Source organism: Symphalangus syndactylus, chromosome 18, assembly GCF_028878055.3.
Source record: "Symphalangus syndactylus isolate Jambi chromosome 18, NHGRI_mSymSyn1-v2.1_pri, whole genome shotgun sequence".
NCBI classification, from domain to species: Eukaryota; Metazoa; Chordata; class Mammalia; order Primates; family Hylobatidae; genus Symphalangus; species Symphalangus syndactylus.
The window spans coordinates 87,247,368-87,308,315 of NC_072440.2; the positions used below are offsets into that span (position 1 = coordinate 87,247,368).

General features: G+C 41.8%; 1 protein-coding gene and 1 long non-coding RNA gene across 5 annotated transcripts; one reads left to right on the top strand and one right to left on the bottom strand.

Moving 5' to 3' along the window:
* Window positions 1–4,864: 4,864 nt before the first annotated feature.
* Window positions 4,865–31,246, bottom strand: LOC129468536 (uncharacterized). The gene is made up of 3 exons (XR_008652694.2): window positions 30,280–31,246; window positions 9,836–9,891; window positions 4,865–6,013 (listed from the first exon to the last, which is right to left on the bottom strand). It is a non-coding gene; the product is annotated as an uncharacterized lncRNA (long non-coding RNA).
* Window positions 31,247–31,287: 41 nt separating this feature from the next.
* DNAJC27 (DnaJ heat shock protein family (Hsp40) member C27) lies at window positions 31,288–60,075 on the top strand. Of its 4 annotated transcripts, XR_010117245.1 has the most exons (9): window positions 31,288–31,577; window positions 36,120–36,202; window positions 40,246–40,315; window positions 45,720–45,884; window positions 46,525–46,647; window positions 52,144–52,304; window positions 55,973–56,160; window positions 56,491–56,547; window positions 56,728–60,075. XR_010117245.1 is itself a non-coding variant. In XM_055254212.2 (7 exons), exons 1-7 carry the CDS (start codon window positions 31,491–31,493, stop codon window positions 56,103–56,105), a joined length of 822 nt encoding a protein of 273 aa, XP_055110187.2. In that variant the 5' UTR covers window positions 31,288–31,490; the 3' UTR covers window positions 56,106–60,075. The 4 variants fall into 4 exon arrangements, 2 of the variants coding, with proteins under 2 accessions (XP_055110187.2, XP_055110188.2); XR_010117244.1 differs by having other exon boundaries at window positions 55,973–56,547; XM_055254212.2 differs by having other exon boundaries at window positions 55,973–60,075.
* The last annotated feature ends 873 nt before the right edge of the window (window positions 60,076–60,948 follow it).

Consider the following 60,948-nt stretch of genomic DNA (forward strand, 5'->3'; position numbering starts at 1 on the left):
ATTGCATACGCATGCTTGGTTTGGCTAGCTCCCTTGGTCTTATTTTCTCAAACAAATTATACCAAGAAAATGTATAATTTTGGCATATGCAATTAGAATGTATAATGTTGGCATATGCAATTAAATTATTGCATTAAAACTGTAATCATTTTTAAATAGAAGAAATTTATTAAGGGCAATAGCTCATGGAATCAATGGGTAGGATGAAGAAATAAAGAGCATTCTGAGGTTTCACACAAACAACTTCCAAAACAACACCACTGAAATGGGCTGCTACTTCCTCCATGATCAGGAAACTGCAGAAACAGAAAACTGCTGCTACAAATGCTGGCCCCAGAAGACACTGCCTCAGAAAATCACCATGACAGCAGCTAGCTCCAGAACTATGCCAATTCTCTCATAATTTATACCAGGAAAATGGATGCCCTGCTCCCTGCCTCTCTCCCCACATAACTCAGTTCCAAATAAAGGTGTAACATAAATTCATATCAGGACAGAAATTAACTCACATTAGGAAGATTTCTGATAACCATGGACTGGATTATTTGGCCAATATTCTGCTGAAAACAACAAAAGTGCTAAATAAAACATTTCAAATATCTTCATAAAAGCACCAAAGATATCAAAATCTAGAAAGAATTCATTAAGCAAAAAATCTAAGAGAAAGGTAGAACCCAAAGTAGCAAGCAGCCATTTTATGCTTTGAGAGTATTTGTTTATATAAACTGTGAAACCAAATGGTAATTTTGACAGACGCATAAGGGAGAGGACAAAAAAATCAAAGCCCAATGCAACATAATAGACCCACATATAAAGCTGGACCCCCAAAGGGCTACTAGGATAATTTATAGAAGTAAACTGTCTTCTCCCTCTCACATCCAGGGAACTATAGGAAGAGTTGCCTGCATGCTGAAGAGAGCAGGGGAAGATGAAAAAGAAAATAATCTCTGATTGGTTGAAACCATGAGCCAGTCCTTACATAGATTTGAAGCCTAATTCACGTCTCTAGGGTAGACCAAATAACCACAAGCCTTGGAATTAAAGGTATACTATCTAAACTGCCATAAACAAAAACAAGTAAATCTTTTCTAGAGAAAGATAGCTTCATTTTAATTCTCAGGAGATCCCTACGAGTAAAATGTAAATCTAAATTCAAAGATAACCAAGCATGCAAAGAAATAAGATCATATGAGTGAGGTGCAGCAGAAACAACAGAGAGTAGAAACAGACCAGCAAAGACTTCAGATATAAAACTTTTCTTTAGATACAGATCATAATATAACTATGCTTACTATATGTAAGTAAGTAAAGGAATAGTTGAAAAATATTTTCAGAGATGAGGAAACTCTAAAAGTTGATAGAAACTTGGTTTTGTTCACTGGTATATGCCCAGTACCTAGACCATTGTTGAACACATAATAAGATTAAGTTTGAGGGAGTGACTGAATATCTGCACCTGAGGCTCATCTCAGATATCTAACTGCGTACTGGCCATTTTTATTAGGATGTCATTTGGTTTGTTAACTTCAATTCCTATCCGACATTTACTGTACTTGTCTTTTCTCATGCTGCTATTGACACAGAATTTTTCTCGGCCACTTTGCCAACCAGGGACCCAGACCTGCTACTGGAGGCACCCCACCCACTCAGCCCATCTGTATTATGGCTTGTACCTGTGTTTGGCAGTTCCTGAGCTCTTCTCGTGCATCCAAGAAGAATGAGGATACACTGACAATTCAAAGGGTGAGGAGGGCATAGAAGAATTTTATTAAGCGATGGAACAGATCTCAGCAGAGAAGGGATGTGGGGGTGGTTTCTCTCCCAGTGTGCCTGAGTCTGGGGCTTTTATGGGCTCAGAATAGGGGAGTATATGCTAATTGGTTTGTGAGTATGCAAAAAAAAATGTTAAAACACGGGCACTAAAGGTGGGCATGACAGTGTAAAAAACCAACTAAGGAAGGGTAAAATAGGTGAAGGGTGGGGATCAATCAGAGGAAAGTGTGCAGGTTCTCAATCTGGTCCGAGGATTTACCCAGGACTATCTTTGGCTTGAAGGTCAGGTTTCACCGGGGACTGGCCCCTATCTGCCTCAGCATTTGTCTGCCCCCCATTACTATCAATTCCCCACTCTGAAGAGGTACATCCAACTGCCATTAGGATAAGGATGGTGACTGATCTTAACTGCTCCCTGCTGACAGGGAGTGCTGTTTTGGGAAGACAGAGTCAGATCTCTCTCAGAGGCCTATCTAAGGATCCCTAGTAAAATGAAGCCATCATCTGAGGCTCTGGTTGCATGACTGTTTGGAGTTTGATGGCCTGAAGGCGAGAAGAGATAAACCAGTTATTAGAAGACACGTACCAAACGTACCAAAATGAAACAAGGGGGTAAGGACAGCTAAAAAGTCCCAAGGCTGCCAACACACCCAGATAACTGGTGGCTATAGTTATGCCTGCCAAGATTTGGGTGTATGAGGCTTGTTTGGTTAGCTCCCTTGGTTTTATTTTCCCAAAGAAACCCCTGGGTTATGGGCAACCTATTTACTCCTATCACCTGGCAGGATTTGCAGGATAATTGCCCAGAACTAGAATATTGATCCAGATTTTTACATTACCCAGCCCTTTTGTTTCTTCTGAGCTGCAGCTGGAGATCACTGGTTGGTTCGCAGGAATAAGCAGGGTTAGTCTAAAATGTAGGCAAAAACTTTTTTTTTTTAGAGGGAGTCTTACTCTGTTGCCCAGGCTGGAGTGCAGTGGCATGATCTCAGCTCACTACAACCTCAGCCTCCCAAGTTCAAGCAATTCTCCTGCCTCAGCCTCCTAAGTAGCTGGGATTACCAGTGCCTGCCACCAAGCCCAGCTAATTTTTGTATTTTTAGTAGAGATGGCGTTTCACCATGTTGGCCAGGCTGGTCTTGAACTCCTGACCTTGGGTGATTGCCTGCCTTGGCCTCCCAAAGTGCTATGATTACAGGGTGCGCTACTGCACCCAGCCTGGCAAAACATAAAAATGACTAATGAGACTATAATTTAATGACAAGTGTATGATAACTTTTCCCTCTCCAGTCTTCATTTTTCTTAAAAGCAAATCGTAATAGGACTGAGTTATTTGAAAAATAAACTTTAGTATTATACTTGGGCTGATTATTTGCATAAAGTACAACAAGAATAATTATTTTTCATGTAGGCTTTTAAAATTGGCTTTGATGGAACTCTGTTCCACAAGGAATCTCAGATAAGACTTTTTAAATCTGAGCTCAGTCATGGGTTTGTACCCTCAAATATCTATGAGTTGGGTAAATTTCTCTCCTCTCGAGGTCCCAAGATAACTTGGGGATCCTGGGCCTGTTAGAAAGTGACAATTTTTACTCACCACATGTTAGGAACCCTGTACAGGGACTATGTAGACGAGGTATGAGGCCAGATTTCCCAGGGGCTTTTATTGGCTCTATAAGTCAAGCTTGATTCTGTAAAGGGGAGCACACCCTTCCGGTCAAAGCCTTGGTAAAACAACCAGTTTCTCCAATTGCATCGTGTTGCAAAATAAAATGGATTCTTATTGCACTGACACAAATAAGTATATTGCCGTAAGTGAAAAAAACTCACAAATAGGCTGGGTGTGGTGGCTCACGCCTGTAATCCCAGCACTTTGGAAGGCCAAGGTGGGCAGATCACCTGAGGTAAGAAGTTTGAGACCAGCCTGGCCAACATGGTGAAACCCCATCTCTACTAAAAATACAAAAAAATTAGCCAGGCGTGGTGGTGGGTGCCCGTAATCTCAGCTTCTCGGGAGGCTGAGGCAGAATTGCTTGAACCCAGGAGGTGGAGGTTGCTGTGAGCCAAGATCATGATCATGCCATTGTACTGCAGCCTTGGTGACAGAGCAAAATTCTGTCAAAAAACAAAAACAAAACACAACAAAAAAAACTCACAACTTGTTTCCAAATTCTGGAGAAACCAGGCATAGAGAAGCAAATTTTGTTCATAGGAGTATAACCTTACTCAATTGTTAAAAGCTGTAAATAGTTCAAAATAAAAGTTTCCCTGACTTTGGAAAACAAAACAAGGATCAGCAATGTTTTAAGCAAAAAGTTAAAAAAGATTATTTCAGTTTTCTATTAGTTCAGCCCATTCCATCAACTCTTGTTCTGCTTGATATTCATGAACGTTTCAGCTCTTCATGAGTCCTGTATGTTTTTCCTCCAGTCTAAATCTCCAAAGTTATCAGAAACCTGCAATTAAGAGCACCTGTCAAAGTCCTATAGCTGATTATAAACCATCTTTCGAAGAGGATCAAAACAAGATTACAACAATGTCTGTGAATGACAAGATGTCTTCAGGTAGTCACAGTCAAAAACACGATTGACAAATAAATTTGGTTATTTCTGTGGTTTACAACAACTTAACGTAATAACCTTAATTATGATTGATAGCATATACTCAGACATTAGAATTTTAGAAATCCCATATAATTTTGGAACATATATTAATATTATTCACTAAAATATAACCTGAAGAAGATTACATCTTATTTTTATTTTGGCAATTCCATGTAACTAAGCATGTCAAATAATCCTGTTTACCTCTGTTTTGGATGCTCCAGGGGCTCTCCATAGTATTCAAAAGACAGAGGTCAAAAAAGACAATTTTTGAAGCTGAAATTTTATTTTGGAAAGCATGTTAAATACATTAGAGGTTTAAACACTTGATATTATGAAGCAGAATTCTAGATTACCATAAGTCATTTTACTTAGCTAAAACAATGAATCAAAAATTACAAGAAGGCAAAAATCTTTACTCATTAAGAGAGAAGACTTAGCTTTCCAAACAATCTGTCTCCTGTCTTCTCCTTTTTTTTTTTTTTTTTGGTAGTTTATTCACAAGGCAAAAAAAAAATCTTTCATTATATTTTACCATTACATGAAAATCTTGTTCAAGGGAGAGAAAGTCAAATTTCACCCTTGCATTAGTCTACTATTAATGTCAACCTCATTTTTTTTAGTGAGTCTTCATAGATAATTCTATCCAATCTTAACCAGTTTGACTGTGACGTGAGATTCTTATAAACCTTTTATAACCCTGTACAAATTTTTGTTAAAGAGCAGATCAGTGCCTTAAGAAATCCTTGTGCTTTTATTCCAATGCTCAATTTACAGAAAAAACATATAATAAATACCCTTTTGAATTTAGTCAATACGTTCACATAAAATTTCTTTTGTAAGATTAATTTTTACAAACCTCCTGCAACTTGTTTAGACCTTTAGCTTTATCTTATTTAACTGGAAACAGTCCTTTAACCCTCTAAACTAGGCAAAAACTTACATTCCCATGCCTTCTTATAATCTTTTACTAAAAACACATTTTACTTCCCTTACACACCTTGCATGTAAATCTATTTTCAGTAGTCTCAATTGCATGTTATAATGGTGACTGTTAGCAATTTTTAATTTTAATGTAAAACCTGGTATGTTATTTTAATTACGTACTAGGTGCAGATAAGGCCTGGCCCTTTCCAGAACAGTTAAGGGTGTGGTTAATTCCATATGTCCCCAGGCCTCACCAAATTGTAAAGCAAGCAACTTGAACAATTTTCAAAAGCCAAAGAAGCAATTCATGATCTTAAAGCATTTAGAAAACCTAATATGTGAACACAATTTAGACTACATGTTTACATTTTCAAGACATTTGTATTTTGCCAATAATCTTTAAAACTGTTTTTATTTCTCAAAGATTAAAGTCACATGAACTAAAAGGCTTTACGGCTTTTCTTTTTTCTTCAAAAAATATTTGATCTAAGCACTTATTTTTCTTAGAAGCCAATTAATTAGAGCTGTTTTTATATAAACATCACATACATACACATATGTAACTACACAGACAAACAGAGGAAGAGCCAGTAGTTGTAAGATTTGTCATCTGCTGGTTTCTTAATTGGGCTACTGGCCTCAGGGTGGAGCCCTTCAAGAAGCAGGTCTAGGAAATCATGCAGTTTCTAGGGCCTAATAGGCAGATATAGCTGGAAGACAAAAACAGATTTTGAAACGGAGTTATTCACTTTCAATTTCTGGGGTTCCATGAGGAAAACAGAGGTTTTCCCCAAGCAGTCCCAGACTATCAGAAGCTATCTTAGAGCCTCTCATACATGCATTAAGAGTGGCAAGGCAGAATGGGAAAAATAATTCAGTCAACTGAGAAGAAAAAAACCCTCTTCCAGCAAAATAAGATCCAAGAAGAGAAAAAAAAAAAAAAAAAAAAAAAAAAAAAAAAAAAAAAAAAAAACAACATAAAGGCCTTTTAGATAAACCTATAGCTTGGATATCCACTTTTAATTAAGCTGACTTTTAACCATAGCGCTCTTTAAAAAAATCCTTTTAAATGCCTTATTACCTGACTTTAACCATACCAAACAGCCAATATTTCTGGCTTTTGAACTTTACCAAAAGTAACCTCACAGATGAAACCAACAAGCCTCAACTAAGGTTATCATTTAACTGTGAGTGTATGAGGTATTGTCAAACAGGTAGTAAGCAGTTTTTACAAAACCTAGAATCTTTAAAGGTAGCTCAGAGAAAGGAAGACTTAAGAAAGGAAGCTAGAAGTTGTTCATGGAGGAAAAGAGAATCAGCAAATGGTAAAAGTCACACAAATATTCACCAGAAAGTACTCATTCTCTAAGCCAGGATTGAACTCAGGTCACCACTGTAAAATGGCAGAGACCAAAAGAAAGTACTGCCACATGGTTACAACGCCAAGTTCCCAAAGATGTAAAATAAGATGGAGACCTCATTCTGAAATGCCTAACCTTGTTTTTACTTTAACTCGTTACTTTGAATTTTGTCCTGCTTGTCTCTTTAATCACCTAGCCTTGCTTCTCATGTAAATAAGACTCTCTCTAGCTAGGAAAACCGGACAAACCCCAATTGACCCCTTAATTTACAAGACACTAAGGGCTCCTCACCCAACTCCCTTTCGTAAGGAGTTGGCCTGGGTAAACAGATCCTCAGCATTTCAAAGGAGCCCAATTAACTGATAAGGTACCAACACCAACAATGTATGAAGTTCCCAGGAATTTTCTCCAAGAGATAACAAGATAAAACCTTGAGTTCGTGTCCGGCATAGACCCTATATCTAATTATAATGAAAGATTTAGAACCTTGCACCTGGTACCATTGCTCTTCTTGTAACCATTTGTCTTTTAAGTTGTTTATCACTCTGTAGCCATTTTGATTCCTTTGATTCTTGCATGTTTTTACTTCTGTAGAATTATTACATTTGAGTCCCCCTCCCCTTCCTAAACCTAGGTATAAAAGTTAATCGAGCCCCTTCCTCGTGGCCAAGAGAATTTTGAGCATTAGCCGTCTCTTTGGCCACCGGCTTAATAAAGGACTCTGAATTCATCTCAAAGTGTGGCGTTCTCACTAACTCACCTGGGTACAACAATTCAGTTGTTTTTTTTTTTTTTTTAAGAGACCTGCAGCAAAGTTTGTTACTGATCAGTTTGATGGGCTGGCATGAGCAGTAACCCATGTTTTATCCTGAGGTACTCCTCCTTATGACAGAACCATACTGAAAAACACACAAAGCACACCAGATTGGCTACAGCATAAGAGTAAACTCATAAATCCTTTTTTCCACTAAGCAAAAGTTTGCAGAGGATATAAACAATGATTTTTATCATTCATTCAGCTGGTCTACACAGAGAAAGAGAGGTCAGAAGTCTGACTGGTAAAAACCTTTACCCTTTTGCTGGCAAGTCAGGCCTCTTGGTTCCCTTCCCCTGAGCTACGGTGCCATTTTGACCCTGGAGTCTCATAAAGGGGGAGCAGATAAAGAGGTTTTTGCATACTGTAAAAGTGGTCCATCCTCAGGAGATTTGCTCCGTTTGATCTGTAATTTCTTCCTGGTTTATTTTTAAGCAAACAGTTTAAGGTTTGGGGAAATTAAACTTTTTCCAATTTGGGGGATGCATCCGAGGGGAGCGTCCTGTGCTATGGGGACACAATTACCCATCCATGAAGAGAGGACAGAGGAGGAAAAAGAAAAAAGAAAGCATTATTTTTTTCCCAAAGGAGTCCCAGTGATTCAGGATGCATTAGAGAGAAATACAGACTGAAGATTGTTGGTTACCCATCTGGAAAGAGGGGAAAATGAGTCCCTTTGTTCCTTCCTCTTCCCGGTGAATATGTGGGGCATGTAAGGGAGAGAAAGAAAAGGCATCCCCTTTTTTCTTCCATGCAACCTTGTTCCAGCAACCTCGGCAGAGTGCCACCCATGGGTGCCAACATGGCTTTCACCCATGTAACAGGAAGGCCTAGAGGGTAGGAACTATCTACACTCACCTACACACTGGCCTGTCCTCCCTGCTGTCGGTAACCTCATCTATGCCATGGATAGGGGTATGACCCTCATCCATGAAATGGAGGGAGGCCTAATCAGCAGGAATTAGTCATACTCAGCTGGGCTGTGCCCCTTGACTTCCGTTGTCATCTGTCTCTGGATCCCTTAGATCCAGTTTTCCTTTCTAGGACTTCAACCAAAATCTTGGAATTGAGTTTGGGACAAAAAGGTACCTCAGAAGGGTACATGGACTCTTATGTTAAGTCCCAGGTGGCCCTCGCTAGACTGTAGCCAGTAGCTGGCAGGGCCACTCCTTTAGTGCTTCCTTATCATAAGCCAAATGCTAAGGTGAAGCTGTGGAATTGGGTCCTCCTCAAACAAAGCAGTGAAAAAGGAGTTCTGTGAATTGGTGCCCTGGCCTAGTAAGATGCCTTCCTCCTTCCAAAAAAAAAAAAAACAACTGCTGTTGCATAGAAAAGCTCCCTGTATTCACAGGGCTGTGTTAACTCCTGACATCATGGAGAAAAGAAAAAAAAAAACACACAGCTTAAGTGCAGGGAGGGGAAGGTACTTGGGGGAAAAAGCCTCTTGCCCTCCTGCAAATGGGTTACCCCAACAGGGAGAGAAACTCCTAATCACTGCTTCCTCCCCTCTTCTAAGAAGACAGAAACTGCATTGTTCTGAATTACATTTTTGATGACTGGGCCAAATGCCCATTCTTCCCAGTAATTTCTGTAGTTTGCAACAACACTCTCAGCATTGTAAAAGCAGAGATGGATGCCATGACAGCCCCAATAGAAAGAAGAGAAATGCCATAGAAAAGACTGGATTGGAACAAGGTCGACATTCTCAACTCCCAAGAGTGAAAGTGGGGGTTCCTTTTCAGCATCCTGTCCTCTGCAGTTGTGCCATTTGCTGAGGTTTGCTTGTTTGTTTTGAGACAGTCTTGCTCTGTCACCCAGGCTGGAGTGCAGTGGCATAATCTCAACTCACTGCAACCTCCTCCTCCTTGGTTCAAGAGATTCTCCTGCCTTAGCCTCTCAAGTAACTGGGATTACAGGTGTGCACCACCACACTCAGCTAATTTTTTTTAAATATATATTTTTGGTAAAGATGAGATTTCACCGTGTTGGCCAGGCTGGTCTCGAAGTCCTGACCTCAGGTGATTCACCCACCTCAGCCTCCCAAAGTGCTGGAATTACAGGCGTGAGCTACCACCCCCAGCTGTACTATTTGCTCTTAACTAGCTAATCAGAGGTTTGGTGCTTTGTCCACCTTCAGAAAAAAGTGTAAGGACAAGAAGCCTTGGGAAAAAGTGAAGTTATATGTTCACATTCACTCACCCCTTTTGACAAATCTCAGATGGGCCCCCAGATATATGCAGGATTTTTCTCAGCTACTTTGCCACCCAGGGACCTCCATGGCCAGTGACGCCCCAAACTCCACCCCCAGCCTGGGCCTTGCTGGGCCCCAGGCCTACTGCTGGAGGTGCCCCACTCACTTGGTCCACCTACATTATAGCTTGTACCAGCATACAGTGATTCCCAAGCTCTTGTCCTGCAACCAAGAAGAATGAGGTTATGCTGATGATTTGAAGGGTAAGGAGGGCAGAGAATAATTTTATTGAGTGATGGAACAGCTCTCAGCAAAGAGGGGATGTGGGGTGGTCCCGCAACCCTGTAGTCTGTTGGTTTCTCTCCCAGTGTGGCTGAGTCCAGGGCTTTTATGGGCTCAGAATAGGTGAGTGCATGCTGATTGGTTTGTGAGTATGCAAAAAAAAATTAAAACAAAGTTACCACTCAAAGACGGGCATGACAGTGTAAAAAAAACAATTAGGGAAGGGTAGGTATATGTAAAATAAGTGAAGGGTAGGATCCATCAGAGGAAAGTGCACCAAATGGGAAGATGAGTTTTTGATCTGGTCTGAGAATTTACCTGGGACTGTCTTCAGCTTGAAGGTTGGGTTTCACCAGGGACCCACCCCTATCTGCTTAGGCATTTGTCTGCCTCCTGTCACTATCACTATGAAGAAATAATTGAGACTGGGTAATTTAGAAAGAAAAGAGGTTTAACTGACTCACAGTTCCCCATGGCTGAGGAGGCCTCAGGAAGCTTACAATCATGGTAGAAGGGCACCTCTTCACAGGGTGGCAGAAGAGAGAATGAGTGCCAGCAGGGGAAATGCCAGACACTTACAAAACTATCAGATCTTGTGAGAACTTACTCACTATCATGAAAACAGCATGGGGGAAACCACCCCCATGATTCAATTACATCCCACCAGGTCCCTCTCATGACACGTGGGGATTATGGAGATTACAATTCAAGATGAGATTTGGGTGGGGACACAGCCAAACCATACCATCCTACTCCTGGCCCCTCCCAAATCTCATGTCCTCACATTTCAAAACATAATCATGCCTTCCCAACAGTCCCTAAAAGTCTTAACTCATTTCAGCATACACCCAAAAGTCCAAGTCCAAAGTCTCATTTGAGACAAGGCAAGTCCCTTTTGCCTATGAGCCTGTAAAATCAAAAACAAGCTAGTTACTTCCAAGATACAATGGGGGTACAGGCACTGGGTAAATACACCCATTCTGAATGGGAGAAATTGGCCAAAACAAAGGGGCTACAGGCCCCATGAAAGTCCACAAACCAATAACAGCAGTCATTAAACCTTAAAGTTCCAAAATGATCTCCTATGACTCCAACTCTCACATCCAAGTCAAGCTGATGCAAGAGGTGGGCTCTCATGGCTTTGGGAAGCTCCGCCACTGTGGCTTTGCAGGGTACAGCCCCCCTCCCAGCTGCTTTCACAGGCTGGCACTGAGTGTCTGCAGCTTTTCCAGGTACATGGTGCAAGCCGTCAGTGGATCTACCATTCTGGGGTCTGGAGGACAGTGGCCCTCTTCTCACAGTTCCACTAGGCAATGCCCCGGTGGGGACTTGGTGTGGGGTCTTCAACCCCAGATTTCCCTTCTGCACTGCCCTAGCAGAGGTTCTCCATGAGGGCTCCATCCCTGCAGCAAACTCCTACCTGGATATCCAGGCATTTCCATACATCCTCTGAAATCTAGGCGGAGGTTCCCAAACCTCAATTCTTGACTTCTGTGCACCTGCTGGCCCAACATCATGTGGAAGCCACCAAGGCTTGGGGATTGCACCCTCTAAACCAATGGCCTGAGCTGTACATTGGCCCCTTTTATCCATGGCTAGGACACAGGGCACCAAGTCTGGAGACTGCACAAAGCAGCAAAGCCCCAGACCTGGCCCACAAAACCATTTTTTCCCTCCTAAGCCTTCAGATCTGTGATGGGAGGAGCTGCCACGAGGACCTCTGACATGTCCTGGAGACATTTTCTCCACTATCTTGGTGATTAACATTTGGCTCCTCATTATTGCAACTGGTCATGTGGGCATAGCTCGTATTGATGACTACCTTCTTCTACTACACCTTTTCTATTACCTTTGCCTTCAGCAAGCACCTCAGGGGGTCATGGTTTTTACCTGGTGGAGTGACTTAAACTTTCATTCCTGAAGGGTCTGGGCCATTTGTAGTCTTGCCTGGATTGGGTTGTTGTAGTTTCTGATTGACCCTAATCATAGGGCATGGTAATACTAGGAGATGCCCTAAGGGATCTCCTGTATTCCATGCATACTCTTCCTTACCTCCATTGTGGAGTAGCAGACTGATTTCATCTTGATAGTTTGGGTAAATCATCTTAGCCGTCACTGTAACTCCTTTCTTAGCCTGTTGACTTAGAGGTAGGAGGAGCCCAAAGTGGCCAAGTGGCAATCTTAACTTCCAGTTTAATGGAATTATTGTGTGTCTCCTGGTAGCAGCATTCCTCCCTCTGGAACTAAGACCTCTAGGCCAGCAGAATGTAATGTAACTGCAACAGGAAGCAAAAATTTTGCTAGTGGGTCACTAGGTGTGATGGTGAGTGGTGCCACTTCCACTTCCAGCCCTTGATTCCTGGACCCATGAATCCTGGCTATGGGAGAAATAGTACCACATTTTGGAGGCTAATTCGGGGCATATACAGCCTTCTGGAAAACTTTCTCCCAGCCCTGCAAAGTATTGTCACCTAGTTGGCATTGTAATTGTGACTTCAAAAGGCTACTCCGCTGTCCCTATTAATCCAGCTGCTTCAGGATGATGGGGAATATGGTAAGACCACCAAATTCCATTAGCATGAGCCCACTGCTGCACTTCTTTAGTCATAAAGTGCCTTGGTCAGAGGCAGTGCTATGTGGAATACCATGACAGTGGATAAGGCATTCCATGAGTCCATAGATGGTAGTCTAGGCAGAAGCATTGCAGGCAGGATACGCAAACCCATATTCAGAGTAAGTGGCTATTCCAGTGAGGACAATCATATTTCCATGATGGAAGAGGTCCAATATAATAAACCTGCCACCAAGTAGGTGGCTGATCACCCCAAGGAATGATGCTATATCAAGGGCCCAGCGTTGGTCTTTGCTGCTGGCAAATTGGGCACTCAGCAGTGACCATAGAAAGGGCAGCCTTGGTGAGTGGAAGTCCGTGTTGCTGAACCCATGCAAAACCTCCATCTCTGCCACCATAAGCACTTTGTTCATGAGCCCATTGGGTGATGACAGGGGAGGGTGGGGAAAGAGACTGAGTGGTGTCCACAGAACAAGTCATCCTATCCACTTGATTATTAAAATCCTCCTCACACTCAGATGAGCACTCACATGGGATACAAATATCTTCAGTTTTTGACCACTCAAGAGAGGTCCATCCACATATCTCTTTCCCAAATTTCTTTGTCACCAATTTTCCAATCATGCTTCTTCCAAGTCCCTGACCATCCAGCCAAACCATTGGCTAAAGCCCATGATCATTTCTCCTTCCAAGCAAAGTGCACAACCAGGTGCTTTTCTTGAAGTTCTGCTCACTTGGAAGATTTCCCTTTGCCACTGTCCTTCAGGGATGTCCTAGAAAGAGGCTGTAGTGCTGCAGCTGTCCACTTTCTGGTAGTTCCTGCATATCGTGAAGAATCATCTAGAAACCAGGCCCTAGTCTTCTCTTCCTCTGATCATAGGTAACTCTCTATGAGGCCATCAGTGAAGGCTTGGGGAGAGAAGGCAGGGTGGCAGGAGTGGAGACCATGGGCATTTGAACCACTTCCTCATGTAACTTACTTGTGCCTTCAGGACCTGCTTGGGCCCGATCACATACATACCACTTCCATTTGATGATGGAATGCTGCTGTGCATGACCCACTTTATGGCTAGATGGGTCAGAAAGCACCCAGTTTATGATAGGCAGTTCAGGTCGCATGGTGACTTGATGATCCATAGTCAAATGTTCAGTTTCCACCAAAGACCAGTAACAGGCCAAGAGCTGTCTCTCAAAAGGAGAGTATTTACCTGCAGAAGATGGCAGAGCCTTGCTCCAAAATCCTAGAGGCCTCCACTGTGATTCACCTACGCAGGCCTGCCAAAGACTCCAAACAGCATTCTTACCTGCCACTGACATCTCAAGCACCATTGGATCCACTGGGTCATATGGCCCAAGTGGCAGAGCAGCTTGCATAGCAGCCTGGACCTATTGCAGAGCCTTCTCCTGTTCTGGACCCCACTCAAAACTGGCAGCCTTTCAGGTCACTCAATAAATGGGCAGGAGTAACACCCCTAAATGAGGAATGTGTTGCCTCCAAAATCCAAATAGGCCCACTAGGCATGGTGCCTCTTTCTTGGTTGTAGGAGGGGCCAAATGCAGCAACTTATCCCTCACCTTAGAAGGAATATCTAATACTCCACAGGCCCCACAGCACTGGACTCCTAGAAATTTTACTGAGGTAGAAGGTCCCTGATTTTTAGTCAGGGATTTTAGATTTTAGATTTATTTCCCATCCCCTGGCACACAAATGTCTCATCAGTAAGTCCAGCATACTTGCTACTTCTTGCTCACTGGATCCAATCAGCACAATGTCATCAATGTAATGGACCAGTGTGATATCTTGTGGAAGGGGAAAATGATCAAGATCTTGTGATAACTCACTATCACGAGAACAACTTGGGGAAAACCGCCCCCATAATTCAATTACCTCCCACCGAGTCCCTCCCACAACATATGCGGATTATGGGGTTTACAATTCAAGATAAGATTTGGATGGGGACACAGCCAAACCATATCAATATCCAAAACTACAACGTGTTCAAAACAGATCTTGTCACTGTTTAAATAGCTCTCCTTTGGGGTCTCCTTATTTCTGTCAAGAGTGACTGTCATCATCTCAGCCACTCAGGCTCCAGAACTTGGGGTCAGCCTTCACTCCACTTTCTCGGTTTGCCCCACATCTAGCAGTCACCAAGAAGCTGTTCCTATTGTAGTTTTTTCATCTCTCCCTTGCTGTCCATTCCCATTGTCATTGTCATCTAGGTATTTATTACCACATGCCTAGGAACTACTGGGCTTCTGATGGCTAACCATAACCTACATAACCTACTTCTTTCTATTCCATTTTTTTCTTTTCTTATCTCTCTCTCTTTTTTTTTAGACAGGGTCTCACTCTGGCAGCCAGGGTGGAGTGCAGTAGTGTTGATCTCAGCTCACTGCAGCCTCAACCTCCCTGGCTCAAGCGATCCTCCCACCTCAGCCTCCTCAGTGGCTGGGATTACACGTGTGTTCCACCATCCCTGGCTTTTTTTTTTTTTTTTTTTGAGACAGAGTCTCACTGTGTTGCTCAGGCTGGAGTGCAATGGTATGATCTCAGCTCTCTGCAACATCCACCTCCCAGGTTCAAGCGATTCTCATGCCTCAGCCTCCTGAGTAGCTGGGATTACAGGCGTGCACACGTGGATAGGGTGACTTGTTCTGTGCACCACCATGCCTGGCTACTTTTTGTATTTTTTTTTTTTTTTTTTTTTAGTAGAGACAGGGTTTTGCCATTTGGGCCAAGCCAGTCTCAAACTCCTGACTTCAAGTGATCCACCCACCTCAGTATCCCAAAGTGCTGGGATTACGGGTGTGAGCCATCATGCCCGGGCTAATTTTTTTATTTTTTGTAGAGATGGGGTCTTCTTGTATTGCCCAAGCTGGTCTTGAATTCCTGAGCTCAAGTGATCCTCCTGCCTCAGCCTCCCAACGTTCCAGGATTACAGGTGTGAGCCACCACACCTGGCCTTTTTTTATTTTTATTTTTTTAAGAGACAGGGTCTCTCTATGTTGCCCAAGCTGGTCCTGAACTCCTAGTCTCAAGCGATCCTGCCTCAGCCTTCTAAAAATGCTGGGATTACAGATGTGAGCCACCTTACCTGACCTATTTCCATCTATTCTCGATACCACTCCCAAATTAGTATTTTTAAATGATGTTTTGTGCATGTTAATTGACTTTCCAAAATGTCTGTCAGTTGCCAAAGAACTGACAGTCACATGTACTGGCCAGAACAAGTTGCACTCCTTAGCCTGACAATGCACTGCTTTATCAGAAGACCTGGCTTTCAGCCATCCGTTTCTTCAACAAATGCTAGCTAAGTTTCCATTCTGTACCAAGCCTTGTCCTAAGTGTTAGGAATATAAGTGAACTAGAGAGACAGTCATTGCCCTCAGTGAACTTGCTGCCTAGTGGGGAAGACAGCCAATTAGATTAACAATTACAGTTCAGGGTGACAAGTGTTGTCATAGAGTCACTTCATGGGGGTTGTAGAAGCCCGAGGCAGAGCCAAACTTAGGGTGCGTGGATACAAAACAAGTGTCAGAGAAGGCTTTCCCGGGTAAAGAACTTTCAACCTCATTTCCCATTATTTCCCTTTTGCAACTTTCTGTTCCATTATTCATCATTCTTTCCATATCTTTTTTTTTTTTTTTTTGAGACGGAGTCTTGCTCTGTCACCCAGGCTGGAGTGCAGTGGCGCGATCTCGGCTCACTGCAAGCTCCGCCTCCCGGGTTCACGCCATTCTCCTGCCTCAGCCTCTCCGAGTAGCTGGGACTACAGGCGCCCGCCACCACGCCCAGCTAATTTTTTGTATTTTTGGTAGAGACGGGGTTTCACCGTGGTCTCGATCTCCTGACCTCGTGATCCGCCCGCCTCGGCCTCCCAAAGTGCTGGGATTACAAGCGTGAGCCACCGAGCCCGGCCCATTCTTTCCATATCTTATCTTTCCCTCAAGGTCCATGTTAAGTTTCTTCCTGGATCTTATGCTCATGGTGATCATCTTCTCAGCTCTGATAGTATCACTAATTGGTGCAGGGGCTATGCTAACTTGAATTTATGTATGTGTATATACACATATACATACACACCCATTAATTTGAATCATACCAAAATTATAGAATATTTAACCATTTTTAGCCCACAAAATGGCAATTCCATATGGTTCAACCATATGACTTGGAAACTTTCCCTAAAGCTATCCCTATATAAATCCACATACAAACTTACAGTTTAGCTTGAAGACATAAACTTATAAGCAGCCCTACAAATGCTCTGTCATATTTCCTACAGTCAAAAAAGTGTAAATTCTCATTTACATATTTTATATCTGATCACATGTACACATATAAACCCACAAAACGACAAATTCATTCACAAACGTCCTCATATAGCATACATTCAATATGCACACACGAAGCCGACAGATGCAGGAGATGCTAATGCACACACTCTCACACACAAAGTCATTATAACCAACACGAATATACCCAGAGGCCCCACACATATGCTTGCATACACACATTTGTACCCAGATATATCCAGAATAATTCCCAAACTTAACAAAGCCAGGCACGTGGGCACCCTCAGGAGAATTTCACCCACTCACTTCTACCCTGTGTTTTTGCAGACCTAAAAAATCAGATAACAAGGTGATACAACTCTGTTTAAAATAGGGATTCATAAGCTCTGAGCAAGGATCTGGAGAACTCTACTGTGAGTAAAGAGCTTATGCTCTTATGCACGGAGTCTGTAACATTCACCATGGCTACTCAAAGGCCTTTTTGGGCTTATGCCCTCAGTAAGGTTTTTTGTTTTTTTTTTTTTTTTTTTTTTTTTTGAGACGGAGTCTCGCTGTCACCCAGGCTGGAGTGCAGTGGCGTGATTTCGGCTCACTGCAGGCTCCGCCCCCCAGGGTTCACACCATTCTCCTGCCTCAGCCTCCTGAGTAGCTGGGAATACAGGCGCCCGCCACCACATCCGGCTAATTTTGTTTTTGTATTTTTACTAGAGACGGGGTTTCACCGTGTTAGCCAGGATGGTCTCGATCTCCTGACCTCATGATCTGCCCGCCTCGGCCTCCCAAAGTGTTGGGATTACAGGCGTGAGCCACCGCACCTGGCCTTCCCTCAGTAAGGTTAATGAGGCATTAGTGTCCCCTGATCCAGGGAAGGCCTTTTTGTTTTGTTTTGTTTTGAGTCCCTGCCAGGCCAACTTTCCTGCTGGGTTGGGGAAGATGAAAGCCATTGACGGAAAAGGTGGGCTGGAAGCAGTTATGGGTGTAAATTATGACAAGTAACAGCCAGAGTTGTCCTAGGTGGACAGTCGTGGTGGCAGGGAACTGGCTATAGCTGACAGATTTGAGAGTACAGGGAGGGAAGACTTGTGGTGGGCAGGGGTGGGGGGTCTGTTCCTCTGTCACATGCACAAAGCTTCTCGGCTCCAGTTTTCCTCTGGCTTGTTTCCCCATCACGCTGTCTCCGTCTGGTTTCCATGGACACCAAGAACTATCACAGGCACAGCACAAGAAAACATCAGGCCGGGGCTGCGTTTTTAGCTCTTAGGCCCTGTGAAAATTAGGAAGGAACTGTTTCTGTAAACTTTTTTGGAGTGTGACAGACTACAGAAGAGCATTATACAGATTATCAGTGTGCAGCCCTCTGAATTCTCACGAAGTGAATACGCCTATGTAACCCCCACTCATATCAAGATCTAGAACATGACCTGTACCCAGACACCCTCCTTATAGCCCTCTTCAATCACTATCCCCGAATATAACCAGAATCCTGACTCTTCGCTCATTGATTAGTTTGATCTGGTTTGAACTTTATATGATTGGACATACAGTAATACACTTTTGTGCCTAGCTTCTTTAACTCATTATTACATCTGTGAGATTCATAGCAGTAGCATAGTATTGTATAATAATGATTTAGTATTCCATTGGAAGAATATACCACTATTTATCCACTCCTCCACTGCCGGACAAATGAGTTGTTTCCAGTTTTTTACCATTACTAATAGTAGTGCTACAAATATTCTGGTGCAAAGTGTATATATCTGATAAAGAATATAGATAAATAGCCGGGCGCAGTGGCTCATGCCTGTAATCCCAGTACTTTGGGAGGCCGAGGCAGGCGAATCACAAGGTCAGGAGATTGAGACCATCCTGGCTAACACGGTGAAACCCCGTCTGTACTAAAAATACAAAAAATTAGCCGGGTGTGGTGGCGGGCACCTGTAGTCCCAGCTACTCGGGAGGCTGAGGCAGGAGAATGGCGTGAACCTGGGAGGTGGAGCTTGCAGTGAGCCGAGATCGCACCACTGCACTCCAGCCTGGGCGACAGAGCAAGACTCTGTCTCAAAAAAAAAAAAAAAAAAAGATAAATAATATATGTAGAATATATAAAGATTTTTACAAATCAATAAGAAAAAATAAGCAACTCAATAAAACATTAGCTAATTGAACAAGTACTTTTTTTTTTTTTTTTTTGAGACAGGATCTCTCTCTGTCACCCAGGCTGGGGTGCAGTGGTAGAATCACAGCTCATTGCAGCCTCAATCTCCTGGGTTCAGGTGATCCTCCCACCTCAGCCTCCCAAGTAGCTGGGCTCACAGGCCCATGCCACCATGTCCAGCTAATTTTTGTAGAGACAGGGTCTCCCTAACGTTGCCCAGGCTGGTCTTGAACTCTTGGGCTCAAGTGAGCCTGCCCGCCTTGGCCTCCCAAAGTGCTGGGATTACAGGTTTGAGCCATTGTGCCGGGCAACAAGTAATTCATATAAGAAGAAACAACCTTTAAAAATATGAAAAGGCACTCAACCTCATTAGTCACCAGGGAAATGCAAATTAAAACTACAATTAGATACTACTACAAATGTCTAAGGAAGGCTAAAATTAAAAGACTAGCAAAATTGAGGGGCCAATGAGAATTTGGAACAGCTGGAACTCTCATTCAATGTTGGTGGGAGTGTAAATTGACAGCCACTTTGGAACACTGTTTGGCAGTACCAACCAAAGCTGAACAGACGTACCCTATGACAAAGCAATTCAACTCCTAGGTATATACCTCTTAGAAATGTGAGTACTGTATAAGTAATGTTGACGGACTTAAACTGCAAAATGTTAAAATTGAGTCAAGCTGCTAATATGCATAATCAATCAGCAGCAAACTGATCATTTAAAATATTCTTTCAGAGCCGGGCATGGTGGCTCATGCCTGTAATCCCAGCGCTTGGGGAGGCCAAGGTGGATGGATCACCTGAGGTCAGGAGTTCAACACGTGCCTGGCCAACATAGTGAAACCCTATTAAAAATTCAAAAATTAAACGGGGGTGGTGGCACACGCCTGTAGTCCCAGTTACTTGGGAGGCTAAGGCAGGAGAATCACTTGAACCTGAGAGGCAGAGGTTGCAGCGAGCTGAGATCACGCCACTACACTCCAGCCTGGGTGACAGAGTGAGACTCCGTCTCAAAAAAAAAACGAAAAACAAAAAAAAACCTCTTTCAGTTGTCCATTATAAGCAATATTGTTGGCTAGACGTGGTAGCTCATGCCTATAATCCCAGCACTTTGGGAGGCCGAGGCAGGAGGATAACTCGAGGCCAAGAGTTCAAGACCAGCCTGGTCAACATAGCAAGGCCTCGTCTCTGCAAAAAAGAAAACAAAATTAGCCTGCATGGTGGCATGTGCCTGTAGTCCTAGCTACTTGGGAGACTCAGATGGGAGGATTTCTTGAGCCTAGGAGGTTGAGGCTGTAGTGAGGTATGATCATACCACCACACTCTACCCTGGGTGACTGAGCAAGACCCTGTGTCTAAAAAGGTAAAACAAAAACCAACATTGTTCACAATTTTGAATTGTTAGCCACAACTTTTTTTTTGAGACAAGGTCTCATTCTTTCATCCAGTCTGGAGTGCACTGGCTCGATCCCAGCCCACTGCAACCTCTGCCTCCCAGGTTCAAGTAATCCTCCCACCTCTGCCCCCAGACCACCTGGGACTACAAGTGCCTGACATCACACTTGGATAATTTTTGTATTTTTTGGTAAGCTTGTCTCATTATGCTGTCCAGCTGGTCTTGAACTCCTGACCTTAAGCAATACACCAACCTCGGCCTCCCAAAGTGCTGGGATTACAGGCATGAGCCATTGCACCCAGCCAATCCACAACTTTTTAATATATCTCTCCTATATATTTACCCAAATTGTTAAAGAGAGCTGGGTTAAAAAGTAGAGCCATAGCTCTAAAGATTTCCCTCCTTTCCTTTCCTTTCCCTTCTCCCTCTCCTTCCCTCCCCTCCCCTCCCCTCCCCTCCTGTACCCTTCCTTATCCTTCCCTTCCTTTCCTTTCCTTTCCCTTCCCTACATTTTTATTAGGCAAATGGGTGTCATTAACTGCAACTAGATATGTAGGTGGAAACATTGGTTTGTGCCAAAATCTCCTCTCTATGAGGAGCCAGACCAGTATGGCTGGAGAACCTCAAGATCTAGAGAAGGGTATTTAAGGCAGGTGCCTATATACAAAGGCCATGAGCTGCAAGTGAACTTGGCATTCAAAGAACAGAAGGAAGATAGCATTTGAGCACTTCTAGTAATCTGCTAGGTACCCCAGGATGTCTCCCAAGAAATTGGCACCTTGCTCTGAGCTCAAATTTCTTGGCAGGGTTAATGGCAATTTTCTACCTGTCCATATTACTGAATATCACTTGTTATGTGTTCCTTATTGCTACATTCCACTGCTTGTTGGCATCTTTGCTTCATTGTCTTGGCACTTTCAAGATGGCTCAATCCTATAGCTGGCAAGTTGGTGCTGCTTGTCATAAGGGAGCTCAGCTGTGGTTGTGGGTGTGAGTGGGGAGCTTGTTTCTCTCTCCATGGTCCTCTCCATGAAGAGCTGGAATCTTCAGTTTGGTGGCTGGATTCCAAAAGTGAGCATTCCAAGAGAACCAGAAGGAAATTGCATTGCCTTTTATGACTTAGTTTTGGAGGTGGCATAACGTCACTAACACCATAGTTACAATTCCACCCAGATTCAAGGGAGAGGAACATAGACCTATGGAGAGGAGCCTCAATCCTACTCTAAGAATTTCATATGGGAACCCTGAAGACACTATGCTAAGTGAAATAAGCCAGCCATTCGACTCATATGAGGTGCCTAGAGTACTCAAATTAATAGAGACAAAAGTAGAATGATGGGTCCCACGGGCTGAGGGGAGGAGAGAATGGAGAGTTAGTGCTCAGTGGTATGGAGTGTCGGTTTGGGAAGATGAAAAAGTTCTGGGAAAGATGACAGTGATAGTTGTACAACAATGTGAATGTGCTTAATGCCACTGAGCTATACATTTTTAAATGGTTAAAATGATACATTTTATGTTATGTGTTATTTTGCCACTATATAAAAAAGGTCATACGGGAGATGTTGTCACAGCCATTTTTGGAAAATACAAACTACCCCCACACTTTTTGGGTTAGTCTATAGTAGGATGAATACATGGATGTGTACATGGAAGCACAATATCCATGCTTGCAGACTCAAAACTAAGACCCTCTACCCCTAATAAGGAAGGCAGGAAGGCTCAGCAGAGTCAGGGTTCTAAGGTTCTTACATTGCTTAGGAGCGACTCATCCCCATGCCAGGTGCTTCTCCAAGATTTTTACTCCCCTCTGCCATCTGCCTGGTTTCTATTACTCTTCAGAATCTCCCAGTAGTTGTTTTTTTTCTTCTTTTCCTTTCTTCCCTGCCTCTCTCCCCCTCCCCCCTCCCCCTCCTTCTTCTCTCTCTCTCTCTTTCTTTCTTTCTTGAGGAAGAGTCTCACTCTGTTACCCAGGCTGGAGTGTGATGGCATGATCTGGGCTCATTGCAATCTCTGCCTCTTGTATTCAACCAATCCTCCCACCTCAGCCTCCCAAGTCGCTAGGAGTATAGGTGTGCACCACCACACCCAGCTGATTTTTATATTTTTAGTACAGATGGGGTTTTGTCATGTTGTGCAGGCTGGTCTCGAACTCCTGGCCTCAAGTGATCTGCCTGCCTTGGCCTCCCAAAGTGCTGGAATTACAGGCATGAGCCACCGTGCCCAGCCCTGTTATTATTTTTTAATCAGTGGGAGAATTATCTGAAAGGGTTTACACTACCATACTGGAAGCAGAACTCCTTAAAAAATTGAATTTGTAGTTAAAAACTTTCCCACAAAAACTTGATCACTGAGAGGAATTACTACCAACTTTTCAGTATGTATTTTAGTTTTCTATTGCTGCACAACAAATTACTGCAAATTCAACAGTTTCAAACAATAGACATTAAACATCTTGCAGTCCTGTAGGTCAGATGATGAGGCATACAGAGGCTGGGTTCTCTAGCCCAGAAATCTCACAAGGCGCCAGGATGGTGGCTCAGGCCTATAATCCCAGCATTTTGAGAGGCCGTGGTGGGAGGCTCATTTGAGGCAAAGAATTTAAGACTAGCCTGGGCAACATAGTGAGAGCTTGCCTCTACAAAATATAACTAGCCAGGCGTGGTGCTACAGACCTGTAGTCACAACTACTCGGAAGACGGAGATAGGAGGATCACTTGAGCCCAGGAGGTCAAGGCTGCAGTGAGTTATGATTGTGCCACTGCATTCCAGCCTGGGCAACAGAGAGAGCCTATCTCAAAAAAAAAAAAAAAAAAAAAAGTAGGCCGGGTGCAGCGGTTCACGCCTGTAATCCCAGCACTTTCAGAGGCCAAGGTGGGCAGATCACTTGAGGTCAGGAGTTTGAGACCATCCTGGCCAACATGGTGAAATCCCATCTCTACTAAAAATACAAAATTAGCCGGGTGTGGTGACAGGTGCCTGTAATCCCAGCTACTCAGGAGACTGAGGCAGGAGAATCACTTGAACCCTGGAGCCAGAGGTTGCAGTGAGCTGACATTGTGCCACCGCACTCCAGCCTGGGCAACAGAGCAAGACCCTGTCTCAAAAAAAAAAAAAAGTCTCACAAGGCTGCAATGAAGGTAGCAGACAGCTGGGTTCTCATCAGAACTCAGGAGCTCCTTCCAAGCTCATTCAGGTTTTTGGCAGAATTCAGTTACTTCTGGTTGTAGGACTGAGGTGCTCATTTTCTTGCTGTTGGCTGGGGGTTACTCTTAGCTCCAAGACACCACTCTTAGGTCCTTGCTAAGTATCCCCTTCCATCCCGGAGAACCTTCCTCCTATTGAATGCTTCTCACATTTTTAATATCTCTTGCCAGGAAAAGCCCTATCATACTTAAGGACTCATCTGATTGGGTCAGGTCCCTGGAAGATAATATCCTTAGCATAAAAACAACTGATCTGTGAACTTCATTATCAAAATCCCTTTGCAGCAGCACCCAAATTCATGTTTGATTAACTAACTGGGAAAAGGTATGTGTGTACCAGGGGCCAGGAATCTTGGAGGCCATCTTAGAATTCAGCTTACCACAGTATGCCAGTTAGATTTCATTTATGTTTGTATTTTAAGAGCTTCACCTTCTAAAGTACATAATAAGTTATGGATAGTTATAGTATAACTATATTTATAGTTTGCCTCAAAATAATCTGGGGTGGGAAGGGGGTATAGATGAAACAAGATTGATCCATGTTGATATTGCTGAAGGTGGAAAATGAGTGTTCATTACTTTATTCTCCCTACTTTTCCTAAAGTATGAATTTTGGGCCAGGCACCGTTGCTCATGCCTGTAATCCCAGCACTTTGGGAGGCCAAGTCAGGAGAGTCACTTGAGCTCAGGAGTTTGAGACCAGCCTGGGCAACATGGCAAAGCCCCATCTCTGGAAAAAAAAAAATTGTCAGATAAATTATTCCAGAGTATTGAAACATTTTTTAAAACTTCCAACTATGTGTGTGTTGGTGGCTTTTTTGAGCGACAAGGTCTTGGCCTGTCACCCAGGCTGGAGTGCAGTGGTGAGATCATAGTTCACTGTAACGTTGAACTCCTGGGCTCAAGTGATTCTCCTGCCTCAGTCTTTATTTTTATAGAGACAGGGTCTCACTATGTTGCCAGGGCTAGTCTTGATCTCCTGGCCTCAATGGACCCTCCCACTTCCACTTATGAAAGTGCTAGGATTACAGACATGAGCCACAGCACCTGGCCTATGATGCAAGTATAACATTAGTATCTAAACAAGGTAAAGGTAGCATAAATTACTTTAGTATTACTTAATAATATTACTTACTTCCAACATTACTTAAGAATATTAATGCAAAAATTATCAAAATGTTACCTTACAGAATTTGGCAATACATAATAAAAGTAAATTTACATTTACCTTTGAACCAGTAATTCCATTTTTTAAAGAATTTCACCTTGAAGACATACCCACAATAGTACAAAAATACATAAATTCCCCTAAATATATTAACTGAAAAAAAATGTATATACACACAATGGGATACTGTGCTGTGTAGCTATAAAAAAGGAGTATGATCTTTTTTACATAATAGTGAAATAGCATGTGGTCCTTTCTAGAATATATTAAGTGTAAAAGCAAATTTCAAAATTGTGCACACACATATAATGTTACTTTTTTGTGTCAGAAAGAGAAATGAGAAAATATACACGTAACTGTCTATTTTCTATAAAAAGAAACACAGGAAGGAGTAAATCACAGTCTATGTGATTGGTTGCCCACAGCAGGTAGGTGGGAAGTGGTGAAAAGGATTGGAATGAAGGACGAAAGTGACACTCATGTGGGTATACTGATTGTATTGCTTTAACTTTGAATCTGTTAATGTTTTACATACCCAAAAGAGTTAATAAAGTCACTAATCATGAGGGGCAAAAAACTGAAGCTACAATACTAAAGAAACAAGTGAGCTTAATTGTATTTAGAATGCAAACCATAACCACACTGAAGAAGGGAAAAAAAAGGATTAATCCAACTAATGTTTGAACACAATACTTATACTACATGACAAACTGTATTTGTCAGTTTTGGACAAAAAGTCATAAACAAATACTGAACTCTAGTTCAAAGGGCTCTTGTTTTTTAAAATGGTATGGGTTAGCAACTCCAAAACTATTTCCTATGTAATGTAGGATTGAGCAAATCAGTAAATATACTGAGGATAAAAGGAGCCAAGTTTCTCACTGTTGAAGCAGGAAGTCATAATTATGGAAAGGGGGAAGACTAGAACAAATCCTGTTATGCTAAAATGCATTGGTATTATCCATATAAACTATACTTTAATAAATGGATTCAGATGCACGTATATATGTATATATATCTCTTTTTTGGCTCAATCAACTGAAAGGTCCAAAAACAAAGACACTCTAGTACTACTGAGCACACCTAGCACCCAGATCTTGGTTTCTAAATACCATCCTCCATTAAAAGGATCCTTAGAAGCAGGGCTTGTTGCTGTGCTAAGAAAGTAAGAAAGTGGCTGGGCGTGATGGCTCAAGCCTGTAATCCTAGCACTTTGGGAGGCTGAGGCTGGTGGATTGCCTGAGCTCAGGAGTTCGAGACCAGCCTGGGAAACCCCGTCTCTACTAAAATACAAAAAATTAGGCGAGCGTGGCGGCATGCGCCTGTAATCCCAGCTACTCAGGAGGCTGAGGCAGGAGAATTGCTAGAACCCGGGAGGCGGAGGTTGCAGTGAGCCGAGATTGAGCCACTGCACTCCAGCCTGGGCAGCAGAGCAAGACATTGTCTCTAAAAAAAATAAAAGAAAGTGCTAAACAAACAGAAACAACAACAAAGAAGGTGACGACATCAGAAGGACATAGGAGCCAACCTGAGTATCAAAATAAATAATAATATTCATGGAGTAAAATAAGCATATACAAGGCCATACTGATATAAATGAATGAATGAGAAAGGAAAGCTTTCCCTTATGGTAGAATACCAAGTAATAAATATAAATGGAATGATGGAGTTGGAAAATCAGCATTTTGCATCCATCATAGTAATAATCTCTTCAGCCATAAGTAATCACTGGATTCTAAAAATCTGTGGGTGAAAGTTCAGTGAAGAAAGGATAGCCATATAATCTCCAAGTATCCTTTAAAAATTACTTATTACAAAGGGAAAAGTCACTTTACTGTAGATCAGCCTCATGAACCCCACCTTAACCAATGAACCAAAGCATCATTAATAAATGGAAAAAATTGGCATCCCAACTGATATGCTGCCCAAAAAGGACATAGTATCTTTGTTTGTTTGTTTGTTTAGACGGAGTCTTGCGCTGTCACCCAGGCTGGAGTGCAGTGACATGATCTCGGCTCACCGTAACCTCTGCCTCCCAGGTTCAAGCAATTCTTGTGCCTCAGCCTTCTGAGTAGCTGGGAATACAGACACGTGCAACCATGCTCAGCTAATTTTTTTGTACTTTTGGTAGAGACACGGTTTCACCATGTTGGCCAGGCTGGTCTCGAACTCCTGACCTCAGGTAATCTGCCCGCCTTGGCCTCCCAAAGTGCTGGGATTACAGGCATGAGCCACCACAACTGGCCCATAACATCTTTTCTATGGTATTCCAGCCAAATATAACATAACTGACTCTAATTTAAAGAACACACAAACACACACAAATTGAGGAATATTCTAAAAATAACTGTCATTTTGAAAGAAAAAGAAAAGCTGAGGAACCATTCCAGCTTAAAGACTAAAGATTTATAACTAAATGATCCTAGATCAGATCCTAGACCAGTTGACCAAGTCAAACATAGCTATAAAGAATATTATTGGGACAAATGGTGAAACTTGAGTGTTAACTGTGAATTAGATAAAAGTTTCCCAAATTTTCTTTGTTCACAGTGCTTTTAGCATCTGTTTTTTTTTTTTGTTTTGTTTTTTTTTTTTGAGATGGAGTCTTGCTCTTGTCACCCAGGCTGGAGTACAGTGGTGCTATCTCAGCTCACTGCAACTTCCACCTTCCAGGTTCAAGGATACCTTCTGCCTCAGCCTCCCAAGTAGCTGGGATTACAGGCGCCTACCACCACGCCCAGCTAATTTTTTGTATTTTTTAGTAGTGACGAGGTTTCACCGTGTTAGCCAGGATGGTCTCGATCTCCTGACCTCGTGATCCGCCCGCCTCAGCCTCCCAGAGTGCTGGGATTACAGGCATGATCCACCGCGCCCGGCCCAGTGTACTTTTCATCACAACCAACTGGAAAGCCCAGATGCCCCAAGACATGACATAGCCAAGGAATTTGGCGCCATCTATTGCTGAAACTGTAAACAACCTCAAGCTAGTAGTTTTGCACAGTCGCTTAGGTTTCATTTCGTTTGCCTTGAAAATTTAGAATGCAAGCTATTCCACAGATATACCCCTGTGGATTTACTGTGGGGATGTGAGGTACCTCAGTGCACAGTTTGATTCAAACCACAGGATTTTATAATAGTGCTGTATAAATTCTGCATTTTCTGATTTTGATAAATTACTGTTGCCATGTAGAAGAAAGTCTTTCTGAAGAAACACACATTGAATTATTTATGGATAAAGAAACAAGCTGGCTGGGCACACTGGCTCATGCCTATAATCTCAGCACTTTGGGAGGCTGAGGCAGGAGGACTGCTTGAGCCCAGGAGTTCAAAACCAGACTGGGCAACATAGTGAGACTCCTTCTCTAAAAAAAAAAGAAATATATATGCATATATTTACATATATAGGTAAATATGACATATATTTATATATGTATATATACACACACTATATATATGTGTATATATGTGTTTATATTTTTTTTGAGCAATTCTCCTGCTTCAGCCTCCCAAGTCACCGGGATTACAGGTGCCTGCCACCACATCTGGCTAAGTTTTGTATTTTTAGTAGAGATGGGGTTTCACCATGTTGGCAAGGCTGGTCTTGAACTCCTAACCTCAAGTGATCTACCCGTCTTGGCATCCCAAAGTGCTGGGATTATAGGTGTGAGCCACCGAGCTGGGCCTGTGTTTATATCTATCTATATATATCTGTCGATTAAAATGTCTGCAAATAAACCTCAAACTACTCAGAAACATTTGAGTATACATGTACATATAGACAGCACAAGTGATAGAAAAAATGGGACAAAATGTTAACAACTGATGAATTTGGATAAAGGGTAGACACGACTTTTTTGGTATCATTCTTGAAACTTTTCTGTGTAAAATTATTTCAAAACAGTTTTGAAAGATGAAATGCAATACTACATTTTCAAGTTTATATTCACATATAGTAAAACAATTTTAAATGCCTGGAAATTAAAGCAGCATTCAGATTGCTGCAACTGTTTGTAGAGAGAGAAGAGGGATGTATTGGGAAAGGCCACACACAGTATCAGTGATGTTTTCTTTTTTCATTTATTTATTTAGAGACAGGGTCCAACTTTGTTGCCCAGGCTGGAGTACAGTGGCACGACCACAGCTCACTGTGACCTCAACCTCCCAGGCTCAGGTGATTCTCCCACCTCAGCCTCCTGAGTGGCTGGGACTACAGGCTTGGGCCACCACACGGCTTTTCTTTTTTCGTAGAGACAGGGTTCTGCCATGTTGCCCAGGCTGATCTCAAACTCCTGGGCTCAAATGATCCACTGGCCTTGGCCTCCCAAGGTGCTAGGATTATGGGGTGGGCTACCATGCCCAGTGGTGATACTTTATTTCTTAAACTGGGTGGGGGATACATGGCTATTCATTCCATTATACTTTATACCTTTAAGTACGTCCAAAATATTTCATAATTTACTTTCTAAAAATATACATTAAAAAGATGTAGGATTTTTCTTAATACATAAAAAAAGTATGAGCAAATGAGAGCATGTAGCTGCTGTTTGCTGGGAGACTACTACGTACTTCCTGTGCATTATTTCCTACAATCCTTATCACCACCTCATGCCTACAACATATGCCAAGATTAAGTGTATTGGGCTGGCTCCAGAATCCATGCTCACACCATACCTCCCAGGTCCATACTATGGAAAAAGCGGCTAACTCGTGCTGATTTTTATTTTTTTATATTCAAAGAGTGGGGGAAAGAAAACAACTTTCTTGCTCTTTCAATTCCAAACTAATTTAATACATACAGTAGAAAATGTAGCTATATACAATAAAATGTCAAAAGCATCAATATGGGCCGGACGCTGTGGCACATGCCTGTAATCCCAACACTTTGGGAGGCCAAGGCAGGAGGGTCACCTGAGGTCAGGAGTTTGAGACCAGCCAGGCCAATATGGTGAAACCCCATCTCTATGAAAATACAAAAATTAGCTGGGTATGGTGGTGGGTGTCTGTAATCCCAGCTACTCGGGTGGCTGAGGCAGGTGAATCGCTTGAACCCAGGAGGCAGAGGTTGCAGTGAGCAGAGATTGTGCCACTGCACTCTATCTAGCCTGGGCAACAAGAGTGAAACTCTGTCTCAAAAACAAACAAACAAACAAAAAAACCATCAATATGAAAAAAATAGTAATCAATTTAAATCTCTGGCATGTTTTACTTAGTCTCAACAGCACCATACTTAATCAGTCATAACAGCTGAAGATTTGACATTTTATAATTATTCTTCCACAATACCAGTTACCCTATTACAGGGCCAAAGGTGAACTGTCGAAGAAATTAGATGTTTAGTAATCTGATTTATTAAATCATACTGAGAAGTTAGCATGTGGCTTCTTTTAAGCTTTAAAACTATCCAAATTCTAACCAGGACTTAAATTTTATATTTGTAAATAATTTTAGACTCTTCAGTGAATTAAGTTATATTATTTATCAAAACAATCCAGATTAAACTTGTCTTAAAAAAACTTAATGTTTAAAAAATACATTTTAAAATTAAAATGTGGAAAATCTGACTTTACTATGAAATGTTGAGCCTTTGTTCATTGCCTTCCTGTAATGCACTTCCCGTAAGACGTTTAAAGTTAGGTGAGAAAAGAAGCAATGCTACTTTTGTCTTTGGCAGCCATTCTTTTTCAGGGCACTATAAATAATCATTGTCAAGTTCTATTTGTCTTCTGTAACTGAAGATATTCACTGAAAAAAAAATTATCGTTCCTGTCAGACTGACTTTTATTCAAGCAGCTGCTTTTCTCACCCCCTGGAATGAGAGCAGAAAAGTGGTTATCTTAGGACTCATTATTCTTCCACTGTTACATTGTCAGCTAAAGGGAAGGGAAGAGCAGACCTTGAGGTCACGTTCGAAGTGAACAGCGCGGACCTGAGGAAACTGACGTCCACAGCTCCAGCCTGGCTTAGCGTTAACACCTAGCAGGCCGAGCCTTTCTCCCACAGAGGAGTCAACAAATCCATCAGAGCTCTGTAACAGGAGGGCCAAGACTAAACACTCTTGCCTTGACTCCAAATAGACAACTCCATTTAAAATAAAAAACAATAGGAGCCAGATTCAGAATCCCTTCCCGCCTTGCCCAAGGCCCTCTTCCAGAACCAGGGTTCCGACCTCCCACCTTCCTGGCTCTGAGGTCTGCCTCTCGGGGATCTCGAGCAAGGGGAACATAATATTGGAGGGGCAAGAGGAGCAGCAGACCGGCCCATTGAACTGAAAAAGAATCCAGAAAAAAAAAACACTCCCAAACGGACCAGACACTACCAGACCAGCCCTGAAGAGCCAATACATTTCCACCACTCGGCTGCGAAAGCAACAAACGCCTCCCGTCCGGGCGTCCCTGAAAACAAGGCCGCGCTCACCTCGAAGGGTAAACCCAGCCGCCCCCCAACGCCACCTTCCCGTCAGGGCACGAGGCCTTAGAAACCCGGTAACTGCAGCCGCGTCTCCAGGGCCTGCAGATGACGTCAGCAGCCCCCGCGCTAGCATCGCGAGACTCCGGTCTCCCTCCCCTGGCTCCCCGCGCTCCCAACCGCCAGCGCCTGCTGCCAGGCAGCGGCGGGGATGGCGAGCAGCGGAGGCGAGGTGGTGACGAGAGCAGCGGGTCCGCCATTGGACGAGGAGGCCTGAAGGACGGGCCAGCGGTGCACAAGAAGAGACCGAGGCGGGTGGCCCCGAGAGAGCCAGGGCCATGGAGGCCAACATGCCGAAGCGGAAAGAGCCCGGCAGGTCTCTCCGCATCAAAGTCATCTCCATGGGCAACGCCGAAGTGGGGAAAGTGAGTACAGCGCGCCGGGAGGGGCGGGCCCCAGCGTGGCGGGGCGACGTGTCCATTGGCTGGAAGGGCGGCCACTCAACAGCCTGGGGCCCGGCCTCTTCTCCGCCCCTAAGCAGGCCCGGGTCTCCGCCGAGGGGTGCGGCTCCGCGAACGAAACTCCGCGACCTTTTTGACCTTTGCGTTGCCCCCTCGTCCTCCGACGTCACTCTCCTGGAGATGGTGTCTGGGATGGCCTCTAAGCCTTGAATGTGCCCCCAAAAGAGTAAGGAGGCCTGGGTCCCCATGAGGGGCCGTCGGCCTAGATACCTTGCCCGCGTTCTAGGGGGCCGTCCGGGACCGGGAAGTGGAGGATGAAAGTTTAGTTCCCCCAGCCGGGCCTGGGAGCCGGCGGAACGTCATGGGGTGCGTGTGAGAATTTGGGGTTCGCGAAATGGTGCCCGGCAACCCAGACTCTGCATTCCCGTCACGAGAGAGCGTAACTGACGTTGACGTGTTTCACAGGGGAGGTGCAAGGGATGGCCGGGGTCTGGCGCTGTTTTGTTTTGCGTTGTGTTTTATTTCTGGTGGTGTCTGGTGGTGTCCCCATATCTGTTAGTTCCACCGCCCTTCTCTCTGCCCTATCTGTGGTTCATCAGCTATAAACTCTCCTTTAGAATGTGGGGAGGGAAGGCCAGAGGTAACCTGAGGCCTTTTCCCTTATGAATTCCAAGACGGCCTCCTCTTCACTCAAATTCTTTCCTTTTGGGCAAGTGGAAGCTGTTGGTTAAGAACTTCCCAAGGTCATCAAATCAGTGACTGAGAAAAGATTAGAACCTAAGTCTTCACATTCCCACTGTGGTACTCTTTCCATCGTTGTATGCGTTCAAAATCAACTCCGAAAGAGCTGTTAAGGCAGTGCCTAGTCCAGTGCCTGGCACCCAGGAGATGCTCAGTAAATGTTTACTGAGTGTTTTTTATTTCTATGTAGCATGATCCCGTACTACTTATGTGTGTATGTGCTAGCATAGTATTCACTGAAAGTCAACATTTTTTTGAACGTCAGCTGTGTACGAGGTTTTTGTTTGTTTGTTTGTTTGTTTTTTTAAGCCTGTAGGGACTGGGCACGGTAGCTCAGGCCTGTAATACACCAGCATTTTGGGAGGCCGAGGCTGGCGGATCACTTGCGATCAGGAGTTCATGACCAGCATAGTGAAACCGTGTCTCTACTAAAAATGCAAAATTAGCCAGACATGGTGGTGCACGCCTTTAATCCCAGCTACTTGGGAGGCGGAGGCGGGAGAATCGCTTAAGCCGGGGAGGCAGAGGCTGCAGTGAGCCGAGATCACGCCATTGCACTCCAGCCTGGGCAGCAGAGTGAGACTCCGTCTCAAAAAAAAAAAAAAAAAGTAATTTTACTGTGCCTAATGATACAACATTAGAAGCAGCTCAGAATGCCTAGTGTCACCACATCTACTTAACATTTTTCTAGTTTTATTAGCCAGTGCAATTAGACAAGAGTAAGAGAATATAAAAATATTAGAAAAGAGAAGGTAAAATTAACATTATTTGCTAATAATGCGATTGTTTACCTGGAAACCCAAAGAGAATTAACTGAAAAACTATTAGAAACATTATAAAAATTCAATAAAGCAAAATTAATACCCACAAATTAATAACTTTATTGTGTCCAAATTATATTCAGTTGGAATATGTAATCGAAAAACAATTTTCGTTTATAGTTACAACAAAAATAAAGTTCCTAGGTTTAAACTTAACATGAAATAGGCAGCACCTATATGAAGACAAGTTTCAAACTCTACGAAGGGATATAAATTACTTAGGCAAATGGAAAGATATACTTTTTCCTTAGATAGGATTACGCAATATTGTATAGATGTGAATTACTCAACCTACAAATGAAATTCAATTCCAGTGAAAACATCAATAAGGGTTTTTTTTTCTCAGAACATAATGCAAGACTACTAAAGTCTTTATGAAAAATTAATGTGAAAACAACAAGAAAAAAAAGAGAAGTGAAAGAAGACTGACTGTATCAGCCATTTAAAAATATTTTTCAGGCCGGGCGCGGTGGCTCACGCCTGTAATTCTAGCACTTTGGGAGGCCGAGGCAGGCGGATTGCCTGAGCTCAGGAGTTGGAGAGCCTGGGCAACATGGTGAAACTCCATCTCTACTAAAATACAAAAAATTAGCCAGGCGTGGTGGCGCACGCTTGTAGTCCCAGCTACTCAGGAGGCTGAGGCAAGAGATTTGCCTTGAACCTGGGAGGCGGAGGTTGCAGTGAGCCCAGATCGTGCCACTGCACTCCGGCCTGGGCGACAGAGTGAGACTGTCTCTAAAAAGAAAAAAAAAATTTTTTTTCACTGTGATGATGGTTTTTCAACGTTCACAATTTCCACCAGAAAGATTTTCCTTAGTGTTGGGTAAACCTTCCTTGGATGTCTGTGAGAGCTTTGCATGCATTCGCATGTTGGTTTCTGTGATGTATACAAGTAGACCCCCATCTTACAAATAGGAAACTATGCCATGATACCTGAGCCTTGACACCATAACGTTCTCCAGTTGGTGTTTGGTGTTGGAAGTTAAAACATGATTCCCTTTTCAAGTTTGGTTCTTGAGAGACTCACATGGTGTTGCTCAAGTACATTTTGTGACAGGCAATAGCATCTTAAGAATTCGTAAGTCCAAGAAGGGACTTGCACCTGATCTCCCTGAAGATCTCTACCATTTAATTAAGAAGTAGTTATTATTCAAAAGCATCTTGAGATGAACAGAAAGGATAAGGATGCTAAATTCTGTCTTGATTCTGATAGAGAGGTAGAGTCACCCTTTGGCTCAATATTTGTAAGACCAAGCAAATCCTCCCTCCCAATTGGAAATGAGTAATCTACAGCCTCTGTCCTGGTCATATAAATTTATCTATGTACTCAAGCAATAAAATGATTGTTTAATTTAAAAAAATTTTTTTTTCAAGCTACCAAACTTTTCCCATTGGTATTGGGAAGGAAATATGGAGACATCAGTGGAACAGAGTAGAGTCCAGTAATAAACCCAAATACATAAGGAAATTCAGTTTACAACAAATGTAGTAAAATTATGGGAAAATAGAGACCATTTAGTAAATATTGTTGGAACAACTATCTACTATTTGAGAGTAGGTTGGATTCCTATTACATTCCTTTCTCAAAAATAAATCTAGGCCGGACACGGTGGTTCACGCCTGTAATCTCAGCACTTTGGGAGACCGAGGCGGGCGGTTCACGAGGTCAGATCGAGACCATCCTGGCCAACATGGTGAAACCCCATCTCTACAAAAAAATAATAATAATAATAAATAAATAAATTCTAGATGGATAAAAGATTAAAGTGTAACTTTTTAAAAAACTTACTATTTTGCCTTAGTTGTAAAAGTAACACATACTTACTCACTTTAAAGGATTTGGAAAATATAGGCTGATATACAGGTAAAGCATTTTAAAGTTAAAAATTAAGGAATGCCTTAGTAAATAATCATTGACTCAAACAGCAAATTAAAACAAATGACAAAGTAACTAGCAAGCAGTGAAAAGGAGGGAATATTTGCATATCACAGACTATTGTGCAACCATAAAAAAGTGAGTAGAGCTATTTTAAAGTTAACTTGGGAACCATAATTTATTATTGTGAAGAGAGAAAAGCAAACTCTAGAAGTATGTACAATGCTCTATGAAGTGAGTACTTTTTACTGCAAGTAGGACAAACCCATTCAATTGATTTAACAGGAAATTTTTTTTCTCTCTTTGAGACAGGGTCTCCCTCTGCCACCCAGGTTGGAGTGCAGTGGCACCATCATGGCTCACTGCAGCCTCTCCTAGGCTCAAAAAAAATAAATAAATAAAAAATAAAAGGAACTAATCTAAAGATATTTGGAGATGTGGATCTGGTCTTGGCAGTGAGGTCAAGGCTAGGCAGATATTTTGGTGGTATCATTGAAAGCATAAGAATAGAAGACATCTTCAAAAGAAAAGAGCACAGGATTGAGAACTCAACTGAAAACATGCATATTTAGTAATAAGGGAAGAATTTAAAAATAATTTTTCTTAAAATCTTTTAATACTTGTTTCAGTTATTTTATAGTTCTGTCTTTTTTTTTTTTTTAGATAAGAGTTCACTCTTACCACCCAGGCTAGAGTGCAATGGCAGCAATCTCAGCTCACTGCAACCTCCGCCTCCCAGGTTTACGCAATTCTCCTGCCTCAGCCTCCTGAGTAGCTGGGATTACAGGTGCCTGCCACCGTGCCTGGCTGATTTTTGTATTTTTGTAGAGACGGGGTTTCGCCATGTTGGCCAGGCTAATCTTGAACTCCTGACCTCAGGTGATCCGCCCGCCTTGGCCTCCAAAAGTGCTGAGATTACAGACGTGAGCCACCGTGCCCCGCCACTTTTGTCTTTTGAAAATACTTTTTCATAGTGATGAATAGAGGAACCATAATGAAGAAATATACTTATTCTGTATGTGTTCTCACTATATGTTTACTAAATGCCTGTATTTTTTACCCTTTTAGAGCTGTATTATAAAGCGATACTGTGAGAAAAGATTCGTGTCTAAATACTTGGCAACAATTGGAATTGACTATGGAGTCACAAAGTAAGTATATTGTTTCCCTGGGTTTGTAAGTTACACAGAAGTTCAGAACTTTCCAAAATGATCTATATTTGCATCAGTGCTCTTGTGTAGGTAATCTTGAAATGGAGACTTTGAAGGTAAGTTGGGAAAGATAGGAATAGTAGACCTTTACAGGTATCTAGTAATCATGTAATTCATTCAGCCCATGTATTGGTATTGAGCACATCCCATTCACCAGGCCTCATGTTAGGTGTAGGCTACAGCAATGAACATGTCAACACAAAGCCTAAATGGCAGGTGTAACTTTCCAGGAAACATGTTTTTATATTAGCAGGTCCTTCCAGCAGGTGTGTTTTTAAAGCATTTTGAAATATTCTCTCTAAAAAGTCTATAAATATTGTGTGGAACGTTTTCTACCAGACAACTTTTTTTGTTGGTTTATGATCTTCATAGCTATTAGAATCCAGCAAAAATGGGCCAGATGCAGTGGCTCACACCTGTAATCCCAGCACTTTGGGAGGCCAAGGCGGGCGGATCATGAGGTCAGGACTTCAAGACCAGCCTGACCAACACAGTGAAACCCTGTCTCTAAGAAAAATGCCAGGTGTGGTGGCACACGCCTGTAGTCCCAGCTACTCAGGATGCTGAGGCAGGAGAATCACTTGAACCCGGGAGGCAAAGGTTGCAGTGAGCTGAGACCATGCCATTGCACTCCAGCCTGGGCGACAGTGAGACTTCATCCCAAAAAAAGAAAAAAACAATGAATTGGGAAAAGTAAAGTTGGGTCCAATTGGAGATTTATCTGGAGATGAGTCAGGAGGCGGTTGAGTTTGAAGAGTTGGATATAATTAGCAGGAAATAGCCATACAGTAGAACTGGGGTAGATAGCATACTCCCTAAACATGAAACTTCAGGCGTTCACTATCTTGGCCCCACTCTGGCCTTCCCCGTTTTGTCTTTTCCGTTACACACTTTCCTTTCCATCCACACTGAACTGCTACCCTCAGACTTTCTACCTCAGCACCGTTATCCAGCCTGTCCACTTGGAACACCCCTGCCAATTTCTCCAAGATACATTCTCCTGTTCCCGTAAGGTCTTCTAAACATGCCCTTTATTGGTCAGGACTCTTTTTGGTCGCAAATGACAGAAATCCTAAAGTTCTCTGTGCTATTTATGGTACTTACCAAAAATTGCCTTGTATTGTTATTATTTGTATATGTGTAATGTCTCCTGCTAGATTATAAGCTCCCTGAAAATTTATTAGTATAAATTTTCTCCAAGTGCCTGGCATAGTGCTTATACCTAATAGGTACTCAACAAATATTTATTGTTAGGTAAGATAGATACATCTAAAGAGGAAGTTTGCCAGATTAGACTATGAGGGCAATATTTAAGAAGGTAGACTAAAGTTGTGACATATAGCTAGCAGAATGTTGATTAGGTGAAGAGTGGAGTCAAGTTCAGATATACCCTTCATGGCTTTTTTTTTTTTTTTTTTTTGAGACGGAGTCTTTCTCTGTCCCCCAGGCTGGAGTGCAGTGGCGCGATCTCGGCTCACTGCAAGCTCCGCCTCCTGGGTTCACGCCATTCTTCTGCCTCAGCCTCCCGAGTAGCTGGGACTACAGGCGCCCACCAACACACCCGGCTAATTTTTTGTATTTTTAGTAGAGACGGGGTTTCACTCTGTTAGCCAGGATGGTCTCGATCTCCTGACCTTGTGATCCGCCCGCCTCGGCCTCCCAAAGTGCTGGGATTACAGGTTTGAGCCACCGCGCCCGGCACCTTCATGGCTTTTTAAAGTGGCCCCAGTAAATGGTAAAGTAAAACTCAGCAGTTCTGTGTAATGCTCTTATAGCACCATTTTTCAACTGACAGCAGCAGAGGGTATTTCTGCAAATTTTCTTTAAAGAATGAAAATTATAGCTCTTGGCAGTGAAATGTATGAAGCTCTTCATTTGAAATTCACATTTCTGGCTTGGCACAGTGGCTCATGCTTGTAATCCTAGCACTTTGGGAGGCCAAGGCGGGCAGATCACCTGAGGCCAGGAGTTTGAGACCAGCCTGGCCAACATGGTGAAACCCCGTCTCTACTAAAAATACAAAAATTAGCCAGACGTGGTGGCAGTTGCCTATAATCCCAACTACTTGGGAGACTGAGGTGGGAGAATCACTTGAACCCGGGAGGCAGAGGTTGCAGTGAGCCAAGATTACGCCACTGCACTCCAGCCTGGGCAACAGGGTGAGACTCCTTCTCAAAAATAAATAAAAATAAAAATGAAATTCAAATTCTTTGGTTTTTTTTTTCCCTGAGACAGAGTTTCGCTCTTGTCGCTCAGGCTGGAGTGCAGTGGCGCGATCTTGGCTCACTGCAACCTCAGCTTGCTGCAACTTCTGCCTCCCAGGTTTAAGTGATTCTCCTGCCTCAGCCTCCCAAGTAGCTGGGCTTACAGGCGCGTGTCACCACACCCAGCTAATTTTTGTATTCTTAGTAGAGACAGGGTTTCACCATGTTGGCCAGGCTGGTCTCAAACTCCTGACCTCGTGATCCGTCTGCCTTGGCCTCCCAAAGTGCTGGGATTACAGGTGTGAGCCACCGCATCCAGCCTGAAATTTACCTTTCTTTCTAGTTTTCTTTTCCTCTTTCCTGCTTGAAAGCATAGGATTTCATCAGTGATATAGTAGGACATCCTATTTAAGATAGTTTTGTTCTGAATTCATATAAGTAGCTAGTTTATTTATCTAAGATGTGAGAATTACCATATTATGCCAAAGGACCGTGGTATATTCAACAGACTATTTTGTTTCTGGCAGAAATTTTTTTGGAAGAGATGTTTGTCCCATCATGAGTCAGGAGGATATAATTGGCAGAAACCTATTTCAAACCAACTTAAGCAAAATAAAAGAAAATGGATATTAATCAGTTCACATAATCTAGCAACAAGGATTCAGCTGGGCCTCAGAGATGGCTGGAATCATAGGGAATATAGATAGGTCATTTTACTATATCTCTCTCCCTGTCTACCTGTTGGCCTGGAATAACTTTTAAACATTCATCTTTGTGTTTTTCTTTAGTGTTTGAATTATTTCTTTTTCTTTTTTTTTTTTTTTTTTTGAGACGGAGTCTCACTCAGTCGCCCAGGTTGGAGTGCAGTGGTGTGATCTCGGCTCACCGCAAGCTCCACCTCCTGGGTTCATGCCATTCTCCTGCCTCAGCCTCCCGAGTAGCTGGGACTACAGGCGCCCACCACCACGCCTGGCTAATTTTTTAAATTTTTTTAGTAAGGACGGGGTTTCATCGTGTTAGCCAGGATGGTCTCGATCTCCTGACCTCGTGATCCACCCGTCGCGGCCTCCCATAGTGCTGGGATTACAGACATGAGCCACCGCCCCCAGCCTAGTGTTTGAATTATTTCTAATGTTCCTTTATCATTTTCCAATGGTGATTTTTCATAAAAAAAAAAAAAGACTAGAAACAAATATGCTATGATGTTAACAGTAGTTAATCCTAATATGAATGGTTATTGTTTCCTCTTTGGTTTTATTCTTTATTTCCAAATATCTGAAAACAAATTCACTATTGCTCTTGCTCAAATAAAGATCACAGGAAAATTAAACAGACATCATTAATATACATCTTTGTTATTCTACTATGTGATAACCAAATATAACCAGTGGTAATTAAGCTGTCTCTTACTAAGTGAAATAAAACTTTTCATTTTCCTTCATCTTGCTCCTACTTATCCCAAATCAATTTTTCTTAATACCATAGTAATAGCTACCCTTTGTTGGTTGGGAGCTGTGGACCAAAGTTTCTAGAAGTGAAGGTGAAAGTAAAGTAATTGAGAATGCCTACTCCATGTGGGTTCAGTGTTCTTGGGATAAGAAGGCAGGATCATCTGTCAGGTTGCTGACTGCTATTGTAAAGATGATCTGGAATGAAGAAGAGGCACTAAGAAAGCTTCTTAAATTGCACACACATATCCTTTTGAAATTTATAAATGATATTAAGGTAAATGGAGAAACCATGACTTTCTTTCGGATTGTTTCCATTTGAACATTTCAGGGTACACGTCAGAGACAGAGAAATCAAAGTTAACATCTTTGATATGGCTGGACATCCCTTCTTCTATGAGGTAAGAAAGCCTTTTTGACAAAACCTATATCCAGTATTGTTGGTGGTTTGGGGAGAGATCCAGAATTATATGAAACAACCAATATTGATATCATGTGTAAAATTGCATAATTTTAGCTTGATCGTGGCTTGCCTTCAGAGCCTTAAGTTAATAGACACCTGTTCATCTTTTAGGTTATCCTGTTAAATAGCGGTAGGAAATTTCATTGCCAATATTTCAAACATTTCGATAAGACATTTTGACTTTCAGAGGACATTTGCTTTTTACCTCATACTTTAGCCTAAAATGTGGGAAAAAAAATAATTACATTTATGCTTGTACTTAAGAACACAGTGATGTGACTTCTTTCACAGCAGGGTACTGGGGTGATCATTCCTATTCATGCCTAGTCATCTGCATTCTCTCCAGAGAAGAAGCCAAAGCAACTACTTGATTTATTTTCATCTGCTTAACAGCTCTAAGTAATCCCCAAATGAATCTCATGACCATTCTCTTTTGTTTTTCCTTCCTTGGGCTTTTTCATTTTTCTTAAGGAGGTTTTTTGCTCTTTTCTGGTTTGGCCGTTTCACTTCTGCCTTTATCTTTATCATTTCCTTCTCTCTGCTTGCTTTAAGCTTATTTTGCTCTTTTTGTTTTAGATTCTTGAGGTGGGATCTTAGATTACTGATTTGAGACTTTTTCCTTTTTTAATAAATTCATTTAATGCTACATATTTCCCTCTCAGCACAGCTTTGTGTCCCACAAATTCTGAGATGCTGTATTTTCATTTTCATTCAGTTCAATGTATTTTTTTAATTTCGCTTGAGACTTTCTGTTTGATGCATGAGTTACTTAGAAGTGTGTTATTCAGGCCGGGTGCAGTAGCTCACGCCTGTAATCTCAGCACTTTGGGAGGCCGAGAAGGGTGGATCACCTGAGGTTAGGAATTCGAGACCAGCCTGGCCAACATGGCGAAACCCGTTCTCTACTAAAAACACAAAAATCAGCCGGGTGTGGTGGCTCATCCCTGTAATTCCAGCTTCTCGGGAGGCTGAGGCAGGAGAATCGTTTGAACAGGCGGAGGTTGCAGGGATCCAAAATCGCGCCACTTCACTCCAGCCTGGGTGAAAGAGTGAAACTCTATCTCAAAAAAGAGAGTGTGTTATTCAAAAACAAACAAAAAAACACGCACAAAAAAAGAAAAAAGTATGTTGTTTAGTTTCCAAGTGTTAGGAGATTTTCCTGTTAATCCTTCTGTTACTGATTTCTAGTTTGATTCCATTGTGATCAGAGGCTGCCTCAGTGATGATGGCTGCTGACTGATGAGGGTGGTGGTTGATGTGGCAGTTTCTTAAAATAAGACAACAATAAAGTTTGCCACATTGATTGACTCTTCCTTTCATGAAAGATTTCTCTGTACCATGCAATGCTATTTGACAGCATTTTCACCCACATGAGAACTTCATTCAAAATTGGAATCAATTCAGTTAAACTCTGCTGCTGCTTTATCAACTAAGTTTATGTAATATTCTAAATTATTGGTTGTCATTTCAACATTGTTCATAGCATCTTCACTAGGAGTAGATTCCATCTCAAGAAACCACTTTCTTTGCTCATTGATATGAAGCAACTCCTTATTTATTTTTTATCGTGAGACTGCAGTAATTCAGTCACATCTTCAGGCCCTACTTCTAATTCTAGTTCTCTTCCTATTTCCACCACATCTGCAGTTACTTCCTCCACTGATGTCTTGAACTCCCCCAGAGTTATCTGTAAGGGTTGGAATCAACTTCCAAACTCTTGTTAAGGTTGATACTTTGACCTCTCCCCTGAATCACGAATGTTCTTAATGGCATCTAGAATGGTGAATGCTTTCTACAAGGTTTTCAATTTGTTTTGCCTAGAGTAATCACTATGGCAGCTGTAGCCTTGCAAAATGTATTTTTTAAACAGTAAGACTTCAAAATCAAAATCATTCCTTGATCCATGGGTTGCAGAATGGATGTTGTGTTAGCAGGCACAACAAAAACAGCTTTAATCTCCTTGTACGTCTCCATCAGAACTCTTGGGTAACTAGGTGCATTGTGAATGAGCAGTAATATTTTGAAAGGAATCTTTTTTTCTGAGTAGTAGATCTCAATAGTGGGCTTAAAATACTCAGTAAACTATGCTTAAACAGATGTGCTGTCATCCAGACCTTGCTGTTCCATTTATAGAGCACAGGCAGAGTAGATTTAGCATAATTCTTAAGGGCCCTAGGATTTTCATTATGGCAAATGAGCATCAGCTCATATAGCCTGTAACAGCTCTGTTACCCGTAACAAGAGAGTCAGCTTGTCCTTTGAAGCTTTTGAAGCCAGGCATTGACTTTTCCTCTCTAGCCTTGAAAGTCCTAGATATCATCTTCTATTAGATCTATCTATTCCAAGGCTGTTTCATCTACATTGAAAATCTATTGCTTTGATTAGCCACCTTCATCAATGATCTTAGCTAGATATTTTGAATAACTTGCAGCACTACATCAGCACGTGCTGCTTCATGTTGCCCTTTTATGTTACGAAGATGGCTTCTTTCCTTAAACCTCATGAACCAACAACTGCTAGCTTCCAATTTTTCCTCTGCAGCTTCCTCATCTCTCTCAGCCTTCATGGAAATGAAGAGAGTTAGAGACTTGCTGTGCATTAGGTTTTGGCTTAAGAGAAGGTTGTGGCTGGTTTGGACTTCTATCCAGACCACTAACGCTTTCTCCATATCAGCAATATGCTGTCTCACTTTCTTATCATTCATGTGTTCACTAGAGTAGCACTTTTAATTTCATTCAAGAAGTTTTCCTTTGCATTCATAACTTGGCTAGCTGTTTGGTACAAAGGGCCCAGCTTTTAGCCTATCTGTTTTCGAAATGCCTTCCTCACTAAGCTTAATCATTTAAAGGTTTTGATTTTAAATGAGAGATACATGACTCTTCCTTTTACTTGAACACTTAGAGGCCGTTGTATTGTTATTAATTGGCCTACTTTCAATATTGTTTTGTCTCAGGGAATAGGAAGGCCCAAGGAGAGATGGGGCAACAGCCATTTGGTGGAACAGTCAGAATATAGACAACATTTATTAAGTTTGCTGTCTTAAATGACCTTATATGTTCATGGTACCCCAAAACACTTAAAATAGTAACATATCACTGATCACAGATCATCATAACAGACATAATAATGATGAAAAGTTTGAAGTATTATAAGTGTTACCAAAATGTGACACACACATAAAGTGAACACACACTGTGGAAAAATGGCACCGATAGACTTGCTTGACTTAAGGTTGCCACAAATCTTCACTTTGTAAAAAAACACGACATGTACATACTGTGCAATAAAGTGAGGTGTGCCTGTGTGCCTTACATAGGTGCAATAAAGTGAGGTGTGCTTGTATCTGCTAGGCCCTGTGGGTGCACAAGGGAGGATACATGAAGATGCATGTCTTCACATTTCTTCTAGTGTAGGAGGGAAGACAGCTGGATATGCTACTAACTGTAAAACTGGGCAGGAAGTGATAGCACTATGAAAGTACAAAACAGTATGGTACTCCAGGGTACGTAGAGATTACATTCTGTTTTGCAGGAGTAGGGGGCTGGATGGTGAGAAATGGAACAGAGAAAGCTGCATAAAAGATACAGCATTATAGCCAGGGCTTGAACGATTAAAGATAAAGAGGTTATCTGTTTCCAGATGGAGTTAGGAAGGCATGGGGCAGGTTTGGGGAATGAGAGATTCCCTAGTTTGAAGGTCAGATGCTAGTGGGAGGATAAGACTGGGAAGGTTGGTGGAGGACTGATCAGAAACTTTTAACATCATTTGAGAAAGTTGGAACTTTGGAGAATAGTTTAAGAAGGAAGAAGTTGAAGGGTTTCCTGTGTGCATATTGAATTTGAGATTCCAACAGGACATTCAGCTGGAAGAATCTGGTGCTAATTAGAAATGCAGGTCTGGAACCTCAGAGGAGAGGGCTCATCTTGGAGATTCTCACAGTTGAAACTGTACAAGTGGTTGATGTTGCTGATTTGGGAGGAAGGATTCAAAAAGAAAGGAAGAGGGCACAGGACAGGATTTGGGGGATTTTGGTGGTAAGCTGGAGTGGGAGCAAGAGAGAGAAGAGGAGTTGGTGAAAGAGAATTTAAGAGCCTAGGGAATGTGATGTATGGGAGCCAAGGCAGCGAGAGTTTTAGAAAAGAAGAGAGAGCCCATCGTTAACTGCTGTAGAAGGGCCAAGGACCATGAGTACTGAGGGAAAGGACTGGTGGGCTTCATCATCTTCAGTTCTTTCTGATTTTGTTGGTTTTAACTTTAGGGGATAGCTTCTTAGGTTTCTGTAAACAAATAGGAGCGCTTAATATCCTTGGTCCAGATATCTGCCTATGCCCAGAAACCCTACCTGATGTGTATAACATGTTTTCATTTCTTACTACATAGCCTGTGTGGGTCTGAGTACATTTGGGAATTTTGAGAAAAGAACATATAATATCTGGCCTCTGTCAGGGTTCTTTCTGGAACTTTGTCCCGGAAACCCCATCTGTCAGTGCTGCTCCTTAACTTCTCTCTGGCCCTAATGTTTGAGTATGCCCATGTTTCATGCTGCCTCTTCCCACATTTGGAATGAAGCCCAGAGAATGGATGCAAGGAAGGAAGGGGAACGTGTTAAACAGATACTGTTTTTCAGGCACCATGCTAAGTACTTTGCCTGCATTATCTCATTTAACCGTCATAATAACCCTGTGAAGTAAGTAGTATTATCCCCATTTTACAGATGAGGAAACTGAGACGCAGAGAGGTTAAGTGACTTGCCCAAGATCACACAACTAGTAAGTAAGTGTGAACCCAGATCTGTGTGACTCCAGAGCCTGTGCTCTTTTCCATTGTATTACACTGAGGCTCTGAGTTTGGAGTTCTAAAGTTGGTGTGCAGACCCGAGAGTCAGGGAAGCTCTGCCTAGCACCCTGGGGGAAGCCAGCTTTGGGATGTGATTTATAAATGGCTGTACCCATTGCTGACACTTGTGTCATTTTTGCCTTAAGTTCTTTTGAATTGCTCACTCACCTTCCTAATTCTTCCTAAGAAGAACTTTATATAATTGATGTTCTTTTAAGGTCTACTAATAATTAAAGACTGATTGCCTCTAGGAAGTAGAACTGGAGGTGGGACAGGGTGGGGCAGGAGGCTGTTGTTTTCCATTGTAAGTCCTTCTATGCTAATACATTTTTAGAATGACATTACTTTGATTCTATAAAAAACCCTCTAAAGACCAGTAGAAACAGATACAATAGCAAACACTAAGAATACACAAAAGAACACACTTTGCTAGGTTAATGACTGTGAGATATAGTCTTATAACATCACAAAAACTACGTTTTGTGTATCTGTCCTTTTATTTGAAGGTTCGAAATGAGTTTTACAAGGACACACAGGGTGTGATACTGGTCTATGATGTTGGGCAGAAAGACTCCTTTGATGCCCTTGATGCATGGCTGGCAGAAATGAAGCAAGAGCTTGGACCTCATGGAAACATGGAAAATATTATATTCGTAGTTTGTGCCAACAAGGTAACCCCTCTAGAAATGGTGTGTTCAGGTTTCTAGGGAAAGAGTGGAGCTTTGAGTGTTGGGAAACAAAAAAAAAAAGAAAAATTTCTTATTGTGTAATATGGAAATCAATAACCTTTCAAAACATAATGTCCCTAAGACAAAAACAAAACAACACAGCAGCCTAAAACCTGCTATATCAAAATTTGCATACATTTGTTTTTCTAGTGCCATATGTGGGGAACGATGTTGGTGACTGAGTGGGAGCAATGGGTCCTAATAATCACACTCTGACCTGACTGGAGTAGGGGCATTAATTAGGTGATGTGGACTATGGAAAGGTGTGAAAAGCGGACTGTGGCCCCAAGGGTATGGCAGATGTCATGAAGCCAACTTTCACAGAACTGAGTAACAGCTGTTTTCCCAAGGGATCAGGTGGGACATTGCAGCAGCAGGCACTAGTCCTATTGCCATAGAATATCAGTCTACATTCAATATTAGGTTTTGTTTCTGTCCCTTTGGTCCTGGTAATTTTACACACTAGTGCAGGCATTTACCAAGAATAGCTTTGCCTTAGTAAAGGATTGACAGAGACCCTCACTGGGTCCATTCTAGTAGGACGAGGTTGTAATCTCTCTGCCCCCAACCCCTTCTATTTCAGATTGATTGTACCAAACATCGCTGTGTAGATGAAAGTGAAGGACGTCTTTGGGCTGAAAGCAAAGGGTTCCTGTACTTTGAAACTTCAGCACAAACTGGAGAAGGCATTAATGAGATGTTCCAGGTAAGCTAGCATTTTGTTGTTTTAAGGTTTGTGTCAAGGCCACTGTGCCAATTTTCAGTTTAAATTATAGGAAGCAAAAAAGTAATAGGAATTTCTCATTAGAATAAGCTCTTTTCAAAGAATCTAGTGAGATAGAAAGAGAGAAAGGGGGAGAGAAAGGAAGAGAGAATGAGAATTAGTGATCTGACTGCTGTCTATTTTAGATGAGACTTAGCTGATTACCAGAATTACCTGAGGAAATTCTTAAAATACATACTTCTAGGCTCCAGACCTACTGGAAGCTTATGTTGCGATGGAGCCCAGGAATTTATATTTTGAAAAAGCTCTCTCTCCAGGCGATTCTGAAGACCATCAAGTTTAACAAAAGTTATTATACACTGCTTAAGCAGGACAGAGATTTTCATCAAAGCTACCTTTGGCTAATGGTATTACATTTATATGCATAATCAAATAGAAGCATTACTGTGGCAAAATTGCCTTGCCACAGCTAGTATAATCCTATATTGTAGCCCACAGGGGTGCAGTTAGAGAATAGGAGACTCTCGGTATATACTCTAGCCAGTCACACATAAAAATAAGGCCTCGCCAATCAAGCAGGAAATAGAGGGAGGCGCTCACATCACAACCTGAACAGATGGCCACTTTAAAAAAACCTACTCATCTTGAGTAATTTTAAGGGAAATAGGCTACTTAAAACAATAACTTATAAAGTCAGCCCTTAATTGTAGATAAATTTGGAAGTAAGTGGTAGCATGAATAATGTAGTTTTATTCTTATGAATATATCTGATATTTTGGGAATTTTTAGCATTTCAAATAATGTAGTTACACTATAAAGAGTTGTTCTTAATTATTGAGTGGGATTGTACTTAATCTTTTATGCTGAATTTCCTTCTCACAAGATGTCACTCCTCCTACTAGAAGACAGATTTCTTCCTTGGCTGACAGGCTGAATTAAGCAAAAGTATTTTCTATTTCAAGATCAAATAAAGTTGATGCTGGTTTGCCATGCTTTCTATTCTTTTGAGTACTTGGAGCTATGTGACTTTGTACCTGTATGTGTACAATAATGATACCTAACCATTTGAGTAGTACTTCACCATTCTGGGGAAGTTTACACATTTCATCTCATGGAGACTTATAACAACAATGTGTGGCAAGTATTGTTATCATTTCATATATGAGAGCATCTAAGGGTAGTAAAATGATTTGTCCAAGAAACATACTTGTTAGAAATGAAATTTTTTTCAGCACTTTAAAGATGCTGGTCCATTCTCTTCTGGCCTCCATTGTGTCTCATGAGATGTTAGCACTCATTCTGACTCTTATTAATCTCTGTACCTAATGTGCCCTTTTTTCCCCCGGCTGCTTTCAAGAGTTTCTCTTTTCTTTGGTTTTCAGCAGTTAGAATATGATGTGCCAAGATGTGATTCTCTTCATTTTTATTCTATTTAGGATTTACTGAGTTTCTAAGATTGGTAGGTAGATGTTTTTCATCAAATTTGGGAAGTTTTCTGTTTTGTTTTTGTTTTACTGTTATTTCTTCAGATTTTTTTTGGCCACATTCTGGCTCTTGTTACCTTCCTGGCCTCCAGTTACATGTATATTAGACCATTTGATTTTGTCCCAGAGTCCCTGAGGCTATATTTATTTTTCTTCCATTTTTTTCTGCATTTTTCAGATTGCATAGTCTCTGTTGATTTGACTTCACCACTGACAATCTACTGTTAAACTCACTGAGGGAAGTTTTCAGCTCTAGAATTTGCATTTGGTTCCCAGTATAGTTCTCAGTTCTCTATTAGATTCTCTGTCTGCTCACTCATTAAGAGTATATTTTCCTTTAATTCTTTGAATGTATTTTTCTTTACCTCTTTGAAATATTTATAATAGCTGTTTTACAGTCTTCATCTGCTAAGTCCAACATTTGAACCATCTTGGGTTCAGTTTCTATTTACTACTTTTTTTCCTGACTGTGGATCACATTTACATGTTTCTTTGTATGAGTAGTGGTTTTTGATTGAACACCAGACCTTGTGGATAACACATTGTAGAGACTCTAGATTCTTTTATCTTCCTCAGAAGACTGTTGATTCTTTTTTTTTTTTTTTTTTCTTTTTTTGAGACGGAGTCTGGCTCTGTTGCCCAGGCTGGAGTGCAGTGGCGCGATCTCGGCTCACGGCAAGCTCTGCCTCCTGGGTTCATGCCATTCTCCTGCCTCAGCCCCCTGAGTAGCTGGGATTACAGGCGCCCGCCACCATGCCCGGCTAATTTTTTGTAGTTTTAGTAGAGACGGGGTTTCACCAAGTTAGCCAGGATGGTCTCGATCTCCTGACCTCGTGATCCGCCCGCCTCGGCCTCCCAAAGTGCTGGGATTACAGGCGTGAGCCACCGCGCCCAACCTGACTGTTGATTCTTGATTGAAGAATGTTTAGTGTTGATTTTTGATTCCTCAGGAGGCAGTTTAATTATTGGCAAATTACAATGAACTTGTGTTGGCTTGTTTTTTTGCCTTAATAGCAAGGATTTGAAGGAAGCTCAAAGGGTTTCCCAAGCCCTTCTAATTTGGCAGGACCTAGCTTCCAAATTCTGTCTCTTTTGCAGATCTTGTCAGCTCTTGGTTTTAGGTTTTGTTAGGATGAGTCTGTAATTTTTCAGGGCACAGCCTTTCTGTGGTGCCTCAATAGATGGTGAGGCAATTAATGAGGGGTTAAGGCAATATCTCCACTCTGACAAGGCTAAACCCTACTGTTCCCGGGATAGCTCTTCTCTAGCACCACTAGACCTCAGGATACTGGTTTTGTTCTCAACCCCATAGCAGCTGTTATCTGGTAAGCCTTGAGTGATCTCACCCTATGCATATATAGCCCAGCCTTTGGCCACAGACTCATGAGAGACCCCTATATGGACTTGGTGCCCAGCTGTGCACAGCTCTCTCCTCTCCAATGGCCTGCTCTGCAGGGTCTAGCCACCTCCTCCTTAGCTCAGTGAGACTTGTGTCTGCTCAGACTCCAGCTCTCTGTGACGTGGTCAGGAAATGGACTCCAAGCAGACAACCAGGTGATTGTGGGGCTTATCTCTCAGGGAGCCATCTTGCACTTGCTGTTGTCCGCTGCCAACAGTTTTTTTTCCAGTTCGATAGTAGTTGATGGCAGGAAGTCTAGTCCAGTATTCATTACTCTATCATGGCTGGAACTCAGACATGAAATTTAAACAGGCTTTGGTCTCAATCCTAGTAAGCTATAGCCCACACTATGGCTTGTCTCCTATAACCATGTGTGTGATGAATGAATCCTTCTGCCCTCAGAAATCTATGAGTATTCATATTTCAGGTTAACTCATAGGCTAGAAGACAGTCTTATACTGATTACACAACTAGCAAACATCCGTGAACTGTGATCCCTTTTATGTGGCTTTTATCTTTTTAGATACATCCTGGATAGAACTAATGGATAAATTAGTCTGTTAAAAAAAAAAAAACTAACAAGAAGAGAATAATTACAGTATTCTATAATTAAGTACTTAAAAGTAGTGCTTTCTTGCTGGTTCAACTTAATAAATATTTTCTTTATTTCCTATCTACCTAATAGACATTTTATGTCAGGAAGTAACTTGGTTTTATCTGATTGATACTGTTAACAGAGAGAGCAATATCAAGATAGACTAAAGCCAAGCTAATACGTCTTGTGTCTTGGTCTCTAGTGGTATTCCTTTGACACACCTTTTCAGACGTCAAGGCTTCTTGTTAGGTTACCAAGTTGATCAGCTAATACTAGACATAAGAAAGGAGAGTCTAAAAGAAAGATAAAAATTTTAGAAGATAACAGGAACTATAGAAGAATCCAAAAAAGAAGAGGAAAGGATTTTTAAGAGGAGATATGTCCATTTAAAAGTAGCTGTAGTGTGGTAAATGTATTATTCAATAATAATTACAGTGCACAGAACATGAAACATGAGCAGGGTCAAAAAAGCTTTCACCTTTTTTTAAAAAATCAGAAAAGTGTAGCCAAGTACAGTGGCACATATCTGTAATCCCAGCTGCTCAGGAGGCTGAGACAGGATCACTCGAGCCCAGGAGTTTGAGACCAGCCTGGCCAACATAGAGAGACCGTGTCTCAAAAAAAAGAAAGAAAATTGTAAAAATGGGCAAAGAATATGAAGTTTGCAGAAAAAGAAAAGGCCATAAGCATTTGGAAAGATACCCACTTTCACTTCTAATTAAAGAAATGCAAATCAAACTATATTAGATATATATCAGATTAGTAACACTTAAGATGTTGGTAACGGTCAGTGTTAATGAGGGTATGGAGAAACAGGCACTCCCTCTGACACACACAGTGAAGGGAGTGTAAACTGGTACAGCTTTTTTTTTAACAATGGTTGTCGGACTAAAAAATTAAAATGCGCATATACTCTGCTCAACAGTTCTGCGTTTAGGAATTTATCCTAAGGCAGTATCCCCACAAGTGTACAGAGATGTATACACAAAAGAAAAATTTACTGAAGCAGTGTTTATAGAAGCAAAAAAACTAGAAACAACTGACTTGTCCAAGAATAGAGAGTTGGTTACACAAATTATGGTACAGCTACACAATACAATACTGAACAGTCATTTAGAAGAACAAAGAAAGTCTCTACATGTAGCTATAGAAAGATTCCAGGATGTATTATGTGGAAAAAAATACAAGGTGCTAAGATGTGTTTAGTCTGATCTCCTTTAGTACATGTTGAAAGAGTATGGATCTGTGTATATACTGGCATACTGATGGTAAATTTTTCTGGAAGGATGCTCAAAAAAAATTAACAATGGTTACCTCCAGGAGAGGAATTTGAGGAGTAGAGAGACACAGTTTTCATTTTACACTTTTCTTTACTATTTGAATTTTTCTAACAATGTTCATCTATTACTTTTGCTGTTTTGGTTGGTTGATTTGTTTTTGAGACAGGGTCTGGCTCTGTCACGCAGGCTGGAGTACAGTGGCATGATGTGGGCTCACTGCAGCCTTCACTTCCTGGGCTCAAGCATCCTCCCACCTCAGCCACCCAAGTAGCTGGGACTGCAGGCGTGCACCACCACACTCGGGTAATTTTTGTATTTTTTGTGTGTGTGGAGACATGGGTTTGCCATGTTGCCCAGGCTGGTCTCAAACTCCTGAGCTCAAGCAATCTGCCTGCCTCAGCCTCCCAAAATGCTGGGATTACGGGTGTGAGCCACCATGCCCTGCCCATCTGTTACTTTTTAACTTCAATTGTGGTTATCTGAAAGTAGGATTATTAGCCACTTTAATTTTATTCCTTATACTTTTTGTGTATTAAAATATATGAATATATATATATTTAAATAGTATAAAAGAAAAAAATCTTCCGAAGTGTGTATTTGCTTTATACATGACTTCTAAGAGTTGCTGGAATATATTAAAAATCTTTTAAGTTGATGCTTAAAAGAAATTCCTATTTTCACAAAATCGTTTCTACCCTGAGTTGTGTTTTCTTCTTGCAGACCTTTTATATGTCCATAGTTGATTTATGTGAAAATGGCGGGAAACGCCCTACCACAAATAGCAGTGCTAGTTTCACCAAAGAGCAAGCAGATGCCATTCGCAGAATTCGAAATAGTAAAGACAGTTGGGACATGCTGGGAGTCAAACCTGGGGCCTCAAGGTAAGCGCTCTGGGATACTTAGTGCTGACTTCTATCATAAAGAAAGACTCCATCACCAAAATTACAGGTGCAGTGTATCTTCTTCCAGTTGGCTGGAAATACGAAGATGTTTGAAAATATATTAGAATGACTCTGTTTCACTGAATTAGCGGAATACCAAAGAGACAAAATAGAGGGCACAGTTGCCTGGTGAGAAAACTGTGTCATGCATGTGCATAAACACTTCATGAAATGGTATGCTCTGCTTTCATCTGTGTGGAACAAGAAGAGCCTTGAAGCTAATGTAATCTTAAAAAAGAACTAACAAAAGAGAATTCTTCAATCATAGAACGTTAGAGGAGGAAAGCATGTTGGCAATCAACTTGTACAAACATTTCATTTTATAGGTGGGAAAACTGGGATTCAGTGAGATTAAACATGTTCAAGAATCCCAGGAGTTAGTCATATAATTGGTTCTTACCCTGGAACACTGTATGTTCAACTCTCTCTGTCTTTGTCTCTAAAGCCCTGCAAGTTCCTCATCTGTGTGTGTATTTATTTATTTATTTTATTTATTTATTTTTATTTTTATTTTTGAGACAGAGTCTCACTCTGTCACCCAGGCTGGAGTGCAGTGGCGCAATCTCAGCTCACTGAAACCTCTCCCTCCTGGGTTCAAGCAATACTCCTGCCTCAGCCTCCTGAGTAGCTGGGATTACAGTCACATGCCACCACGCCCGGCTAATTTTTATATGTTTAGTAGAGATGGGGTTTCGCCATGTTGGCCAGGCTGGTCTTGAACTCCTGGCCTCAGATGATCCAACTGCCTCAGCCTCCCAAACTACTGGGATTACAGGCGTGGGCCACCACACCCAGCCCTCTGTGTGTATATTTATGTTAATTGTTTTAATCAAAAGAGTTATTTAAGAAAAAAGTTCAATCACTATTCTTTGTTGCTTGTACAAAAATTAAATTATTATTCATTATGGTTATGTAACTTTCAATGGTCTAATTCTACTGTTACTACACATATTGTAGTGTAGTACAATATGTACCCAGACTCCCCCCACATACTTCACCCTTCCTACTTTTTCACCTTGATTCTCACAAAAGAAAAAAGTATGTCTTGAAATTGCCATGTCAGCACCCAAAGCACTACACATCTCTTCTCCATTCTGACCTCGCAGCGTATCTTCAAGTCCAGAAGGAAAGAGGGGAAGGGAAGGGGAAAACTGTTACTGGGCACACTCATTCACCAGGTGATAATTGAGGATGCTTTAAAACTGTCAGGGAATTCAGATGACCTCATGTGTAGGGCACAGAGTTCATCGGGATCTTTTTTTTTTTCAGTGCTATACTCTTTGGTTTATTGTAGATTTTTAGTGAGTTTTGAAATTCGAAAATGTGAGTCTTCCTATTTTTTTCAAGATTATTTTACTATTAAGGATCTATTGTAATTCCATATATATTTTAAGACCAGCTTCTCCATTTATGAAAAAAAAAGCCAGTAGGGTTTCAGTAAGATTGCACTGAATCTGTATATCTGTGTCTTTTACATTTCTTTTTGGACCTTCATAGTCTCTTTCTGAATTCTTCTGTGTCATCTCCAAGGGATACTGGCTCTAAACTTAAGAAACGATTACTTTATCTACTTGTTAGTAGACTTAGAACAATATTCATTAAGAAAGAAGAAACTTAGAGTTCCTTATGTATTCACTTTGGTTAATTGAAATTTACCAGAACTTACAGGCCCTTATAGGTTTCATATCCTTAACCAATAGAAACATGTGCTTCTCTTACCTTTATTCCACTGGGCCTAGCAAACTAATTTTGTATGGCACTAAGTACATTTGGGAAAAAACCTTAAAACATTTTTTTCTTAAGTTACAGAGAGTTTTGATATTTGTTGAGTGTTAACTGTGTTTACTGTTCTTGAACTTTAAGAAAATCTTTGTCTTCAACAGAATTGATGTATTTGTTACATCTTGAGATTTTCTCCTGCTACCTGCAAATCTTAAAAGGCACTCTTAGTGCAGAGGACCAGGCGTAACTACTGACCCCATGTGGACACCCTCTCTCGGGAGGCAGAGCGGCTAGAAGGGCCCTTCCCAGGACTCCCTCGTGGGGAAGAGGGAGGATGCTGTACCTTCCTCAAGGACACGGGGTCTTTGGGACAAATAAAAATTCTTACAATTCAAATTGCTTCAGAGAGGGAGAATGTCATTCTTGTTAGCAAATTATCAGAATTACACATGTAGAAAAACAACACGCAGGGCACCAGGAAGGCCCCCCAGAGTATCCTTATGAAAGAAGGAGGTTCTTGCTAAAACAAGAAAATTCAGGACCCCTCTAAGAGCAGAAAGCAGAAAAGGCCCTAGAATGTATGCCTAAGACTTGGAGAACTGTTAACATGACCCTATGACCTCAGTCTCTCCAAGCTGATACATAAAACTTTCCGTCATAGCCAAGGTATCAAAGGCCATCTGATTTGGAGAACCACATTAGAAATCCTTCTGATAAAAAATAAAGGAGAAAGGCTAGGGCATTTGGTAAAGCACCATATAGCTTACAGGATCACTGGAACCCTGAATTACAAAAGGAAGGTGGGAAATAAAACCATCTAGTAGAGACAGCTTAATCTGGGGAGTGGCTGGGTACTTAGAGCCCTCTGGGAGGCCTGACACCAGAGGATGATGACCAGTGGAGACAGGCACAGATGTGTCCAGGCCCCTCCCCAGCCAGTTTTGGCTCTTTGAGGAGCTCAGAAGCCTGCAGCTCTCTCCTGGAGCGCTGCTGGTTTATGGGAACTGCCGGATTGGAGAAGCACTGCTACTGCTCCTTTCCTCTCTGGATAATACTGATCTCTGTTGTGTTTCTTCTTTGGTCTCGTGAGCTCATTGTCATTCTGGGCTACCCCTTTCCAGCATCTCTTGCTTGCTCAGTGGTGTCACCTTCTTGGGCCTCAGATTCCTCATGACCTTGACCCTGGAGCTCATTTCAGCCCCTTTCCTTTCATCTTCTCCTCCTGGATATTCAGCTCATCATCCACTTCTGCCATTTCTTTCTTTATCTTTTATCTTCCCTTGTTTCCTTCCACAAATACCTTAATCTAAACTCTTGTACTCACTCATGGCTGTGTTATGTAACAACCTCCTGTATCCTAACTTTGAGAAACAGTTTTCCCAGCATACACTTGTCATGAAACACCTACTGTTGTGATTGTTTATCAAGCCCAGGTGTTGGGGTTGTTTTGCTTTCCATCTGTGCTGTGTTCGGGCTCCATTCCAGGCCACTGTTGGTTCTCTCCCAGAACCCCTTCTTTCAGAAGGCAACTCTGGATGCCTTCCCTGGTGCCCAAGCCCTTATTCTTTCAATCAGCAAAGATATGCTGAGTGCCTGTGAGGTGCCAAGTACTGCCTGTTTTCATCTGATTATTATTTTACTAAGTGTTTCGTTAGCATTTATTTACTTTTTGCATTGTGCAATAATAATTTTTTCAATTTGTGTTATATATTACATATTATTTATTGGTTGGTTGTCTGTTTTCCAGTCCTTTAATCCTGCCTTTGAGAAAGGGTAATAATTTAGGATATGTTCACTGTAAGAGATACTATGTGTGTCCAAACAGCTAACATGCAGTGGATTGGGCTGACTCTGTTACTAACATAGATCTTGGCTTCCTTTCCCAGGGATGAAGTCAATAAAGCGTATCGGAAACTTGCTGTGCTCCTTCACCCTGACAAATGTGTAGCACCTGGCAGTGAAGATGCCTTCAAAGCAGTTGTGAATGCTCGGACAGCCCTCCTGAAAAACATCAAGTAGAAAGTAGAGAAAAAAGCCACATGTGGGACTCAAATGCAAGCAGACTTTCCTAGAGGTGAAATAACCAACGTGGAGTTTTCCTTCCCAGAATCTCACTGCTCTTTTCATTCATGTGTTGTCATTTGTATATCAGTAATTCAGGTGCCCATTTCATAGACATTTTACTGAGAAATGACCTGCATTTGTATGAAGTGAAGAGAACTGAGCGTCACTTACACCCTGTACTTCATTTCCTATTTCTAGATGATTCTGAATTTTTTTCTCATTCATTTGTCAGCTCTGTAATTATAGGATCCCTTAGACATTTCACTTGGGGAAATCCACGAGGTTCCTGGAGGGAGGGAAGAGAGGACAAGAGGACCCTTTCACTTTTTCTTTTTTACAGAATTCATCATCAGAGAAGAAAATGACAAAAATGGAAGCAAACAATATCAGAACCCCTGTAAGTTTGGTGTGACCTTACAGACAAGTTGCTGCTTTTACAATGAGTTCCTTAGGTGGTATTTTAACCATCGATCTATAATGATGACTCTTGGCAGCTCTTTGGGAGTTTGTAAAATGAGGTGATACAGTTCTGAATTGAGCATTCCTTTATGATATTCACTCTGTTCCTCTTCTGCAGCCACCAGTGGGAGAGACAAGCCAGTCCTAAGAGAAAAGGTGGTGGCAGCCACAAATTCTAGGTACACTGGCTGCTGCCTATCCTGTCCCTGGATCTGAGGCCTTTCCCTTGACATAGAAATGGTTGCTGGTAGCAGTAGAGAGCACTGTGCACCTGGGAATGAGGAATCAGGCCCCAAGACAGAAGTACTTGCAGGAGCCAGCTGCAGTAGTATCCGCCTGTAGTCCCAGCTACTCAGGAGGCTGAGACAGGAGGATTGCTTAAGCCCAGGAGCTCAAGTCCCACCTGGGCAACATAGTAAGTAAGATCTTGTCTCTTAAAGAAAAAAAAAAAGGTACTTAGAGGTCGCACTTGAAGATTATGCACATCAGCAGAGGAAAAGGCCAGCCAAGCTCGGGGCAAGCTTGATGCAGTAGGAGAGGCTCCTTATGAGGCTTAGCCCTTGTCTTATTGCCAGCCTTTGCCACAGGCAGGTGAGAAAGGCAGGGCCACTCCTCAGCAAAGTTGGCCTCTTGTGCACTTCCTCACCAGTGTTGTTTCTTCCTTTTTTCCCCTCTTCCCCTTCCCCTCTTGTGTTTTTTCTGAACCCCACATCTCCCATCATTTCTCTCCTCTTGAGTCCCTGGCTTCTGGCCAGTGCCTCCTCCCTCTGCCTGAACCTGGTTGACCAGAGACAAGTGTGGATCCTTTGGGTTGCAGTCAGGGGAGATCTCAGGGCCTCTGTTGGGAGGAATCTCTGTAATTCCTGCTTGGGCTCCAAATTTCTGAAGAGTAGTATTTTTAAACTATAGCTTACAAAATACATTCTCTGGCCACAGTCTCCTCCTTGATATACAAGGGATGGATGAAGTTCATGTATTAGGACTGGCACTCCTTACGGTGCTTATAGAACCAGTCTCACCACTTGACTCATTACGTCATCATTCTTGTTACATCACTCATACTTTTAGCTGCAACCACACTAATTCACATTTTTATATACTTTCAATTAGCTGTACTAATTGGGGCTTGAAAGTATATAAAATCTTCCTATCCTGTGAACTTTAAAAAGCTATCCCATATCGATTGCCAAAGAGCATCTACCTTACCACCTAAGAAGAAAAGCCACTTTCTTCCAATCCAAGCCCACTGCAGTCTTGTGGATTTTCCACACAGCAGCTTTTCACTGTATGCCTGTACTCGGGCTGCACTGAGCTTGTCTTCAGGAAACCAGAGCATTGTTTTATCATAGCACTTTTCATCTTGGTAATATCAAAACAACTTTTTAAATGAACTGATTGATATATGTTATTTCTTGTGAGGTTTTCCTCTGGCCTTTAACTGGCTTCTGAGGCTACAGAACTCCAACCCAGAGTTCTTCGGGACCTAAATTTTGCTTAAGGAAGGCCTTTATCATGCTGAAAGCACTCAGACATGTCTGCCCTCACAGCAGAATGTAGAAGTCATATGAATGAGGGATCGTGCATGGTAGCATCAGCCCAAATTGATACGACAACTCACTGAATGTGTGGCCCTCTATGAAAGCTGGTGCCAGTTTTCATCACTGTTATTAAATACCAGATTGGGAACCTCATTCAGCCGTATTGCACAGATGAGCAATTATAGCAGAGAAAATTCATTAGTCCTTCCACTCATATCCTTATGTGTGGGTTGGTGAAATTTAGCCTGAGCTTGATTCTTAGGTCTTGAGGCTTAGTTTCCAACACCTTCATTATTAATGTTAAGAATGGCCATATACCACTTCATTTACATAAAAGGAATAAAATAAGCAAGTTAAGCTTCAGGGTCCTAGAATTTTTCTGATTTCTATAATCCTTCAGCAGAATATTAAGAAATAAAGCATGATCTGCAATGGAAAGGTTTTTTTGGCACTAACTTCATGCAAAATTTCACAGACATCTATGCATTAATTTAAATTCTTGGTGCAAATGTGTGCTTTGTAGTTCAACCTTATTAAAAATTCTTCAGCCAGTTAGGATTTCAAAATACATTAGTGAGAGTAACAGCTAGCAGAATAATTACAATGGCTAAAACGTTTTTATAGAAAATCTTGTTTTTCAAAAAAGAATAAAAAGTTTGAATAGCTATTATTAAAGAAAAGCCATGTCTTCAACATCTGAGTCACCAAGAAGTAACACTTTTTAAACTTGTTAGAAATCCCTGGAGGCATTTCAAATTCATCTTCTAACCTACCTAAGCACTTTAAAATACAGCCTCCTTCTGTTCCTCTGTTCCCCTTCATGCCTCCTTTTGAATTGATATCTCAGCTGTCAATATTTCTTTGACTTCAGCATTGTCATTTTATTCTCTATATCAATGTGTCCTTAGTTTTCTTAGCCTGTTAATTTAAAAATCCAGACTTGGGGGTCATTGTGTTGCTACCCAAGAGAAAATGCTACAATTTTATAGATTGCACATCATTCTTTAAGGCATACATTTACCTCAGGAAACTTACTCTAGTATGTTCTCATGTATTGAATTCTCAACGAAGTAACTACTTCTTTATACCTATAAGCTAGTACCTAATTCACTGTTAGTTAAACGAGCCATAGATAAGGCAGCTAAATTTCTGAAAGATAGCCAGAGTAAGTAAGCAGCCACTGCAAGCTCTGAATCAGTTTAAAAAAAAAAAAAAAGGAGCTGCACCCCGTTGAACAATGACAACATCACAAGGAGAAGGGAGGGATTTTGCCAAAAGTTAGAAAGGTGGAGCTGTAAGCCATGTGCATGTTGCCTTTGACAGTGACAGTGCCCCTCTTACAACTAATTCCACTAGGCATGGGAATGTCACCTCCTTTGCCACTGTACCCCATCAAGCTTACTCTGAATCAAAGGTTTTGTAAAACTTTTGAAAATGAACTTAGCTGCAAAATATAGCTAACCACTTTCCATTGCAAGCTTTGCAAAGCGAAGAGAGGTTCGTACTTCTCATAATTGATATTTAGCACAATTGTAAGACACAGTTTTACTGTTTGTACATCGTTTTTTTCCATTAAACTTTTCTAGAGAAGACAAAAGCTTACACTTTTGACATGGATAAGTGAGATGGTGTCTAACAAGCAGTGCAATATTAGGCGGTGCAATAGAGGCCCTGTTGGCGAGATGAGTTTTGCTGGAGAGCTGGACAGTGTTGGTTAGCTTCCTGCATTGATTGCCCCTGGGCGTTCTTCCCCCTTAACTGTGAAAGCAGAGTCTATAAATGAACGCTTTGCTCTTACAAGGTAATTTACATATTTTCTTTCTGTTGAAATAACTGAAAATGTTAAATCTACCAGTTGTTTGTCTTGTAAACAGAGTGTCATATGTATTTAAGTTGTGTATTTTTATAAAGTAAAGCCAAATATCAAACACCGGTCTGTGGGCTGCATTTATTTGTGGAAACACTGGTCTTTAATGGAAAACATACTAAGCTAGAAGCCAATCCAGTTCCTCACCAACTGTGACCCTCAGTAAGACATTCTTGAGAATGGCCCACCGCTCTTTGAGGGGAGCTACTCTGTCCTCTTCGTCCTGCTAACATGGTCTAAGGGGGAGACGTTCAAAATGTTCAAGGTCGTTTTTGTTTTTTTTTTTTTTTTTTGAGATGGAGTCTCACTCTGTCACCCAGGCTGGAGTGCAATGGTGTGATCTCAGCTTACTGCAACCTCTGCCTCCTGGGTTCAAGCAGTTCTCCTGCCTCAGCCTCCCGATTAGCTGGGATTACAGGTGCCCGCCACCACACCTGGCTAATTTTCGTATTTTTAGTAGATTTTTGTAATTTTAGCCATATTGGCCAGGCTGGTCTCGATCTCCTGACCTCGTGATCCACCTGCCTCGAAAGTGCTGGGATTACAGGTGTGAGCCACTGCTGAGCCATTGCGCCCAGCCTCAAAGTTCAAGCTCTTTCCCATCTTTCCTCCCTGGTTACAGACACCAGTCCACAGGACAGGAATGTGACCCCAAATAGGTCACGTAGGTGTCCTTCCCTAGGATCTCTCTAACTGAAGCTAGGAAGATACTTTCTCTCAGGAAAGGAAGAAGTCCCAGTGATGGCTGACAACCTTGATTCCAACCTCATGGGAAAAAATTGAGAATGAAGCAGACATCCAGCGAGAGGCAGAGTCCTGATGGTTTTCAGCCTTGCCTTCTAGTCCTTGAGGGAGGGCCCATGAGCTTGTTTGTCAAGCTCGTCAGCCACCTCGGAGTCCTTCCACTTGTTTACTACTTCAGTTACCTGCAGCC

Coding starts and splice junctions, on each gene's coding strand:
- DNAJC27 (XM_055254212.2), top strand. CDS start 31,491: ATGGAGGCCAACATGCCGAAGCGGAAAGAGCCCGGCAGGTCTCTCCGC. Junction 40,316..45,719: donor GACATCCCTTCTTCTATGAG/GTAAGAAAGCCT, acceptor TTTTATTTGAAG/GTTCGAAATGAGTTTTACAA. Junction 52,305..55,972: donor GTCAAACCTGGGGCCTCAAG/GTAAGCGCTCTG, acceptor TTCCTTTCCCAG/GGATGAAGTCAATAAAGCGT.